At 38.1% G+C, this 55,311-nt stretch overlaps 2 protein-coding genes across 5 annotated transcripts; both read right to left on the bottom strand.

Moving 5' to 3' along the window:
* Positions 1-703: 703 nt before the first annotated feature.
* MBTPS2 (membrane bound transcription factor peptidase, site 2) lies at positions 704-54,088 on the bottom strand. Of its 4 annotated transcripts, none has more exons than XM_059156918.1 (13): positions 53,872-54,088; positions 50,656-50,804; positions 47,194-47,428; positions 40,354-40,457; positions 37,688-37,815; positions 29,620-29,738; positions 28,543-28,723; positions 20,195-20,289; positions 19,655-19,850; positions 18,193-18,268; positions 16,441-16,659; positions 7,708-7,805; positions 704-4,124 (listed from the first exon to the last, which is right to left on the bottom strand). In XM_059156918.1, exons 1-12 carry the CDS (start codon positions 53,944-53,946, stop codon positions 7,754-7,756), a joined length of 1,629 nt encoding a protein of 542 aa, XP_059012901.1. In that variant the 5' UTR covers positions 53,947-54,088; the 3' UTR covers positions 704-4,124; positions 7,708-7,753. The 4 variants fall into 4 exon arrangements, with proteins under 4 accessions (XP_059012901.1, XP_059012900.1, XP_059012902.1 ...); XM_059156917.1 differs by lacking the exon at positions 704-4,124 and adding an exon at positions 4,387-6,629; XM_059156919.1 differs by lacking the exons at positions 704-4,124; positions 7,708-7,805 and adding an exon at positions 13,732-15,731.
* YY2 (YY2 transcription factor) lies at positions 33,131-35,629 on the bottom strand. Its single transcript, XM_059156921.1, has one exon. It carries the CDS (start codon positions 35,445-35,447, stop codon positions 34,221-34,223), a length of 1,227 nt encoding a protein of 408 aa, XP_059012904.1. The 5' UTR covers positions 35,448-35,629; the 3' UTR covers positions 33,131-34,220.
* Positions 54,089-55,311: the final 1,223 nt, after the last annotated feature.

Genomic DNA, 55,311 nt, shown 5'->3' with positions numbered 1-55,311 from the left:
GCTTTCCCCCCTCCCCTTTCTCTGCCTGCCTCTCAGCCTACTTGTGATCTCCGTCTGTCAAATAAATAAATAAATAAATAAATACGTCTTTAAAAAAATAAAGTGGGAAAACTGAGGACAAATGGGAATGTAAAAAGAATTGCAGAAGGTTTATACAAAAGGAATCTTTTGAAAGGAATCTGTGTGGTCAATACTGGCTAAGATTAAGATATATTTAAGAAAGTAAATGAATTTTAATATAAAAAATGAGAATTGTGCTTTCTCTTTACTAAAAGGATGGAGTTTTCTTGAACTATTGGTCTTAATAAGAAATTCTTAAGAACTATCGTTCTTAATAAGAAAATTATAAACGAAAGTTTTTCTTTACCTTTAATGTTTTCTGCCTAGGGGTGCCTTGGTGACTCTCTTAAGCATCTGCCTTAGGTTCAGGTCATGACAGAGTCCTGCACTGGGCTCCCTGCCCAGTGGGGAGCCTGATTCTCCCTCTGCCTCTGTTCTCCCCCTGCTTGTGCTTTCTCTCATTCTCTCTTCCACTGTCAAATAAAATTAAGTAAGTAAGTAAATAAATAAATTAATTAAAGTTACTTGCCTAAAAAACAAGGATTCTATGTTTTGCCAAAATAATTTCCTTTTTGTCAAGTCTTTATTTGAAAAAAAAGTCAAAACAAAAATTAAAAAAAAACCCCGAGTCTTAACATTAAAAAAGCTAAATTTTGTTTACTATTATATAACCTTCTCTATTTGCCTTTAATATATTTTATTGTCACTTTGGTTAAATGGATAAATACCATTTTGTAATAATTTGTGATTTTATTTAATCACATGTTCGAACCCTTTAATATTTTTAACATACTTCGCAAAATCAAATTCTTTTTTTAAAAAAAGATTTATTTGTGAGAGAGAGAACACATGAGAGGCAGGGAGAGGCAGAGGGAGAGGGAAAAGCAGATCCCCCACTAAGCAGGGAGCCGGACTTGGGGCTCAATCCCAGGACCCTGGGATCATAACCTGGGCCGAAGGCGGACACCTAACTGAGCCACCCAGGCACCCCACAAAATCAAAATTCTAAAATAAAGTCTTTTGGCCATGATCTGTGGTATTAAAATGGACCCATGGAACATTTTAAAGTTTTTGTGAGACATTAAACTAATTAGACTTATTTGATATGTTAAATCACATAAGGAGCAAATTCAAAAAAGTGGTACTAAACCCTCTTAGACTTTGAGTAGATGTGTTATTAAGATGAGTGTTCTAAAAATGGTATGAAATGCCAAAAATCTGACGTCCTGATATGTAATTAACTTGAAATGTTCTTTTACAGGTACTTTACTCTGATGCTGTTACAAATGTGTTTCATATTCAAAAATACTCATAGAAAACCTCTGGGTATAGGTTTCTGATAACCTTAAGATCCTAAAACTGAATGAGTAAGAATTTCTAAAACAGGGAAAACTGGATTTAAGTAGAACAAAAAGTACTAACATGGAACCACATGAACTGAGGAGGGTAATTACAATTTTTATGACTTTGTTTAAAACATTGCTGAGCTTTTAAAAAAATGCTTTGTTTTTCCAGATTTTAAAAAAAGTACTCTTAAGCTTATTGATATATAACAACTTGATAAAATGTACTTTTGTGAACAGATTGAAACATTTATCTTTTGTCCCTACATGATCCCAGAATTCAGAAACTGTCAGTGTTATTTTTTTTTTAGACTTTAAACTTTAAAAAAGATTTTATTTTTAAAGTAATCTCTGTACCCAACATGGGGCTTAAACTCACAACCCTGAGATCAAGGTTCACATGCTCCACTGACTGAGCTAGCCAGGCTCCTCGAGTGTTTCTATATTTTTATGGCAATATATATTTGTATAAATTCAATAAGAATTTGTTTTCCTTGTAGCAGGACACAGTTGGAAACATGGATTATACGACACAATAGAAAATGAAAGACTTTGGCTGCCTCCATTTTGACCTCAAACTTTCTAGCTGTGTTCTTCTTTCTGGCTTATCTCTTGGCTCGGGCAGATTTTTTTTTTTAAGATTATTTATTTATTTATTTATTTGAGAGAGAGAGCAGAGTGTGTGAGAGCACAAGTAGGGGTGTTGGGGCAGAGGGAGAGGGAGAAGCAGACTCCCCACTGAACAGGGAGACCGATGTGGGGCTCAAAACCAGGACCTGAGCCAAAGGCTGAAGCTTAACCGACTGAGCCACCCAGGTGCCCCTGTACTTCCCATTTTGATTTGAAAATTTAAAAAAAAGGAAGGAAGATCCTTTGAGATAGTGTGTGTTGTCTGATCTCCACAGAGCCTGCATGTTCAAAACTTGTGTTTTTGCAGACACCCAGAGGGAAGTCATTTAGTGTACTGAACAACTTTACTTTTCAGGTTGAATCTAATTATTTTATGCCTCCAGTGTCTGAAGTGTGGTAGAGATCCTGGCTCAGAAACACATGGGTGAATGCTTCAGGCTGTGTCTCTTCTTGGTACCCTTTCTTGAAGAAGAGTTAGGCTGGTTGGGGCAGAGCCTTTCTTCCTAAGGAGCAGGTGGCCTCTGCTTTTTGGACATCCCCCTTGAGAGGTCTGCTTCAGGAGTAGGACTGGTGGCATGTGGTCCCGCAGCATCTTCTGTTAGACAAAGGGATGAAGGCCTTCGAGTTTCTTGGGGCTGCTCCTGACAAGACTACAGCCTCTCTGGTCTCCGAGGCCAGGTTGGCCCTTGAAGTTCTGTTACTCCACATGGGTGAAGGCATGGGTGTACTAGTGAGAAGGGACTGCAAAGTCTTCCCCTCCTTGAAGTCACGAGTAGGTGGAAGAACTAAAACTTGGACTCAAAATATTTCTTACTCCATTTCTCCTCTTTTTATCCTTTAATATGTATAGGAACTATGTAATAATCAAATAGCATGGCAAAGGCAAATGTATCCCCAGCACACTCCACTCCGATGACATCAAGGATTGATGACCAATCATCCAAAGAGTTCATTCTTACCAGAATGTGGCAAGCCACTTTTATTTTTCTCAGGGGAGAAAACAAACATTACCAAACTTTCATTCATAGGACTACAAGATTTTTTCCTCTTTTTAAAGACTACTGCATATATGATTTTTACAGTAAGCAGGGAGCTAAAAATCCATGAGTAAAATTCCTGTGCCATCCTTCCAAACCTGGGGAATTTTTTAATGTTATGTCTGGCCTTCCACTGTAATAGTAGAGAGAACAGTTCTGCTCATCCGTCTTCTTGGCTCCAGTAGCTGAGGGTAGGTGTGAAATTGGAATGTACCATATAAGAAGGAGGCTCATTTTCTACCTTATAGAATGGCTTTAGCCATCTGCTCAAGAGAGCTCATTGACTACCATTATGACCTAGGCCCTATGATGGTGGCCATACCAAGGGGAAACAAAGAGTCACAGCCCTCAAGGACTTTATAAACCAGGAAATGAAATAGGACACAGGAGATCATAGGTAAATGCCATGAGTACAGATATTTATAAAACACATGCTACAAATGGATAAGCCTCGAGGACACTAGGCTAAGTAAAATAAGACAGTCACAAAAAGCCAAATACTTTATGATTCCACTCATACGAGGTAGCCACAGTAGTCAAATTCACAGAGACACAAAGTAAAATGGTAGTATTTCAGGGGCTGCGGAGAGGGGGGAATGGGAATTATTGCTTAATGGGTATGGAGTTTCAGTTTTTCAAGATGAAGAGTTCTGGAGATGGACAGTAGTGATGGTTGCATAACAATATGAATGTATTTAATGCTGTACAACTAAAATGGCAAATTTTGTTATGTATGTCTTACCACAGTTAAAAACAACACTTGAGGAGAAATATCAAATTATGGTGTAACAAAAAACACAAGAGTTGGAACTAAAAGAACCTGAGTTCTCATCCTTACATTTCTACTGACTGACTGTGTGAGCCTAGCCAAGTCATTTAAGTTCATTAAGTGTCCTAATCTATAAGGCAAAGAAAATGACTGTGAGGTTATTGGGAGAGTTCAAAGATGTAATGTATGAAAGAGCCACTTAGCTAAGTGTAGGGGTGATACAAAATAACTTATCTTGGAGGTGATGAGGGAAGGTTCCATAGGGCACTGTAACTTGAACTGGTCCTGGAAAGGTAGGGGGAAACATTTATTGAGTGCCAACTTTGTGACTATTTCAGTTAACACAACAAAGTTTTGAAGGTATCATTCTCAAAAAGAAGAAATTAAAACACAAGGATATAATTTGCCCAAATCCAAAAAGCAGCTCTGTCTTTAAAATCCCTCATGCTTGCCATTTATAGGAAGCTGTGAAATAAAAAGTGTTGAAATTGGGAATCAAATAAAACAGAAAGCTAAAAAGTGGAGATTCAATAAATGCAGAAGCTGGTTCTTTTTAAAAAACATCATTTTATTTTGAAGTAACTTCAAACAAAAATTTCAAGAATACAAAGGAAAAAAAAATACAAATGACTCCCTCATGCCCTTCAACGAGCTTCAACAATTGTTAACATTTTCCATTTTTTGGAAAGATTTATTTATTTTACAGAGAGATAGAGAGAAAGCACGCACAAGCAGGGGGAGCAGCAGGCAGAACGAGGGAGAGAGAAGCAGGCTCTCCGCTGAGCAGGGAGCCCAACTCAGGACTGGATCCCAGGACGCTGGGACCATCACTTGAGCCCAAGGCAGACGCTTAAGCGACTGAGCCACACAGACAACCCAACATTTTGCCATCTTGGCTTTATTATCTCTCCCTCTGAACCATGTGAGAGTAAGTTTCACGTATCATGCCCCTTCAGTCTATCAGAGAAAAAAAAAACTTTTCCTCTATTCTGTTAGGTTAATAACTTGATGTCTGCAAATTAAACTAGACAGATAAACAAGAGAAAAAAATAAATTTATTTACACACACAGCACAGGAGTTCACAAAGACATGTGACTCAAGGCACTTTGAATTTGGGGCTTATCTGGCATCTACCAGGGGACAGATAGGAGCACAGAGTCACTGATGGGAGAATAAATGACTTCTCAGAAGGAGGGGAGAAAGGGCACTTATGAAAGAACAAATGGCTTTTCGGAAAGATAAATGGGCTCCTAAAAGAACTGGTGGGAGATATGATAGTTTTGTGTCAATGCCTGTTTGAAAAGATTTGAGGGGCTCCTGGTAGAAGATTCATGACAACTGAGTTCCTTTGGGAAGCCCTGCTTTTAGGCAGATAAGGCATTTTAGGAACTCAAATGTCTTTAGCTCAAAATCGTTTTTATGCCAGACTGTCTTATTCTGGACCCTTTCAACTTCTAAACTTCTGCTCTGTGTTTTCCAAGAACTTAGGTAAACGTAGAACATTCTCAAAATCAGGAAATTCAGTGCTATCATCCCAGAGCTGAGTACTCTGTACCTGTTCTTCAATTACCTCTGCCAGTGTGTCTTATCTAGAAGGGGGGTTGGCTCAACTGCTCCTTGCAGCTATAGAACTCCATCTTACTCAACAAGGATTTCTGGAGTGCCTACTCTGTGCCAAGCCTGTACTATACACTTAGGATTCAAGATAACTCTATTTGCATCCATGTTTCCTCTTCCCCCCGCTGACACAGGGCATCTCTCTTGCTGAAGGCTATTGCTCTACTTGTGCTCTAGAGCCCATCTCCTCCCTTGACGATCTGCTTTCTTTTTCTTAGGTTCTTCCCATCAGCACCAAAAACATGCCCATGATTTTCCTATTGCTAAAACAGTAACAACAATACTGACACTTTCCTCTATATCCTTTACCAAGTCCCATTTCTCCCCACCCCTTCCAAATAGAACTTTGTTTTTTAAGATTTTATTTATATTTATTTATTTATTTGAGAGTGAGGGAGAGAGAACAGATATGAGCAGGGAAAGGGGTAGAGAAAGAGGGAGAGAGAATCTCAAGTTCACTCTGCACCATGCCCAGGGTTCTACCCTGCGACGCCAAGATCACAACATGTGCCAAAACATATAGTCCCAACATGAGTCAGATGCCCAATCAACTGAACCACCCAGGCACCCTGCCCAATGGAATTTCTTGGGTGTTTTCTGCATTTGCAGTCTCTCCCTGCACCCCCACTCCCCACCCCTCCATCCACAACAGCTAGGCTGTTTCTGTGCTGTATTGGGGCTGCTCTCTCAAGATCACCTATGAACTGCTAAATGGACATCTGGCAGCCTCTCTCAGTAACATCTCATGTTATCGACATCTTCTTGCTACATTCTCTTCCCTTTGTTTCTCTAATACCAAACTCTCACTTGTGATTTTCTTCCTAATTTTCTAAAGTTCATTTTCCTCTTCCATTGTACCCTTTTTACCTAAATGCTGGTGTTCCTGAGTGCTCTGTCCTAGGACACCTACTCTTTCCTTTTCCTTTTCTTCTCTCCTAGACTATCCATTCTCATGGGTTTAATCACATATTTGGGGTAAATCAGCTTATACCTGGTGTCTCCAACTAGTTTCTCCAGAGTTCCAGACCTGTCAGTCCAACAAATTACTTGAACTTCTCCCAGGCAGTCAAACTCAAGAGTTCCAAATTGAACTGCTCCGTGTCTGGTGTTCCCTAGCCCCCATTCAATTGTCCAAGCCAGAAACCTGAAGTCTTCTTGACTCCTTCCTGAATCTAAACTACATGAAACCATCAAATAGAGTGAATCCTACTTTTGATTTGTCTTTCTCTCTTTCAACCTCTACTATCACCATCCTATTTTATATCACCATCAGCTCTTGCCAAAAATAGTGAAATAGTCTCCTAACTAATTTCCCTGCCTCCAGACTTGCCTCCCTCCAATCTATGCTTTAGCCTTAGTCACGGTGATCCACAAAATGCAAATATGATTATGTCACTCTTTTGCTTGAAACTTCCAAACACTTCCCATTTGCAATTAGGCTAAAGTCCAAAACATATTTGTAGGACCTGGCCTCTACCAACCTTCCTGGCTTAATCTCTTGTCACCCCATGCCTGCAACATTTAGTAATGCTTAGCATATATATTTTGTTTTAAAAATAAATGGTATTTTTTCCTTACAAAATACAAAAGAAAAAAAAATTGACTTATTTATTGCTGTATCCCCAGAGCCCAGAACCGTGCCAAGAACACAGTAAGTATGCAATAAATGGTTCTTTAAATGAATGGAAGAATATTTGTATCAGTTCTAGTGGCTATAGAAAGGGAATAAGCAAAAAAATGGAAACTTTCAAATCCAATAACCATCTCCTGGAATAGCGCATTTACAAGAGTCATATTCTAAAATTTGGCAAATTTAAAAACCAACTACAATGATCTCAGAGGAAAAACATTTTGAATGGGGAAAAAAGCACCCTTATTCAAATTTTATAAGAAATAAAATACAAATTCATAATATCTTCATTATCTCTTATTTTCATGATTTTAAATTATGACTAAAAATGCATATATGTGGGGACGCCTGAGTGGCTCAGTTGGTTGAACGACTGCCTTCGGCTCAGGTCATGATCCCGGAGTCCCGGGATCGAGTCCCGCATCGGGCTCCCAGCTCCATGGGGAGTCTGCTTCTCCCTCTGACCTTCTCGCTCATCCTTTCTCTCACTGTCTCTCTCTCTCAAATAAATAAATAAAATCTTTTAAAAAAAATGCATATATGTGAACAAGTAATCAAGGAATGCAGTGTTTCAAACTTAATCATTATATAATTAAAACAGATGAAGATAAGATACTTACTTTAAAGTTTGGACATCTATTCCAAAGACAGTTTTCTTTTTAACCTTTAAAGACTAATATTAAACAATCCACAGAGAGAGGAATTAAAGCTTGAAAATCTAAGAAGCAAAAAAAATAATTAAGAAGATGATGAAAACAATACCTTTTAGATAATGATATATATATTAAGGATAATCTCCAGATTGCTAATCTATATTGCTTAGGAATGAGAAACACTATTTCAATAAAACTAAAAATGCCTCAGGGAAAAAAATGATTTAAGGACTCTTGTCAATTAAAGTACAAGACATATTCTCAATTCACTGTATTACTAAACTGAAAAAGTTAATAATAAATAGCTGCCTCCTATATGAATAAGAATGGTTTATTAAATGAGCGATAATTTCATGTATTATATCCGTTCTCTCCAAAGGATATAAATTCATGACTTCTTGGCTGGCATGAAATATCTCTTAAGACTAGCCATCTCCTTTCAGATGACTGGCTGATCATTTGGGGATAACAAAGCACAAGGTTATATTCCTACTTTGCACCGACATCAAAAGACATTGCTTGTAAATTAAAGATTATAATATTTGAAAAAAATGAAGTCATAAAATGATCATAAAATGTTTGTGAATATTTATGAAATCTTGAGAAGACTCTGAAAACATTTCACCAAAGGTAGAAAACATAAGGCAAAGGTTGACACATCAGGATATATAAAAATGTAAAAATAAGCATTAGCATTATACTTAAATGTAGTTTTAATTTATTCACATGTAACAAATCAAATGGCAGAGCTGAGCTTATGGTGAAAAGCAGTAAGACAATAATCATTCCCATGAAAAACGGGCAAAGGATAGCAATAAATGAAAATAACACAATGGCCAATAAATACATTTTAAAATGTTCAACCTTTTTTCTAATCAAGGAAATGCAAATTAAAATGAGATGCTATTTTACATATCTAATTAAGAGAAAAAATGTAAACGCAACAAGGCAATATGTATATATAAAACATTCACATTTTGAGACAGTGATTTTTCTCTTAAGATTATTGTAAGAGTTTCTAGAATTATCCAAAAAATCATAGATATGCAAAAAGACTCAGTTATAAGTATGTCCCTAACTGCTCTGTTTATAACACTGCAAAACTGGAAATAATAGGGGTTGGTTAATTATGCCATATTCAGGTGTGCCTGGCTGGCTCAGTTGGTAGAGCATGTGACTCTTGATCTCAGGGTTGTGAATTTAAGCCCCATGGTGGCCATAGACCTTACTTTAAAAACAACAACAAAAAAGAAAAAAATATGGTACATTCAATGCTGCAATATTATATATCCATTTAAATAACACTAGAGTATTAATAACATTGAAAATTGTTTATAATACATGATAAAGTTTAAAAAGCAGTTTACCAGTTAATCTATAATATAATCCTATTTTTCCAATTACAATTTACTTTAAGGTGTTTTCTATAACAAATGTGTATTTCTTTTTTAGTAAGAAAATTGTTTTTCTTATAAAGGCCAAAGGAATCACATTTATCTCCCTCATTCTGTTCCAATTCTATACTCTCCAAGTAAATTCCTGATTATCAACTTCTTTTTCCCAGGTATTTCTGTAACAAAAAGGGGATGCCCTGGACTGGAGAAGTGAACATTCTGTAAATTGCAAAGTGCTACCCACTTCCCATTGTGGATTTCTGGTGATACATACAGCCTAGAAAGAAAATTAGAAGCCATTAAAGGAGGGAAACAAAGTGACTGAAAGGGAAGAAAACAATGTTCGGAATAAAGTATTAAAGTCAGGGACCTATAAGAGAAGGTAAGGTATGGTCAAATGTATTTGTAAACTCTTGCAACAAATGTGAGTCCTGAGTAATGAAAAGTAGTAAGAAGGTGATGATTACTGCAGGGAAAGAGGGACAAATGATGTGGATTTAAAAACCAACATAAGAACACACATTAAAAAAGAAAGCTTAGCCTCTTTTCTAATTAATTAATGCAAAATAAAATGAACACGTAAAAAATATAGCTTATTTTGAAATACAATATCCTAAACTTTACACAGAGTAGACAGCTTTCTATAATCTGATGTAGTCCTCAAAGTCCATTCTATCTCAAATTCTCTTTCATATTGGTTCATCAAAATGTGTCCTTCTGAGTTAAAATGTTTGGGTAAGAGCAGGTTTAAATGCCCAAGTTACTATCAGTACACATACCCACAAAGGTCATTTTGAATTGTTTCACTGAGCAAAATCTTTAGCCAACATCTTAAGTATTATGATTTTTGGCTCATTTTGATTGGAGGAAGAAATATTTTAAAGGGTCAAGGACTGGAAAACATCTGGACAACAAGAGCGAGCCCAAAGGCCGTGGAAGCCAAGGAGGCATATCAAAAGGAGGCAGGATCTGCCACTGTGTGATCAGGGATGTCAAGGCAAATTTATGTCATAATTCTGCATTATGAAAATAAGTAATTTAAGTATATAATATCTTGAACATTCCAGGCACCATATTAAGAATTTCATGTAAACTGCTTTAACAATCTTAAAAAGGAAAATACTGTTATATCTATTTTTATTTTTATTTTTTAAAAGATTTTTATTTATTTATTTGACAGAGAGAGATCACAAGTAGACAGAGAGGCAGGCAGAGAGAGAGAGGAAAGGAAGCAGGCTCCCCGCTGAGCAGAGAGCCCGATGTGGGACTCGATCCCAGGACCCTGAGATCATGACCTGAGCCGAAGGCAGTGGCTTCACCCACTGAGCCACCCAGGCACCCCTGTTATATCTATTTTTAAAAATAGGTCATGCTACATAGAAAAATAAACCTGGAACCTGGATTTCCTACCTCACACCATATATTGTAGAAATCAAAGATCTCATTGTGAAAGTACAACTCTAAAGTAAATAGAAGAAATTGTAGAATATTACTGTGACTTTGGGAAAGGACAGGACTCAGAAAATTAATGGATTTTACTGTATCAAACTAAAGATACACTTGTTCAATGACAAAACCTCATGAATAAAACTTATAAATGGGTGACAGATGGAAAAATTATTTGCAACATCTAAGATGGACAAGAGATTGATATCTAGAACATGGGCTGTTCTATAAACAGTTAGTAAATATTTTAGGCTTTGGAGGTCATATGTTCTTTGTTGGAACTGCTCAGCTCTGCTGTTGTAGCATGAACAGAGCCATACACAATATATAAATGAATGAATGTAGCTGTGTTTTTTAAAAATACTGATTTATTTCAGAGAGAGAGAAAGAGAGACCGAGAGAGCAGGGGAAGGGCAGAGGGAGAAAGCGAATCTCCAGCAAACTCCCCATTGAGTGCGGAGACTGAAGAGGAGCTTGAATCCCAAGACCCCAAGATAATGGCCTGAGCCAAAGTCAAGAGTCAGAGGCTCAAATGACTGAGCCACCCAGGGGCCCCTGAATGGGGCTATGTTCTAAGAAATCCTTATTTACAAAACTAGGTGGTGAGCAGGATTTGGCTTGCAGGCTGCAGTTTGTTGACTCCTAATCTAGAATATACAAAAAATTCTTAAGGATCAATAAGAAAAATTTAGTAAACTCAATGGACAGCCCGGCCAAGGATATCAATAAGCAGTTGGCAAAATGAAAAATCTAAGTGGCTAAACAAGTATATGGATGCCCAACTTTATTAATCGAGAAATGCCAATTAAAAGTAAATACATTTTGTACACATCTGTGAGAACATGAAAGTCAGACAATTTGGGTGGAGGCAAGGGCATGGGGAAACATGGAACCCTCATGCCTTGCTGATGAGGGTCAGTTAGACATTCTGCAGAGCAATCTAGAAGTGCTAAGTTAATAAGTATATGTTTCCATAATCTAAATAAAGGAGAACTCCTTGATAAAGGGTAGCAGGCACCTTATAACAACAAAAATATATTTGCCTTATTTTGTAATTAGATTTAACATATTTTTCTCATTTCACTAGAGATAGACAAAAACACCATCATAGACTGTCACTAGTCTACAGATCAGCTGTTATAAACTGCTTCTATCAATGTGTTTTAGATATGGAAAAAATATTAATATTCTTAGCATCTAATTCTTTCACTGTTTAGAGTTTCGTATCTTTAAGAGAACTGGTTTTAGATACTAGACTGAGTGCAAAATTTACATAAACTTAAGATAAAGCAAGACTTCAATTTTGTAGGATGGACAGCCAATTAGAGGGTTCTATTCTTAGATCTTTCTGCATTTTTTCTCTCTTCTGAAGAGTGTCAAGAGCACATCAGCAGAAAAATCTGAGAAACGATCAGTTAATAAGAAGGGATGATTATTGAATATCCATCAATCTTTAGCTAAATAAAACTAAGATATGGCCAAAACACCAAGAGGAGCTTGCAAATACACTGATTAAAAAGGTGTATTATCTCGGGGTGCCCGAGTGGCTCAGTGGGTTAAGCCTCTGCCTTTGGCCCAGATCATGGTCTCAGGGTCCTGGGATGGAGCCCCACGTTGGGCTCTCTGCTTAGCAGGGAGCCTGACTCCCCGGCTCCCTGCCTGCCTCTCTGCCTACTTGTGATCTGTCAAATTAAAAAAAAAAAAACTTAAAAAAAAACCTGTATTGTCTCAAAGAAAATATATCCACATGCTTTATCTTTTCTTTTTTTTTCTTTTAGCAGGGGTAAGGGCAGAGGGAGAGGGAGATAGAATCTTAAGCAAGCTCTACACCCAGCATAGAGCCTGACATGGGGTTCAATCTCACAGCCTTGAGTCATGACCTGAGTCAAAATCAGGAGTAGGATGCTTAACCGACTGAGCCACCCAAGGCACCTTCACATGCATTATTAAGTAATCTCTACACCCAGCATGGGACTTGAACTCACAGCTCTGAGATCAAGAGCTGCATGCTCTACTGACTGAGCCAGCCAGGTACCCCTTTACATGCTTAACCTTAAAAATGATTTATTTAAACTCTATTCTAGTATTGAAAACCACTTGCAAGTTAAAAGCTGTGAAATAAATGAAACATTTTCTTACTTTCCAGTGTTATATCACATGTTCATTTGCTTAAAAGTTAGTTTATACTAAAGCTTATGTATACTATTGTTTTTTTGAGTAGTCATTGAAAGAAAAGTAGTTTACCCAGTGAATTGTACATGTTAAACAGGTAGATTTTATAGTATTTAATTCTATCTTCAGCTGCTAAAAAAGTGGTTTCAATAATAGTCATCTAGTCTTGTGGCTCTTAATCGTAGCACAATGGGATCAGAGGCAAAAAGGAGGAGGGAAATGATGCCAGCCAATCGGGATTTGGGCTAAATTCCCAGTCTGTTTTATCTGGCCTTTAGGTAATCTAGAAAGAGAATATGTGCCCGTGTGTGTGTGTGTGTGTGTGTGTGTGTGTGTGTGTGTGTGTGGTGGGGGGAGGTGTAGAGAGGGAAAGTGAGAGACAGTGGGGAGGGGGAGAGAGAGGAAGAGAGGGAGAGAGAGATTGAGGCTGGCACTGTGGACAAGGGAGGGAGTGCTAGAGCAAAAGTTCAAGATGAACCAAATGTCAGAGTTGAAATACTTTTCCATGAATTCCTAAGAAATAGAGAAGACTTCTGTTGGACACTACTGAAAGGAAAAGTAACAGTCCTCTAAAACAGTAGTGGGAGCCCAGGAATCTTATTTAAAAAAGATTTCTTTCAGGTGCCTGGGTGGCTCAGTTAGTTAAGTGTCCACCTTCTGCTCAGATCATGATCACAGGGTCTTAGGATTGGGTCCCACATCAGGCTCCTTCCTCGGCTGGGAACCTGCTTCTTCCTCTCCCCATTTATGCTCTCTCTTGCTATCTTTTTCCTCTCAAATAAATACAATTTTTTTTAAGACTTCTTTCTGTGGCCTGCAACAACTTTCATATAAGGACTGCTTGAGTGGAAACTGAAGGTTGCTTTTAGAAACAAGAATTTAAAAACGAAGATCACACTGTATGTAAAGGGAACACTTTTGGTAGAGAAGAACACTTTTTTTAAAAAAAGACAACACATAGATATGATAAAACACAGAGTGCTGGTACACATTTATTCTTTTATTGCTAAACATCAAATGCCAGCGGCTATGGTATCTTCAACTTGAATACTAGGAATGAATTACAGCATAGTTGAAAGAAAGATCCGTAGAAAAAAATACCTGTGCACCATTAATTAGTATGTGGACATTCAATAAATACCACAGGACAAACTGATGATGGAGAGCCATGTATCCATGAAGTGCCTGTCTAAAATTTGCTGTTAGAATAGATGACAATGACCCTATAAGAACGATTATCAAAAGGTCAAGTTTAAACGCATGTCTTTTCCAACTGAGATGAAAAGAATATATACGTTCTTTACACATTGTAGGTGATTTTAAAAACTGTGGAAAATGTAAACAATGTAGAGCAGAACACTGAAAATAAAGTACTGTTGAACAACGTGACAACACAGAAAGCACATTTTTTTTCAAATCCTCAAAGTAATTCATTTTTCTAATTGCTCTATATTAACCAAAATGGGTTATTTTCATAAAGATGATAATATACTAGGGACACAAAGACTTTCCAAGTTAACATATATTTGTTGTTAACATATATTTACAGTAAATATTCAATAATACTATTCATAGCTTACTTAAATAGAAACATGCTTTTCTAATCCATAAATACCAGTATTCATCATTCATTCGACCATGTTTATTAAGTATTTATGATGTCTCATGCACTGTGCCAGGGATGCAAAGCTGAGTATGGCATGGTCCTTGCTCTAGAAGTGCCCACAATCAAGCTAAGAGACAACAGATAATATTTCCTTTCTTACACGATGAGGCCATTTCTATGCAAATGCAACTGATCTACTCATTATCCTAATAAGAGTGGTTCTCAAATCCCAACCCTTTAGAGCAAGAGACCAAGATGTTCAAATGCTACAAGAAAGTGAGGTGTTTGGTTGTAGCTGTTGGTTTTTTTTTTTTTCCCACCCAGAAAAAGAAGTTAATGGGTAGGATTTCCTCTATTAAAATTTTTTTCTGTTTTAAAAAACTGACCTGCACATATACAACATGTTCATTAGTAAACTGCATAGTTGATGTTACCAAATTAATTATGCAAGTATTTCATGGTATTCTCCAAGTTCTACTATCTAAACAGGTCTGAGCTCTCTGCTAACAGACTTTGATCCTGAATGACTATCTACCTAAGAATACAACAACCACCTTTTTCCTGGGATAAAAGAATAACTTGTATGATTTTAGTAGTGGTAATAACTGATGACATCAAGTCATTCATAAAATCTTAACAGTATACTCAATAAATAATTTCTATTTAAGAAGGCAGGCAAACTTGCAATACAGTCTAAAGAACTTCTTAAAAATTAAAAACCTTTATTGCTGAAGAGCAGCTTAATAATCAGAAAAAGGTGAACCCCATGGAATGCCTCACTTAGTGAAAAAGTTGGGTACACAGTTGTTAATGTTCTTGAGTGTATGAAGGAAGCACGTATTTTTCAACAAAGAACAGTACGCTCAGACACTTAGAAGACCAAGAGCTTCACAGTGGCCTGTTGACTTCCTGGGTCTTCCAGGGTTCCAGCTCCAGTCCAAAAGACCTTGAACTACTCAGGGCTCTTTTGGGCTCAAGAGTCAGTTCCCAGGCTCTGGCAAATCCACATCTGTACTCATGTGTAGTCATTCTCACTGTACTACCAAGTCTTCTGTGGACCCATAGAGGTAGCTTAGGAGAAAGATGGAAAGCAAGGACTGGGTGTTTACAGTCAATACAGAGAAACATGGAAGCTGCTGGTGAGGACAGAGTATGGTTGAGAGCTTAAGGTAGTTGCTCCTTGAAGGCAAGAACCCAGGACCGAGGCCCCAGATAACCCCAGCAGCACAAGAGAAAACGTCTACCCTGAAAGGGTTTTGAGCTTCAAAGCTTTGTGGAGAATGGTAACCAGGACTGCAGCAGATCTGTCTCGTGATCTGGAAGAAGACCAGGCTCAGTTCTGATGCTCAACTTTAACTTCCTCAGCTCACATGCTGCAAGTGGAAGATACTTCTTATAGCGCACTCTGAATGTCAGAACACAGTGCTGCTTTATGAGGGTACGTACGGGGACACTTTATCAAAGAGGCAACTCTTGTAGGGCAAAGCATGTGTCACTGTAAGCCCTACTTCCTACTTTGTTCCCTTATTTGGTATCATTTAACAAAGATTTTCCCTTTCATGTCAGCAGATGCTTTTATAGAATTTTATTAATTGTAATCAGACCTCAGTTGTCAGCGTACAAAATAATATATCAATAAATCTCAAAATACTTTTCAAACTAAGAAAAAAGACAAGAGATGTAGGCCAAGGAAATGCTCACCCTTCCACTTGGCCAGAGTTTGGTCTTCTTCAAATCTGGGTTAATGATGCTTTTTCAGAAAGTTTGCCCCAATTAATTCCACCCAAATCTCTTCTCCTTTACACTACTGCAGTATGATATGCAGTCACACGGGATGGTTTAATATAAATTTTCACTTGTTTAGAAATTGTTTCACAAGCATCTGAAATTTGTTAAGTTCAGTCTTTAAAAGTAGGATGTGGTCAGGGACTATGCCTTTCATTTCTTCTGTTTATCCCCCATTCCAGAGTTTGGATATTCTGATACAGGAGGAGCTTAAAGTTGTTGGTTAAAATGTAATTTTAAGGAAATGCTTTCTCTTTCATATAAAGTATAATTCTGCATGATGATTGCAAACATTACCGTGCTGTAACCATCCAGAGTCCCAGGGTCACGTTGGCAGCCAGAAGTACACTACCACCAAGCAAGATGAAAAATCCTATCAGATCTTTGATATCATTGTCTCCAATCACTGAGGTAAGGGTAGCATCTAGGAAAGAGTTTAAAATCCACTGACCATCCAAGGCAAAGCAGGGCACTGCATTAACAATAGCCAGAGCTCCTGAGAGAGAAATCAGGTACCTGGTTGAAATGAGTTAAGGAGCCGACTGTGAAGTCTGAGTGGAAAACACACATTTAATAATCAGAAGAAGATATTTTACTAGGACTACATTTGAGATTATACTTGACTTCCCTCCTTTCTTTAAATTTCTGCCCACTAGTATAGGATATTCCTTCTTAGATCCTGGTATTTACTTATTTATTTTTTAAAAGATTTATTTGAGAGAGAGAGAGAGAGAATGTGGGTGAGCAAGGGGGAGGGGCAGATGGGGAGAGAGAGAGAATCCTGAAGCAGACTTCTCACTGAGCAAAGAGCCCCATGAGGGGTTCAATCCCACAACCCTGAGACAATGACTTGAGCCAAAAACCAAGAGCTGGCTGCTCAACTGATAGCCACCCAGGCAATCCAGATCTCTACTATTTCAAACAAATCATTTATATTATTTTAAAGCTCAAAAACCTTGACTAGAAAAATAAAGGCCAACCATTTGCAAACTAAAGCAATCAATAACAAACTCAGAGGAAGATTGAGTCTTTGCAATCTTCTAATGACACAAGGAGGGAAAGGAATGTGGAAATTAATTAGAAATTAATTAATTAGAAATAAGGGAAAATCACTTTTTGATCCTTACAAAGTACTAACTTATCTTAGGAAACATGAAGATTCTGGCCCCTTCAACTCTGTTTTACTATTATCTATGAGGTGATAGAGTTAATATAACTATAACTATTTTATTATCATCTATAAGGTTATGTCTATCATAAATCTCTGAGACAAAAGTACAATCTACAAGGTACAATCTTGACTGTACATATTTTCCAGTAACTGCTCATTTGTTTTCCCTTTCACATTTCTGCAAATTATTGAGGAAAGAAATGAAGATGATTTAAAAGCGACAAAAATATGTATTGTGCACGTGAAACTGATATAACACTGTAATGTTAACTACAATGGAATTTAAAAAAAAGATCCATACTTAGATATAAACTTAAAATCTAGAAAGTTTTTAAAAAAGTGACAAAAAGAAAGAACCCTTACAAACTGCTCAGTTTGTTCAGATTCCTCATAATGATGGATTTATAAAATCAAGTTTTATATTCAAACAAAATATGCTGAAGAACTCAAGATATTGTCCTCTGAATTGCTATTTTGATAGTGGAAACCAATTCGATCTCCTTTTCTCATTCCTCCATTTAGTCAGAGTTAACAGGCTCAGACAGGGCAGAATTCGTCACCGTGGTAGAAATTGAAGCTTTCAATCTTTATAAACTTACTAAGGGGCCTTAGATCAGTAAATTCAACTCTCAACTTCCAATTTATAGTCTCGGTTCCTTTTCTTCCATATCTTAACTTTTTTCCTTCCCAGATCTCTCTCTCTCTCCCGTGACTTCTTCCCTCCTAGTTACAATTTGATCTTTTTCAACTTTAAAGTCTCCTTTTTAGTTGTTAGCAATCAATCAATATTATAAGGTAAGTGCATGCTCTATTCAAGGTAAGCCTGATCATGTTCCAAGTAACACTTTTAAAAACATTCTTCACACCAGAAAGGATACTTGACAAATGTCTCCACAACCACAGGCAGATCTATGCTTAGAAAGTTGAAACGTGGAATAAAACTGGTGATGCTCACTAAAAAAGAAAAATAAGGAATAATGAATATTGTTCATACAGGTAAGTAACAGTATTATAAAAATTTTTTCTATATGGTCAAAAATTAGGCTAGCCTATTAAATTGGTTGAGAAAGCACTTCCCAAACATATGCAGGCAGCCTATATGCCCCACATATAAAACAATTATTCTAGAACACCTAATAAATATAGTGGAATATAGAAATTCATGTTCCAGTGTGTACTTATATTCCACTGTATACCAAGTATGACTACCAAATACAGAGACTGACTTAAAAACTATGGCAGAATTTATCAAGAGTCCTTATCCTTCAAAGAGGTATAACCTTAAAATCATATTAATTCTAACTATTAATTAAAAAGAAGAATGACCCAGGTTGTAACTCAGAATATGACTATGAAGCAATGGGAGAGCATTTTAAAGAGTAACATAAAACCTACATATTCATCAACTGAGGAATGAATAAAGAGAATGTGGTATGTCCACAGAATGGAATATTTGGCCATAAAAAGGAAGGGCATACTGTTGCTTGCTACACCATGGATGAACCTTAAATATATTATACTAAGTGAGAGAAGTCAGTCACAAAATATTCTACTTATATGAAATGTAGGACAGGCAAACTTATAGAAAGTAGATTAGTGGTTGCCAAGAGGTGGGGGGCGGGGTTGGGAAGAAATGAGAAGTGACTGCTTAATGGATATGGAGTTTCTTTTTTGGGGTGATGAAAATATTCTAGACCTAGATTGTGGTGATGGCGACACAACTCTGAATATATTAAAAACTCTTCAATTGTACACTCTAAAAGGGTCAAATACATGGTATGTGAATTATATTTCAATGCAATTGTTATAAAAAAAGAGCAAAATGAGTTGGATCATATGATCTTCATCCATATGGAGAAGCTATCTATTTAGTCCAATCATGTAGCCACTGTTGAAACAATTATGCTGGCCCAGTTTTGAAATTTATATTCATATAAAATTCATGTGTTACACACAAATTATAGTCTTAACACGATAACTCCTGGATTCTCTGGGATATGTTGCCCTTGCCACTGTTTTGGGAGTTTAGAGAGATGTAAAAAGCTCTCAGAGAACATCTGAGAGCGCAACTATGTGACTTGGGAATAAATGGTGGTGAAAAGAAAATACATTACTCTCTATAGGCAGACATGGGAATCAGCTCCATCTTGCTTCATAAATTCAGATTATTTTCCTAATGGTAAATTTCATACAACACTTAAGAACAAGTCAATAAGACTTTGAAAAGTGGTCACATTTATATAAATAAAATTAACATAGGATTTGTACTGAGTTTCTGCCATGGAGAGAGAATATATACCATCTTAATGATTTTGGGGGTCAACCACAATAAACACTCACCTGTGTAGTGAAGGTGCAGTGGATGGCCTACATACAACATATCAATTTGAGGTGGATGTTTCACTTTTATTAAGCGAGTATGAGTTTCCAAAGAAGGTATTATACAGAAACTTGAACTTGAACTTTTTTTACAATCTTTATTGGTTCTACAAACTTGCGTGGCTTCAACTGCTTTCCGGGCAGGTAAGCATGTGTGCTATGAACAAAATATTAATTAGTCAATACTAAAAATAATTTACTAACAAGAAAGTTATAGGTCTTTAATATCTTTTATGTCACAGAGAATATAAGGAACAAATTCACAGAGAAGAAATGCCATTTATGTGCACCTACTATAAATTAGATTCAAATATTCCACTTTGGCCAAATAAGGTATCCACCTGTAAATTGTTGAAAAGTCTCAGTTGAAATGTGACAAGTGAAATGTAGAAATGTTAATAAAACAACACGAAGCAAAAGGGAAAAGTTTTCAGAGATTCCATTTTAGATCTATATGATTATTTTGTAAAGACTGTATCAGACAAGCAAGGGACAACTCACCAAACGCTTATTAAAGTTATTTCTGTAGGAAAAGCACACATCCGTGAGGCTGTGATTGTTACAGCATTCGGTTGAACCATCTAGCCGTTTGTATGCTGAAGAGAAATAATTTTTTAGAATCTGTTATACAGAAATACATTAAAATTTTTTTTACTTATTTATTTGACAGAGAAAGACACAGCAAGAGAGGGAACACAAGCAGTGGGAGTGGAAGAGGGAGAAGCTGGCTTGCTGTGGGCAGGGAGCCCGATGCGGGGCTCGATCCCAGGACCCTGGAATCATGGCCTGAGCTGAAGGCAGATGCTTAATGACTGAGCCACCCAGGCTACCCCAGAAGTACATCTGTAATAAAAATTTTGCTTTCAAGACAAAAAATGTAAGTAAAATGCACATAAATTTGGAAACAATTGTATGATTGAGGGTTCAGTTTGACAGGCTACTTGCTGCAGTGACTTTATGGTACAAAAAAGGACATGATACTACAAAAAGAGATGCGTCTGGTTTGGAATCAAGAAGCAGTACTATAGGGGCGCCTGGGTGGCTTAGTGGGTTAAGCCTCTGCCTTCGGCTCAGGTCATGATCTCAGGGTCCTGGGATAGAGCCCGGCATTAGGCTCTCTGCTCAGTGGAGAGCCTGCCTCCCCTCTCTCTCTGCCTGCCTCTCTGCCTAGTTGTGAACTCTCTGTCAAACAAATAAATTTTTAAAAAAGAAGCAGTACTTACCCTAGATTACCTGTCCTCACAAAAACTTACTACAAATAAAGCTGGAGTTCCAGGGTCTCAGCAGGTTTTGCAATAACTCCAGCAGGTCAAGCACAAATATTTAATGAGCCACTATTAGCAGCTATAATGCTACTGATCTAGGATTACTACTCAGTTCCTGCATTGTAGTGTTAGCAGAATGGGCGAGAGGATGCCTAAGAGGCTCTTATCCCTAAAATCCCTATTATAGCAACTATCTATCTTACCTCCATGCTTACCTTGGGGCTTTCCTCATAAAATCAGGGCAGCCCAATTTGACCCCAGAGATGTGCAGTATTTGACTGCCTACCAGTAATCCAGTTACCGTTTTTGGAAGACAATGGAAACAGGGCAACTACTTATTCCCATTATTCATTTATTTTTAAAAGTTCTTTGCTATAGAGGGCACAGATTGCATGGAGCACTGGGTGTGGTAAAAAAATAAAAAGAAGTAATAAATACTGTTTTTCTGAAAATAAATAAATTAAATGAAAAAAAAAAAAGTTCTTTGCTAGACTGCCTCACTTGTATTTAGGGCAGAATAAGAAAGCTAAGTCATTGATACAGGTGGGATAAAAAATTATTTCCATGTATTTATTTTGGAAGGTTTCCTGTATTCAGCATATCAAACTTGTAAAGCATAAATCGATGCACAACAGGGACCAATTAAACTTAGAATCTTATATTCGCACTACCATACTCAGATGTGCTGAGGAAGATAGACTCAAGAGCAAAGTTACCACAGAACTACCAAAAAAGAAAAGTACATTTTTCCAGTCCACAGGAAGTTTTTCTATTACAAGAGTGTCTTCAGGAGCACTGGCAGGAAAATCTTAGTCGATGTGCAATGTGATTTTATAAAGATTTTCTATTTTTGCCATCAGTTGTTGTTTGCTTTTAAGGTTTTTTTTTTTAAAAAAGTTTTATTTATTTAAGTGATCTCTATACCCAACGGTTGGCTTGAACTCCTGACCCTGAGCTCAAGAGTCAGATGCTTTACTACTGAGCCAGCCAGACACCCCAAAACAGTTAAAAAAAACTGGGTTATTTGAGGGGTGCCTGGGTGACTCAGTCCATTAAGCATCTGACACCTGATCTCGGCTCAGGTCTTGATCTCAGGGTTGAGAGTTCAGCCCTGCACTGGGCTCCACACCCAGTGGGGATCCTACTTAAAAAAGAGAGGAAAAAATACATCTTGTATTGGTTAGACTGTCACCATCTTTCCTTGGCCAACATAAAACGAAGAACCAAACATAGATGACAAAAACTAGCTGACAAATCAGTTTCTTCTCTGCATTGCTTGGGTGCGTGGGTAGTTTTGATTTGTTTTCTTAGCATAATTGAACAGGTATTTAAATTTTGGATGATGAGTTGTCTTTGAAATATGAAAGCAAACTGTGACTATCTAATGGCACAGACAAACCTGTGCCTGAAATCATTCATCAGCCCTAACTGTAAAGTATAAGGTAAAAAGTTGTTTAGGATTTTTTATTTTTTACCAATTCAGGCTACAATTTCAATGTTCTCTCTGATTAGTTGCCAAGTCCCACCAATTTTAACCTCCTTATTATTTTTCTCCCTATATATTCCCATTTGAGTATAGACTCTATTTCCTCTCATGTGACCCATTTGAAGAATCCTAGTAAGTCTTGTTTGCTCACCAGCTAGCCAACACATGCAAGCCTTTCCTACATAATGAATGCTTCAGATTAACCTTCCAATGTAGAACTATGAGACTATAACTCCTCTAATCCAAAACTTCCAAAGATTGCACTGCTCCCAAATAATGCTAAATTCCATAGACTAAAATAGAGAGACTAGAAACTTTTATCATCTTATCTCATACCATTAACTTGCTGAACCAAATTACCAGCAGTTCCCTGACCACTTTCTAGTCTATGGTTACGAGGTTCATTTCTATCTTGGCCTCCTGAAATTAAACTCACTGCTGAAGCCCAACTCAGGGGTTGCTGCTATGAAATCTGCCCTCCTCTTCTCAGTCAAGACTGATTGCCACCAATTCCCATAACTCCGCCAATTCCCGTCATTACCCACAGTTAACCTTGTATCGCAATAATATGGCTATGGTCTGCTTCTTTTTAAAAAAAGTTTGTATTTAAATTCCAATTGGTTAATATACAGTGTAATATTCGTTTCAGGTATAATATAGTGATTCAACACTTCCATACCTCACCCAGTGCTCATCACAAATACACTCCTCAATCCCTATCACATGGTCTATATCCTTGACTAGATTGAGCTCCTTGAGAAAAAAATTTCTCCATCTTACATAAGGTACATAACTCAATATACATTGACTACATTTGCCTTTGTTTTAGTAATTATTTACAAAATTTACATCTGATGCTTGATCACTAACTTTTCTTGGAGGAATGTATGCAATACAGAATTGAAAGTCAAGAATCTGATATCACTTTTGATACAGCATGTCTGGTAACACAAATGCTTAAAGGGGCCGACCAGGAAGCAAATAAAGGAAGTGCATAGTGTTTGGAAGAAATAGGAAGTGTTGGGACTGTGATGAATTAGGAAACATACATCCTGTTTTAAAGGGTTAGCAGCTAGGCTACTCAACTTGGGGCCCTGATTTCACAGATCATCTATTTTATTCCAAAAGAAATCTGAAATCTGTACTTTCATGTGAAACCTCTTGAATTTTAATCATTGGCATCTAATTGATATTCATATTAAAAAAAATTACCACACAGACCAAACCAAATGTATCTGTTGAAGTTGGCTTTGGCCTCTGGGTTATCATCAATTTTCAACCTCTATGTTGTGACTTCTTCTTATGATGAATACTCCAACCAAAACATAAATCCATGGCTGTGGCCATCCTGACAAGTTTAAATACCTCCTGACAAACATAATTTTCCAATAAAGAGTTAAATATTTTGTTGTGACTTGAGAAGTAAATTTGATATTTCTGTTTATCCATTAAAAGGAGTTGTAGTTTTAAAAACTATTTTATAATCTTTTCTACTGGGTCACATTTAAGGACAAGTTGCTAAGTCAGTTTTTGTAACTCATTTCTTAACCTATAAGATAGGAATGCCACAGACAATTTTCACATTAGTGTACATAGTTTTATTAAGGATGAGAGACCAATCTAATTCTACTTTAGAACGAGAATTCAAGATTGCAATGAGAGGCCCTGGAGGCATTCATAGGTTGAATTTAACTCTAGATGATTAGAATTGTCCTTTAAATCTCCTCAGTCTGGGAGACAATTAGGTAATTCAAGAACAGATCAGCGGCAGAATTCTACTACAGGGAGAATCTGCATACTCTAAATATACACTAAGATGGGCCTCTACACAGTTGTTGACATAGTCTAGCCTCTAAAGACTGGTCTAGACCAGAGGCTTATTTTATTATATTTTTAATTTTTTTTAAAAAAAGTAATCTCTACACCTAAATGTGGGGCTCAAACTTAACAACCCTAAGATTGAGAGTTGCACGCTCCACTGGCTGAGCCAGCCAGGTACCCTACCAGAGGTTAATTTTAGAATAAGACTGGAAAGAAGAGACTTTTTCAATCTACAGTTCATAGTCCCTACTACTTTCTTTTTTTTTTTTTTTTAAAGATTTTATTTATTTATTTGACAGAGAGAGAGAGAGAGAGATATCACAAGTAGGCAGGGAGGCAAGCAGAGAGAGGAGGAAGCAGGCTCTCTGCGGAGCAGAGAGCCCAATGTGAGACTCAATCCCAGGATCCTGGGATCATGACCTGAGCTGAAGGCAGAGGCTTTAACCCACTGAGCCACCCAGGCGCTCCCCTACTACTTTCTATATTACTAAAATGAACTGAACAATTTTCTTACACTAAATATATAAATGTAGTTAGGGCTCCAACATAGGGAGGCAAGCCTAGTTATTTATTCTTAGTTCCACAGTAGAATTTTTATCAGCATCACCTAGTAACCGGTAGTTAAAAAATTATAAACTTACACATACAGACACATGCACACGCACACATTATCTCTTCAGTTTAGGATAGCAAAAAAACCTTTGGATCATAACTTGATGTTCACAATGGAAAAACAGATATTTTACTCCAAACATTAAAGAAGATTCAGGCATAAAAACAATCTAGGTACTCAAAATATATGGAAAGTCTTTCTGAAATTTTCCTCTGATCATCTTAAACCAGGTGGGAAAGGGTCTTTTCTCACTTGAGGTAAAGATATGTGGGACAGGACAATATTCTCATTGCCAGGCAGTTACAGGGATATACTCTTGCCTCCTCCGAATAGGCATGCAGGCTATTCAAGGGGGCTATCTGAATCTGAGCTCAAAGCTTCATTTTAGGGAGCAGTTGCTGTTTTTTAAAAAAGATTTTATTTATTTATTTGACAGAGAGAGAGAAAGAGCGAGCACACAAGCAGGGGGAAGGGCAGAGGGATAGGAAGAAGCAGGCTCCCCCAATGAGTAACGAGCCCGATGTGGGACTTGATCCCAAGACCCTGGGATCATAACGTGAGCTGAAGGCAGTCACTTATAAAGCAACTAAGCCATCCAGCTGCCTTTAGTTTTCAATCTCATGATCCTGAAAATGTAGTTCAAATGGTGGACTTGTTTAGTACAGCCTTTCTTACTCAAGATAATGCTTTCAGGAAAGAGAAAAAAGGAAAGGATTAACAGAAGAAAAAGTAGGTCTAGGGCGCCTGGGTGGCTCAGTGGGTTAAGGCCTCTGCCTTCGGCTCGGGTCATGATCCCACGGTCCTGGGATCGAGGCCCGCATCGGGCTCTCTGCTCAGCTGGGAGCCTGCTTCTTCCTCTCTCTCTCTGAGGACTGCTTCTCTTCCTACTTGTGATCTCTGTCTGTTAAATAAATAAATAAAAATCTTAAAAAAAAAAGTAGGTCTAAACAATTTAAATCACAAGGTAGATTAACCACATTTTTCTAACTTGACAGAAATCTATTTGTTAATACTTTTAAGGAGAACTTCCAGTCTGCTTGATTATATTTTAAAAAATTTAATAATATACCATGAGAGGTAAGTGGCCAGATATGACTGGTTGGGACAGCTTACATGCACTTCCAGGGTCAGATCTTTCTAAGGTGGCTTTATTTTTCTGCAGTGGTGTAAATTCCTAGAATTTTAATTATGTATACTAAATTCCACTCCAAAATGAACACAAATCATCACTTTTGGATTACTGGCCACTTTGTATTACCATATTTAGCTGTATGTTTCCCCAATGTTTATAATGAAGGATAAAAAAACCATATCTAGATATTAAAATACTATTATTAATCCATAGCTTTTTAAAAAATGTCCACAGCCCCAGTGGTCAAGTCTGCCATTAAAAATTAATCTGGTATTTATTTGAAGTTACATTTACAGTCATTAGGATTCCTATAAGCTAGCTAAATATATGTACTCCATTTTAAAATGGTTAAATAGAGGTAAAGGTTTATCAGACACAGTCATCATGTAGAACCAACCTGTATCCTAATACAGTCACTTCTAAGGAGATAAAATGAATACTGAAGAATTATTTGGGGGCTGATTTTTTTTATTATTGTGCAAAGAATAATCACTGCTTTAGGTGTTTACACAAACATCTCCAAAATACAGCATTATGACCCACAAAAGTGAAATACTCAGAAAGTAAATAAGAGCTTCAGAGTATTTCAGGAAGATTTTCATTTCCATTCTGTCTGACAGGAAAGGACAATACCTTAAATTTCTGAAATGCAGTTACCCTAAATAAAACAGTTCTACTAGAAAGAACTTGACTTGATTACTGTGTCAGTTTGGCTTTTGTAATTCAATAGAAATTATATCAAATTTAAAGAAATTGGGAGGAAAATTATAAAGGACTTAAGAAGTATGAGATAATGTATCATTTTTCTCAGAGAAGAAAGCATTATAGGACATATACCAACCTTGCGTCATCTGAAATGTTTGGGAAGATGGTAAATGGTTCTTGAGAACAAGAAAAATTGATAAATATTTCAACCTTCAAGAATCAGGTTAGCCCACTGAACAAAGTTAACATTACCACAGGGTGTAACACTATGTGCCTCTGGACATGATGCAATAGGAAGTAGTGAGCAACAACTATGAAATATTTTCACCCCCTCAAAAGATGGATCCAGAATTTAAGCAAGCCTCTAAACCTAATGACCATTTATAGGGGATTTGGGAGATAACTGAACATATTAACAACATCATAAGGATAACACAGAGCCAGACAAATCCAGAATACGGGCAATTTGACAAAACAAATGACTGTTTCTTAAATGATATCCTCCCCCCCAAGAGGGGGAACTGTTCCAAGTTCAAAGACACTTAAAGTGCATACCATTCAACCTAAACCAACTATGAGAAAAACAATTAGGAAAACGTGAATGCTAACTAGTAGAACAAATTGGTGTTAATTTTTCTTAGATGTGAATAACAGTACTATGGTCATGTTTAAAAGGTCATCATATGCTAAAGACATGCTAAAGTTCGTGGAGAAATGATATGATGCCTGGGATGTGCTTTAAAATACTCCCCCCAAAAGTGGGCTAATTAGATAAAAAAAAAAAAAAAGCTGGCAAAATGCTGATAATTGCTGAAGCTGGGAGAAGGATGCAGGAGGTTTCATTTATACTACTATTTTTTTCTTTTCATTTTTTAAAAGTTTTATTTATTTAAGTAATCTCTACACCTAATGTGGGGCTCCAACTTACAACGCTGACCAAGATCAAGAGTCGCATGCCCCTTCGATTGAGCCAGCCAGGCACCCCCATACTACTTTCTTGACTTTTATGTATGTTTGACAACCTTTTATAGTAATAAAAGTTCTTAAGATTGTATTATACATAGAAGATTACACTTGAAAAAAATTTAAAAATCAGTTCCTACTACTCTGCCATTCTTGCACACAGTACTTAAGTTGTTCTTGATTATTTATATTTCCTAGCCCCGAGTAGATGTGGACAAGCATCCAGGGTACTTCTTGACTTAAAAATATAGTCTGTGAACAAAATTTGTGTTTTTCAACACTGACAATAATCTGGGCCCCATGATTTTGTATAAAGACTTGGGAGGCTGATTTTTCAGAGCTGAAAGAATTCAAAATAAATCTGGCAGCTTCTGAGAATAAAGTTGTTTCACCTTGTCACTTGCTACACAGAACAAAAGATCTGACTTCAGAGTGCTATTTTTGGATGCCAAAATGATTTCCTCTAGATGCCTGCCACATAGAATAACTCTATCCCAAATAGCTTTGGATATGATACTACCCATACAGCAAGGGGATATTTAATTACTGGAATTTAGTTAATTGGTTATGGTTGAGCTTGAATGCTGACTTAACACAAGTTCTTCTAAATGAACAAAGAATCAGATACCAAAGTCCTAGAAGTCAAATATAGTATTATGAAATTAGTTAGAAATTCAGTAACAATTAAAAATATTAGTACCCAACTTACCAAGAAGAAAATTTCCTAGTTTGGGCCTACTAGTACTTTACTGATTTGCTTTAAAGAAATTAGAACAAAATAAATCTATAGACATGGTCTAAGAATTGATGAATGGCAAGTACTGTTGCTTGAAGCATTATATTATACTGAAGAAATATACACACCTCTAACTGGGAAGCTTAACTGCTGTAAGGTTGATGCACTAATACAGTAACCAATTTGGGGCTCATAGGCGATGGTATCTAGACATTCATTCCAATCTTGTACATTAGTAACAGGACAATCCTGTAGATGGGTGACAAGGTCTCCCACAAAAAGGCCTCTGGGTCCAACGGCAGGTGAGTCCTTGGGAAGAGGGTACAACCAAATCAGATAACGTATGAAGACAAGCTATGATTAATCTGACCAAATAATAAAGACACTGAGCTACTTAGGTACAATATTTTCACCAATGCAAAAAATAAGTCGGCTTTGAATCCAAGATGTATAGTCCTGGAACATTAACAAAATACCTAACAATTTTCCTACTTTTCCAAGATTCCGAATTTTTCATTACTGAAAAAAAAACCCCACTTGCCAACTATCAAGATTAAAATGATAAAGTTTTTCCCAAACTATTAGAATTTTTTTGTGTAAGTAGTCATCAGAATGCCTTCGTTATCTTGTATACCCTCAGTGGATAAAATTATAAGACAAGTCCTTATCTAAACACACTCCCAAATATGCAGACAATACCATCAGCACAATGAACATGTGAGCCAGGGACTCACAAAGGTAATTTTCCTCTTCGGAAGGTCTGAATGGAAGACTTGATGCCATTGTAGTAATTATTGCCTAAGGCAGTGAAATGAAGAGTTGAAGAAAGTAACTTAAACTCCTATGAAATGTTCTGGCCACCAGTTTCAGTCTTTTTACTTAGGACTAAGGACATGTGACTCAAAAACCACAGTTACAAAAATAAACAGTAAAGGCAAATGATGCATTTTATCAACAAAGTACAGGCAGAAAATCTTGATACTCTCTTTATTTATAACTCAGAACAGAAACAATTTTAAGTAATTTTAAAAAGCCAATGGGTTTCAAAATACTTTTTGCTCAACTTAAAAGGATTATAGTAATTTCTTCAGGAGAAACTGAACATTCTGCATGTGAAAACTTGAATATATGTTCCTAACATAAAATGCAAGTGTTATACCATGAAGTCTGGTAAATGAACACCCCACAAAATCCTCATTATTTACCTCAGCAACTTCCGTGATAAGCACCCCGACTCCAGTGTAGTAAAATGGCAAGAGAATTACAGGGAGGAGCACAAGAGCTAAAATACCAAGGAGTGCAAGGACGAAATTATGCCAGATACCTGAAAAGAGAGGAAAAAAAAAAAAAAGAGTAAGCTCAATCGGGTACAGGAATGATCTAGGTGTGTGACTTCGTAACATCTGGGCATTCTGATAAATTAGCGAAGTAATCACAAGAAGCTGTGAAGTAGATAGATCTACTTTAGTACTAAGGAAAGATGTTCAGTTAGAGGCCTCTTCCATTTCAGGTACTGAAATGTAAAATGAGCATTTTAATACCACATTAGGAAGACCATATACTAATATGATTTAACATTAGTAGCATCTATATATTCTAATATATATATATGTAAAAATATAAAGTGAATTAATATTTTACTTGCTTCATCCTCTTTTCAGAAAATGTATACATTATTAACTAAAGCATACTTGTGATCTTTGAAAAAAATTTCAAAGCTATTCAAATGAAAGATGAAATTAAAAAACATTCTTGCTGAGCTGGTTTATGGAAATCCAAATGATACTTGGAAAAAGGGAGTGTTTTAAGAATTAATTTGTTATGGAGAATTACTATTGATGGACCAAACACAGTAACTTACACCATGTCACAGACTATAACCATATGTACCGTATATACGGAGGTTTTCTTTCTTTCTCTCTTTTTTTTTTAAATACAGAGAAGGTTAAGGTGAACTCAGTGGTGTGCTGGAGGCTGGTCCTACCAGCTCGCCACAGCTGACTGTGTACATCTCTTCCTAATTCCTCCTTCAGGGACTTTGGGCTGGCACCTTGAAATTGGCCAAGGCAGGAGTAATTATACCACAGAAACCAGCAAATACTACATATGAGAGCTCCTCATTCTCCCCTCTAGAGAGAGGGCTTAAACAATCATTAGCATATCCACTAGATATCCTTCTCTTCCATACCTGGCCTTTCCTTCTTCTACAGTATTTCTCATGCAGCAGGGTGGGTGCTCTACCAGCACTCTGAACCTCGCAATTCTTTGTACAAGTCTGTCCCTTGCATTACAGGATATTTAGCATTTTTGACTCCCATCCACTAAATGCCATTAGTAGTCTCTCCTCACTGAGGCACCCAAAGAATGCACCCTATGCCCCACACATTCCAAACGTCTCCAGGAGGGTAACAGCACCAGTGGTTGAGAATCAGTTTTATAACGACAGAGATGTAACCTAAAGTCATTTCCTATACTCACAGGAAGCTGAGTATGGCCATATGCCACTTTGGCTAACAGGATATAAGTGGAGGTGATGGGGACAGCACTACAGCTACATTGGAGCTATGATGGAGATAAACCTGAGTCCATGACGTAGAAGCTGCGTGTTGGGAATAGTAGAGCTAACAAGATAGAAAGGGCCCGAGTCCTCCAAATAACAGAATTAACATATCAGTGCTGAACTACCTACATCTGGGAAGTTTCACGAGTTCAAGCCATTGTTATTTTTAGCTATTATAGTAGTCAAACACTGGCTAAGACATGTTTCATGTACCTTATTCACACTGTTAAGATGTTCTTCCACTTTTTGAGTTTTTTAAGCTGCTTAATTCCAGAAATATCGAGTAATTCTAGTCCAGGACACAATGGGTAAACAATCTTTTCTGTTCTATACAGAGAGAAATCTTTTAAATTCACCAATGGTATCAAACCATTTATTGGAAACTATGTTTTGCTTTTCCATGTATGTACTTTGGACTTTCCCCTCAGCTGCATATTCATATCTAGCCCATTTCTTAAATCCACTACTTTATTTTATTATATCCATTATTTTACTAATTTATCAGAATGCCCAGTTCTTATATCCATTAGAGTAATCCATGTTAAAAAAAACACATACGGACTTATTTATAAGTTTCCCTACTAATGATCACTTAGGTTGTTTTACATTTTTCATACAATGCTGCAACAAAAAGCTTTGTTCATATTGTTATATATCTAAGTATGCATCTGTGGGGGTTTGGCAAGTTACCCAGAAATGCAATTGTTGGGTCAAAAAATGTGCACTGAAATTGACCTCCAGGGCTGCCTGGATGGCTCAGTCAGTTGAGCACCTTTAGCTCAGGTCCTGATCCCAGGGTCCCGGGAACAAGCTCCACAATGGGCTGCCTGGTCAGTGGAGAGCTTGCTTCTTCCTCTCCTCCCTGCTTGTGCTCTTTCTTAATAAATAAAATCTTTTTTTAAAGATTTTATTTGACAGACAGAGATCACAAGTAGGCAGAGAGACAGGCAGAGAGGGAGAGGGAAGCAGGCTCCCTGCTGAGCAGAGAGCCTGATGTGGGGCTCGATCCCAGGACCCTGGGATCATGACCTGAGCCGAAGGCAGAGGCTTTAACCCACTGAGCCACCAAGGCACCCCAATAAATAAAATCTTACAAAAACAATTGATCTCCAATGAGTCTGCATTAATATTCTCATAATTGGCATAGGTTTCCTTACCCTGTAACACTGGATGCTATGATGTTAGATTTTGTCATCTGCTATGTTAGAAGTAAAACCTGTTGTGATTTGTTTAAGCTTGTACATTTTCCATGTTTATTAAAGGACTATTTGTATTTCTGTTGAGAACTATTTCTATCCCTCACGTGTTTATATATATATTTTTTACTAATTTGTATATACTATGCCTGAATGTATATATTGAAGAATTTGGTCCTTTTTTTAAAAGACTATTTATTTGAGAGAGAGAGAGACAGAGATAGTGAGAGAGTAAGAGTAAGGCAGATCCTATCCAACCAAGCCACCCAGTGCCCCTGAATTTGATCCTTTGTAAGAGGTATTACAATTTTTCTTCCAGTTTGTTTTTTGGCTTGGTTTATAGTTTTGCCTATGCAGACATTTTACATTTTGGTGTGGTCAAATTGCTCCTTTGTGTTGTCTTTCCCAGTTCAAGATTATAAAGATACTCACCTGGTGTTTTCTTATACTGCTTTCATAGCTTCGTTTAAAAAACAAAATTAAAACAAAACTTTTTTTTGCCCACTGGAATCTACTCTAGTGAAACAAACTTAGGCATACAGTTATAATCCCCCGTCAATTGCTAGTCCCATTACAATTTCACAAGATAATCCATCCCCAACACTGATTAGATTTGCCACTGCTAACATGTGTTAAATCCAGCTTTTCCCCAACTCCTCAGGATGACAGTCCATGAGCAGATTGTCATGAGAGTTACACTCTCACTATTTCTCCCTTATCAGGATAACTCCACCACACAACCATAGCATAGACCCTAACATCTTCCCATCCAAACAGGGGCGGGGCACAGAGCAGCACTGCTTTCCTGAATCTCCGGGCAGCTTCTTTTCTCTTGTTAGGGATGCAGCTGGTATCACATCACCCCGCTAAACTCCAGATTTGCCCATGATGGCTAAGTGGCAATAAGGGTGGTAGAACATACACATTTCCCTTATTTAAACAACCTCTTGTCCATTAATGATTTGTTTGTAAGTATACCAAAGGAATCTTTGTTACAACTTTTACTTTTTCTAGAGCAGAGTTTTTTGACAGTGACACCAGTGGCATTTTAGGCCACATCATTCTATGATGTGGGGAACTATCTTGTGCACCTCAGGATGTTTACCAACATCCCTAGCCTCCACCCACCCAATAACAGTAGCACCCTCCCCATTTTCTCTGTTTTCTAGCTATGGTATTTATATAGGCACTTTTTTTTTTCCTTCTTCAGAAGAGGTATTTTATTTTTGCTTTTTCTATTACACAAGATATACACATCAAGTGTTAAAAAGTCAATATATATACAATATATTCTACAACTGAGCACCACTCTCTAATTGAACATGCAAAGAAATTATACTAAACAGCAGCACCCAGCAGTATTTTGGGGAAATAAAATGACTAAAATAGATTTAAATTGACCAATACTTTTAAGTCACATCTAATTCAAGACCAAGGAAAACAGTGCAGTTAAAAGTTAGCTTTGTGTTAACATCAAAGAATACAACCAAAATTAAGATAGCAAACAAAACCTACGTTTTTTTTTTAAACAGGAAACTATATACGTATGTAATTGTTCATTGTTATGCATGCAAAACATTATCAATCTTCAGAAAAAAACATACAAAGTATTACCAAACATATTCCTAAAAGTATAAATATGAACATTTGGAAACTACAGAATTTTAAAAACTTGCAAGCAATACATGAGCTTCATATTTTAAAAAACCCTGAAAAGAAGTTCCATTTTTAGAAGAGCTGTGTAATGAACTGTCTTTTGATATGACGTTCACAAATTATCCTCCTATTGGGACCAAATTTTACAAAACTACCATGTATTTCAAATAGCATTACAGAACAAGATATAACATCTTAACCATGTATTTTATATAAAAGAATACTTTTTTAAAAATTTTACTTTCACTTTTACTAGTCTACTAAAACATGACCCTTAGATGTGTAGGAATCATTAAAAAAATTATTTCCTAGAAGCAATACACAAGAGAGGCATATTTATTTGCAATCACACTCCTAGAAGACACCTCCCAAGTTTAGAAAGGATCTTCTCTTTTTACTGGCTGTTTTTGTTCCTCGCATGTGTTAAGATATGAGATTTCAGGTTAGTTGACTGAGCGAACTTCTTACTACAGCCATCAAACGGGCACACGTAGGGCCTGTCTCCGGTATGGATTCGCACATGTGTACGCAAATTGAAATCCAGGGAAAAGCGTTTTCCACAGCCTTCAAATGTGCACTGGAAGGGCTTCTCTCCAGTATGCACCAGTTGATGTCGTTTTAGTTTTGAGCTCTCGACAAAAGCTTTGCCACATTCTGCACATACGTGGACTCGAGGACCGTGAGTGTGCAGATGTTTCCGCATAGCAGAGTTATCCTTGAACATCTTCACACAGCCTTTATGAGGGCAAGCTATGGTTCTTAGCGCATCTTCTTTGGATTTTTTTGGCTTCATTCTAGTAAATTCTGCCAGTTGTTTAGGATCTGAGAGATCAATACCAGGTAATCCTTCGGGAGGAAGCTTCTTTCCGGTCATGTACTCTGAATAATCAGGAGCTGAGCTCTCTATCTGTCCTGTCTCATCGTCTTTTTTCTCGCTCGGGGACCACATGGTGACGGAGAACTCACCCTCCAGAGTTTTGATCTGCACCTGCTTCTGCTCCCATTTCTTGGCGCCCATCTCGGAGTTGCTACTTCCCGCCCGCGGCTCACTGGTCGTGTAATTTTTCTTACAGCTGGCCTTCTTGCTTTGGCTGCTGCGCTTCTTGCTGCGGGTTGATGAGGATGCGGAGGCAGACAAGGAAGCCAGGGTCTGCTGGAAGCATTCATCTTCATCAACCGGAAGGACCACCTGGTCCTCGAAACTGCTGTGGGCCTGCAGGTTGTCTGACTCGTAGTAGCCCACCACTTCCTCCTGTGTCTGCACCATGATGATATCCTGGTCGTGGTCCCCTTGGTTCGGGTTGTTGGTAAAGAGTGGCTGCAGCGCGATCAGAGGTGGATGGTGGTGGCCACCGTGGACCCAACTGCCGCTGATAATCTCGTACTCTGCGATGGTTTCCATCGCCATAGCCTCCACAGGGATGGTCTCGAAAGGAATGGCCTCCACCACGGGTATTGTCTCCACAGGGATGGTCTCCATGGGGATGGACGCCACAGGGACAGTCTCTACTGGGGCGCTCTCCACATGGATCTGGTGCAGCTCCACAATATCTGTAAGGAACTCCGAACTTTCCGTGGAGATGTAGAGAGTGTCGTTTGAAGCCATGGCTGGGAGCTCCATGAAGGCTCTGGTTCCCGGAAAGCGAGCGGGCGGCTGGAAGGCTGTGTTAAAGGCTGACAGAAAAGCGAAGCGCTCCAGCGGAAAGCGGAAAGCGCAAGCGCCAGAGGCAGGGGTGGGCGGTTGAGCACGAAGACGCTGAAGACTCGGAGGACGCGGAAGGACTGGAAGACGCGCGAGGAACTCCACTGAAGCCGCTAAAGATTCAGAAGACGCAGAAGGAGTAGAAGACGCGTGGAGGACTCCGCTGAAGCCGCTAAAGATTCGAAAGACGCGGAAGGAGTGGAAGACACGCGGCAGCCTCCGCTGAAGCCGCTGAGGACTCGGCAGACGCGAGTGCTTCTGGGAGCGCCAGGCGCATGCGCTTCCCACTACCTCAACAAACGCGTGCTTACGTTCACACTTACGCGCTCGTGGACGCTCCAGTCCTCATGAACACGTCACCCTCCCCTCCCCACTCCCCACTCCGAATGCCGCGCTATTGTTTTTTGACTATTAATTCGGTAAACCAGGTTCTTCACTGAATTTTTCTCCTTTCTGTTGATTTTCCCTTTTCCTTCCCCCACCAAAGTATGTAATAGTACCTGAAAAAAAGGCTTACATTATTTTTGCCTTTTTTTCCCTCTTCCTGTACTGACCCACATTTAGGGACCCATTTCATAGTATCAGTGATAATCGATAATGGGACTGCTTGTCTTGTCCTTTAATAAGAATGCGTGTTAGTGTTATGTCATTAGGAAGTATCCGGCTATTTTTATTTCTACTAAGGAAATTTTTTTTTAGCCATTAATGATGGTAAATTTTGTTAAATACCGAGTCCGATATCTGCTGAGATGAAGATTTTTTTCCCCTAATGGTAAATAAAGCTTAACAGTTTCAAATAGATTTCCTATTGTTGAACCATACTTGTGTTGTGTAGAGACACCGTATGTAGTTTTTGGTACTTTACAGGATGTATCAGTGTTCTATTAGCCTAATTTAAAAAAAAAATTCCTTCTCCATGCGATATGGAAAATCTATACTGAATTGGAATTAAATAAAAAGCCAACTTTCCTTGAAGACTGGAAAGAATTACACCTATGAAACTTTCAGGGGCACTCTTCATCAACTTTCTTCTCCCGTTGTAATTAATTAGCCTATTTAGGTTTTTTAATTTCTATCTTCTCTGGAGTTTACATCATTTATACTTTTAAATAATTACCCCAGTTTTAGAAAATTTTTGGCAGAGATGAACAAAGAACAATTTTATAATTTTAATTTTTTTCTGTATCAGTTATCATTCCCCAATCTGGCTGCAAATTCTGTCTATACTGCTTTTTACCATGTTTACTCCTTTTTTTCTTCAAAAAGCCTCTTGGACTTAAGTTTGTTTTTTTTCCTAATTTATAATTTTCTACCTACATTCTTATTAATTATATTGCTTCTTAACTGTTTTATAGTTTTTTCCTTACTTCTTCAGTTGAATGCTTAACTAATTTTCATTTCTTATTTCATAACTGCATAAGTGAATTTTCCTTTCAGCAAACTTTTACAACTGTCATTATCATTTTTAAATATACTGCAATTATATTTTGAACTAAATTTGCCAATTTTCATGTTTCATGGTCACTTGAAAAGAAGCTGTGTTGATATATAGTTTGATCTATTTATTGAATTTTACTTTACTAATTTGAGTTTTAATGATCTGACTTTTCATACTTTTCTGCCATGTACTGAGAGATGAGATGAGCTTCCTTTATTACATTTTTGTTTTTTCCATGCACTTGTACCTTTTTCATTTTTGTTTTGCTGGTTTGTTACTTGATGCAGTGAGTTCACAATGATTACATTTTCACTGTGGATTACACACCTTTTGATTATTAAGTCACCCCCTATGTCTAACTAACCTAATGTAGATATAGTTCCTGTTCACATTTGTACGGTATGTCCTGTTCATTTTACTTTCAACCTTTTAAAAATTGTTGTTTTTGTAGATACTGGAATATAAATTATTTTGCTTTATTACTTAAGAAAAATAAAATTTAAGTAATCTCTGTACCCAACAGGGGGCTCGAACTCACAACCCTAAGCTCAAGAGTCACATGCTTCTCAGACTGAGTCAGCCTGGAGCCCCTTGTTTTGTTACTTTTAACTGAGAATCTTACAAACTGAATTTATCAACCAAAAGGTGACATGTTTTCATTTGTGATATGAATATTTTCTATAATGATACACATATGAATAAAGAAATTTAAGTCTGTTACCTGCACAGAATATCCTTAGTTGCTGGACTGGTGAGATAAGTTGCAAATGAGTAGTGAACAGATCAACAAATGCTCCAGGATAAATAACGAAGAGAAAAATCCCAAAGCCATTAAATCGAACTTGTTCCCTAAGAAATCATAAAGAAAAAGGAATTTACTACTAGTATTGCAGTTTTCAAATTAATAATGTATTTAATCTTAAAACTTGCCACTGTGATTTAAATTCTTGCTTAACAAGTCTCTCTGGACAATTGAGAAAAATAAACTCATATGATGTATATTTATCTTATAATTTTACAGTAGTGTATGGGTTTGGTTATCTATGAAACTGCATTATGTAAAACAAGGGCATTCTGAAATAGGCTTAAAACTTTGAAAACTTTTTGAAACCAACAGGCTGAGCAAATAACTTGAAATTAGTCACGTATATAAAGCAATGGTTAATATTTCTGTGAGAAACTAAATGAAAAACATTTTTATGGTTCACTCTGAATTATTTTCAGAGAAGGACACAAAAAATGTAAAGTATCTATATTTGTTTTAGCCATTATTAATAAAAGTGTAGGTTTATTGAAGTACATTCCTGAATTATTGTTAATTCATAATACATAATGCTCAGATTGTTCTTAAGAGGACTATTTTTTATCAATTCATTCTTTAAAAATGGAATTACTTCTAATAGTCTCATAAGGCCAAACAGCTATGTTAAAAAAAAAAAAATCCCCAAATATATTGTGCTGTCATTTAGTACTGATTGACTTTCACTTGTCAGTTGGATTTTATAAGATTACTCACACTGTTTCACAAACATGCATTGAAGTATTAAACTGTTAATAACAATGATTTTATATGCAAAACCCTAAAAGCTGCAATGCTAAAAATATGGAAGCAAAGGAGAGAGAGAAAAAAAGTAGCCTCCTACTTAAACCACTGTATGTCACACTTGTGTAACAGTATACGCTCTGTCAAGATGAGAGTTTATTGACAGCCAACAGACTCGTGTTCATAAGCAATGGGAAAGTAGTAAGAAGAAATTTCATCTTCTTCTATAAAATCTTTTATCTGGTACACACACCCAGGGGATAAAACACATTCCCATCAGTATGTGTGTTCATCATGGCAGTAATTATCAGAGGGAGTGAAGCGGGCACTGTGCTTCCCTATCACAACTTTTTAAGTTTAGGAACCTTTAAAATGCTCAGGTATAATTACAATGACATATTTGTGTAGTGAAGACAAGAACATGGTATGATACTTGAGCAAGTTCCAGGTCTCATCCTCTCTTATCTTCTACTTGGGTTTCTAGACAGGCTATGATATTTGTTAACAATCCCAGAGCTTTCAGTGTTCTTGCTTTGACCAGCATAGGCTGTGAGTAGAAGCAGGAGAGCATTTCAGCCAGTAAGTCAAACAAAGTACTAAGAAGGCAGACAGGTGGGCTCAAGTTTAGCAGTTACTATTCTAACCTAATGATAAATACAAAGATTAGGTTTCAGTTTGAGGAGTTCCTTATAGATCTTGGATATCAGCCCTTTGTCTAACATGAACAGACACTTCTCCAGTGAAGGCATACAAACGCTATCAGACACATGAAAAAATGTTCATCATCACTAGCCATCAGGGAGATTCAAATCAAAACCACATTGAGATACCACTTTACACTAGTTAGAATGGCCAAAATTAACAATACAGTAAACAACATGTGTTGGAGAGGATGTGGAGAAAGGGGAACCCTCTTCACTGCGGGTAGGAATGCAATTTGGTGCAGCCACTTTGGAAAACAGTGTGGAGATTCCTTAAGAAATTAAAAATAGAGCTACCCTATGACCCTGCAATTGCACTGCTAGGTATTTACCCCAAAGATACAGATGTCGTGAAAAGAAGGGCCATCTGTACCCCAGTGTTCATAGCAGCAATGGCCACAGTTGCCAAACTGTGGAAAGAACTAAGATGCCTTTCAATGGATGAATGGATAAAGACGTGGTCCATATATACTACGGAATATTATGCCTCCATCAGAAAGGATGAATACCCAACTTTTTAGCAACATGGATGGAACTGGAAGAGATTATGCTGAGTGAAATAAGTTGAGCAGAGAGAGTCAATAATCATATGGTTTCGCTTATTTGTGGAGCATAAGGAATAACACGGAGGACATGGGGAGATGAAGAGAAGGAAGTTGGGGGAAATTGGAGGGAGATGAACCATGAAAGACTGTGGACTCTGAGGAACTGAGTGTTTTGGAAGGGAGGAGGGTGGGAGGTTGGGTGAGCCTGGTGGTGGGTGTTGTGGAGGGGACGTATTGCATGGAGCACTGGGTGTGGTACAATAAACAATGAATTCTGAAACACTGAAAAGCAATTTAAAAAATAAATAAAAATTAAAAAAAAAAGATTGGGTTTCAGGGTTTGATGAAAATCTTGAAGCACCATGAAGATATAAGAAGGCTGGCAAAGGATAGAAAGACCTAGATTATAGATGTGCATAGTTAACTGAGTATTCATCAACATATTAATCTTTATAAAAGAGTAGGTACCTCAAAATAATGTGGATATGCACCAGGCAATATTCACAGAAAGAAAAAAAATCTATCAAATGTAGCAGATTTTTGTAATAAACCCTAAGTAAAAAGTTATTACATGTAGTAGAAAGAAATATATCATTACCTAATAGCGGCTATCCCATGTCCAATTTCATGTACAACACCACTAATGAGAACTGCAGCGAAGAAATAGGTCAGTTGGTTGACAGGTAAATTTATACCGGGAACCTGTTCACAGACACAATGATAAATACACATGTGGGCACAAAGAAACCACGATGTTCACTCCGTGTTAAAGCTTAAACTTCCAGGCTGAAGGTTCTGTAAACTAAAAGTGGGGGTGCCAGTTGGTTAAGCATCTGACTCTTGGTTTCAGCTCAGGTCATGATCTCAGGGTCATGAGATCAAGTCCCACCTCGAGCCCCACTTCAAGCTCAGTGCTTAGCACCGAATCTGCTGGAGATTCCCCCGCACCCCCCACCCTGGCTTGTGCTCTCTTTCTCAAATAAAGAATAATTTTTTTTTAAAAAGTAAGTAATATGACTATCAGTGGTTACTTCTCTACTTCTATCATAATAAAAGTAAAAACATCAGTTTTTTCGAACTAGGCAGTTTTCGAATTAAGCACACCACCAATCTAAAGATAACAGTGAACACCAGGTTAAAAAGTCAAAACTTTCATGTCCTGAAGTCTTCACCATGGGAAAGAATTAGGAAGGCAGGCAAAGTGCCAGGGAATGTGGAGTGACAGCGACAGAGTCAGCAACTGTTCTAGCCTCTGGAGCTGGAAGCCTGATTGGGAAATTCTTGTTACAATTCCTAGTCCTTTCTCTGAATTTTTATTGCAAGGTTCCAAGTACTTAGGTGAGTAATATAGGATATTCCTGCCTCCCATCAATGAGTTTTCATTTTAGTATTCTTAAATTACATGAGCACTGGGAATCAGGGTAGTGTAATCAAGTGCCTCACTGGTGTGGGAGTGGAAGCACCCTGCCCTCCATTTCTTTGATGCCAATAATTTGTCTAGTACATTGGTCAGAAAAATATATCAAAATGATACATACAATTTTTTTTTTTTTTTTAAAACTTCAAGGTTCTTAAAGATTTTTATTCATTTGACAGACAGATCAGAAGTAGGCAGAGAGGCAGGCAGAGAGAGAGAGGAGGAGGGGACAGGCTCCCTGCTGAGCAGAGAGCCCGATGTGAGGCTTGATCCCAGGACCCTGGGATCATGACCTGAGCCGAAGGCAGAGGCCTTAACCACTGAGCCACCCAGGTGCCCCTGATACATACAATTTTTACATTAACATTCAATGCAGGAAAGAAGTCCTTTGGAACGTACAGACATATCAAGGACTTACAAAGCAGCAGAACTTGTCCTGCAAGCACATGCTCCCAAGATGATGTGCATGTACGTATCACTGAATACACAAAACAAGTTTGCTGCTGTAAGTGTTATATGGTATAGTTTTTTATATACCCAAGAATCATCTTGTCAGGTAAATAACCACTCCCAAGTTATGTCATCTGTTAAGGAAAAATTCCATATATTAGGTTAGTGGGACACACCACACATTTAATATTATTCACACACTGAGCATCTGTTTCTCATAGTCCAGGAGCTGGACCCTAAAAATATCCTTCTAGAGGAAATTCCTCCTCTGTCTTATTATTACTTTAATTATAAAATGTGTTTAAAGCAGGAAAAACAGGAAAATTCAAAGAAAAACAGAAGCCTATAATGCTGCTCCCAAAACACAAAACAAAAAACCATTCTCGATGTTTTAATTTATGTCCTTCTAGTCTTTTCATATATATAAATATATATATATGCATTTTAAAAAATTATACTTTTATTACACCTCTGGTTTTGAAACCTGCCCCTTTCACTTAATGATATCATCAACATTTTTCCATGAGTGTTTTCTGGTTCAATGTGATTTTTAATAGCTGTATTGCATTCTATAAAATAGACTGTTAGGCATTTAATCATTTTAAAAAGTTTTTCCTCTTATAAATATTGTGATGAACATATTTGGGCATATATATTCAAATATTTTGGGTGAATAATTCTTAGACAAACATGGTTGGTTCAGGTTCTGGACACATGTCACTTGGGTTTGACATTCTGGATCCATCTCTAACTAGCTAAAGTGACCTTAAGGAAGTTTGGATTATTACCCCCAACATTGCAATTTCTTCACTATTAAAACGGAAATAACCACACTTACATAAGGGGAAATTCTGAGGATTATATAAGAATCCTTGGGGTGCCTGGGTGGCTCAGTGGGTTAAGCTTCTGTCTTTGGCTCAGGTCATGATCCCAGGGTCCTGGGATCAAGCCCTGCATAGAGCTCTCTCTCAGCAGGGAGCCTGCTTCCCCACCCTCACGCCATCTCTCTGCCTGCCTCTCTGCCTACTTGTGATCTCTCTCTCTGTCAAATAAATAAATACAATCTAAAAAAAATATCCTTGCCCCATGTTTAATATTAAGTGGGTAATAAATGCTGTCATTACACAAAATTTAAAGGACTTTGATACATATCAAACTGTTCTCCAGAAGCAGACCCTTCCATAACCTTGGGCAAACTTGTATTATTCAAGTCTTTCAAATCTGTAATTTGAGGGATATAAAAAGTATCTCATTGTTTGATTTGTATTTCTTTGATGATTATTAAAGCTCAGTTTTCCCCCTGCTTCTGACCACTGACAGGTCTTTTGTGAGCCAGTCTACTCATGACTTACTAGTTTTTTCTCCTAGAGTATTCTTTTGTTCTTATTGCTGTGGAAGATCACTTCAAGTATCAATGATCAGTCCTCTGTAATACATATCACAAGTTCTTCTGATTTTAATTTTACTTTTAGTTTTTTGATATATAAAAATTTTTATGTCATCAAATCTATCAACATTCATGGTTTATGCCATTAGTGTTATGCTTATGTCATCCTAATTCTGTGTTCATATAGCAGAAGCCCGTTTTTATCTTTTGCTTTCTTATGATTTTGTGTTTCAATTTTAATTCAATTGAAATTTATTTTTGTGCATAGAGGAGTTTCACTTTTAAGTCTCCTTTAGTGACTGAAGAGGAGATTCAAGCCATGTTGCTTGGATCACTTTCTTTCTTTCTTTTTTTTTTTAAAGATTTATTTATTTGACAGACAGAGATCACAAGCAGGCAGAGAGGCAGGCAGAGAGAGAGGGGAAAGCAGGCTCCCTGCCCAGCAGAGAGCCTGATGTGGGGCTCGATCCCAGGACCCTGAGATCATGACCTGAGCTAAAGGCAGAGGCTTAACCCACTGAGCCACTCAGGCGCACCTCTTGGATCACTTTCTAAATTCATTAATTGCAAGTGTCTTTCCCTAGTTATGAAACTAGTTTTCATAACCTTCATTTTTAATGTATGCATAATATTTCACTATATGACAATCCCATAACTTAAGCATTCCTCAATTATACACTGTGGTTGTGTCTAATTCTTCATAATAATAAATGATGTTAAGGTAAGATTTTGAAGAATACTTTTTTTGCATATTTGTAAGTGTTTCCTTAAAACTAAAGTCCTAGAGTCCTAGATTCAAAAAATATGAATATTATTGATGCTCATTATCTGAAGTTCTCTTTACTCAGCCCCTACTAGCCAACTCTTTCTTTTTTTTTTAAAGATTTTATTTATGTATTTGACAGATAGAGATCACAAGTAGGCTGAGAGGCAGGCAGAGAGAGAGAGGAGGAAGCAGGCTCCCTGCTGAGCACACAGCCCGATGTGGGGCTTGATCCCAGGACCTTGGGATCATGACCGGAGCCAAAGGCAGAGGCTTTAACCCACTGAGCCACCCCGGTGCCCCCTAAGCAACTCTTTCTAAGAATATCAGGGTATGCTCTTCCTCATACCTGCTCCGTTTCCATGTTGTCAGAGGTCTTCTGCCTGTTAAGACCACTAGTTTCCATTTCTCTGACTTCTCTTTTAAATTTATGTACTTAAGATTAATTTTTTTAAAGATTTATTTATTTATTTATTTATTTGACAGAGATCACGAGTAGGCAGAGAGTCAGGCAGAGAGAGAGGAGGAAACAGGCTCCCTGCTGATCAGGGAGCCTGATGCGGGGCTCGATCCTAGGACCCTGAGATCATGATCTCAGCTGAAGGCAGAAGCTTAACCCACTGAGCCACCCAGGCACCCCAAGATTAATTCTTATACATTCTCTCTATATCACAAAGTATCTATCTTATTTTACCTTCATTTCAAATACGTTAGTAGGCTGGATTCAATAGGACATTGGTTCCTTTTGCTTTATTATTGTTTTTAAATGATTTCATTTATTTCAGAGTGTGTGCATGAGAGAGAGACCATGAGCAGGGGGAGGGACAGAGGAAGAGGGAGAGAGAATCACAAGCAGACTCCATGCTGAGTGCACAGCCTGACACAGGGCTTGATCTCATAACCCTGAGATCATGACCTGAGTCAAAATCAAGAGTTGGATGCTTAACCAACTGAGCCACCCAGGCACCCCTTTTGCTTTATTGTTTTATGGATATAATGATGAGATAAGGTAAGGATTTGAGTGTGTGACTATACTAACAGATGGTAGGTCTTATTTGCTGGCAACAGTATGCGAATGCCCATCTGTCTTGGCCATGATCACACAGGGTATTAGATGTACCAAAATTCTGATCTCTCAATGACACACAGTGCCAGGTTTTTGGGAATTAATACTGAATGAGGCTGTAGGGAATTATAATGTAAACAGAAAGTACATTCTCTGAGCTACAAGAACTCTAACCAAAACCAGGAGACCTAACATTCTTTTTTTTTTTTTTTAAAGATTATATTTATTTATTTGTCGGAGACAGAGGGAGAGAGAGCGAGTGAGCACAGGCAGACAGAGAGGCAAGCAGAGGCAGAGGGAGAAGCTGGCTCCCTGCCGAGCAAGGAGCCCGATGTGGGACTCGATCCCAGAACCCTGGGATCATGACCTGAGCCGAAGGCAGCTGCTTAACCAACTGAGCCACCCAGGCGTCCCGAGACCTAACATTCTTAAATGTATACATAAATATACACAGTGGACTACAGAGGACAGCTGACTTTTTCATGGTTCTGCAGCATGACTCTTCTAACACAGTCAGTATTTTTGTGAACTCTATGAATAAACTGAGAAGCAGAAAGAAGAAATAATAATTACACTTTTGTTATTCTAATCCTAGCGGGCAGACAGGTGAATGATCACATTTCCTCTCAACCTGCTTCTTTTTCTACTATCCTCTTCTTTAGCGCGCAACAACCAATGCCGAGTTTAGGATGGCTCCAGCCTCACTGAGCCAGCCAGATGCCCCCCAAGATAAAAACTTCTTAGAATGGTCTTTCATAACCCAGACCCTATCTGTATTTCCCATCTTATCTTCTACACCATATGCCATACACCATATACCACCTAGACATAGGTGAAAGTTACTTTCTAGTTCCTTGAAGAATTACTGGTCTTTCCTTAGGGAGTAGAGCATAATGGCTCTGAGGGCAGTGGTGGGTCCACCATTTACAAGCTGTGACTACAGGCAAGTAAGTGGCTTAACATCTGTCTTCCTTGGTTTTCTCCTCTGTGATCAGATAGTTATCTCTAGATTGTTATAAGAATAAAATAAAATGGAAAAAAAAGAATAAAATGGGCACAAAAACCTCACACAGGAAGCACTGTATATTACCTAGGTTTTATTATTATTCTACTATTCCCCCCTCCCTAATGGGGAACACTTTACATAGGGTTAAAATGCAATTCATTTATATGGTATAGAGATCTTAAATAGGCAAATATGTTTCTGTTACCGGGATCTCAACTGCCATCTTTCCTTAGAGGCTATGGGGACTTTTCTTATCCTTCCCTTAAAGGTCTCCTCTCCACTCTTCCCAGTGCCAGAGACATCTCAGCATGCATTTTCCCTGTACCATAGTACCTGGTACTCTGTGAACTGTAGCACAATCACAGCAGCTGTCCCTCTAGACTAACAGCTCCATGAGTGCTGGGATTGGATTTTGTTCCCCATGCAAGCAGGACTCAGCATAGGGCCACGAGGCAGACTACATTCAGTAAATGTTGAAGAAATAAATCATTTCTTCTGAGGCTTCACCTAGCAAATCCTTTGACCCTCTAAAAAAGAGCTATGACCATAGGTGAGATTCATTATCATTCTCTACAAATGACTTCTAAATCTACCCACGGTGGCCCAGCCTAGTAGAAACCACAAAAAGAAGAGTTAAAAAAATTGGTAACTAGTTCTTAAGTCGTTTATTCCATTAATAAAAGCATGATAAAGAACATAACACCCGTGACTCCTGGAAATAAAAACATATATGTAAAAAAATCTGAAATAAAAGTTACTCAGTGGTAAAGCACCCTTCTACACTCTGGAGACATGTGTCAGTAAGGTATATAGGTTTATACGTGTGCTATCAAGTGAGAATTATTATAAATAGCTTATAGTCAAAGGAGTAATATTCGGCATATTCTTCCCATCAGGAAATCACAGTGACCATTCAAGGTCTTTTATCTTTAAATAAAAGGATATTACTGGTTAGAGTCTGAAAGCCATTCAGAGGAGAGGACTAAAATGCAATGCATTTATTCAGTATAGAGATCTTAAATACGCCAGCTCATTTCTTGATAGAAACAGTCATTTAAGACCTCAAGAAGACAACATGAATTAAATCAAGTATCTGTGTAATTGCTGACAGTCGATGGTGGTGCATTTGTTGCATCACTACTGCTACCACTACTACTACTGCTACCACATATTCCAACAAATCCTTCCTAGATTCCCATTAATATATTTGTTTAAGCAGGCAGTTTGAGAAATCGTGAGACTTTTCATATATTTCCATATTTATAACATGGAGAGGAGTTATGCTAGCTAGATAAAATACCTTCTATTTATGTTGCGATAAACTTAAAAAGCAAAAACAAGGTACTTACCACAACTTGGAGCACTTGCTCATTGTGAAGTGAGGAGGAGGAGGAAGAGGATGAAGAGGAAGATGACGAAGAGGAAGAAGCAGAAGAAGAGGAGGAAGAAGAAGAGGAAGAGGAAGAAGCAGCAGAAGAGGGAGAGTCAGCCATCATTTGCGCCAAAGTCTGCATCAGTGTTTTCCCGAGGAGGAAAAAAGAGCTGAACATGGCAATTACACCAAACACCATTCCAAAATTGAACCTGTTGGGAGGAAACAAAATCACATAAACATACAATTCCATATAACTCATGGGTTAACAAATTAATCGACAAGCCACATTTCACAGCTTCAAAATAATGGCTAAAATTTCACTGTATCTGCCTCGTTTTCTTATCTGAATTTTAGGTATGTGACTGAGGCACAGGCATGGATCTCTCCAAGCAATTGTAATAATTTATGATTCTCTCATAACTGAAGAGGCTGAATACTCTTCCCAATAAAAAGCTTCTTTCCTCTCATGTCTTTCGCCCATTTACAAAGAACTGTTTTGATCTCGTTCTCATATAATTATGAAAGCTCTTTTGACATTGTAGACATTCATATCTTTTTTCCTCTGCCAATTCTTTTGTTTGCATTTTATTTTAGCTATATTTTGTGATGAGCTTAAATATTAACATGGTAAAATTGAACAAGTTTCCTTCTACTGTTTTAATGATTACAAATTACGCTTCTATAATTGGCAATAATCTATTACATTTTTGAATTTTTTATAAGTTTTTCAAGGAACTTGTCTGTTTCATCTAAATTATCAAATTTATAGGCACAGAATTGTTCACAATAGTTTCATTTTTTAAAAAGTCTGTGGAATAGGCAGTAATGTGCCTTTTTCTCAATTCTGATTTTTTTAAAGTGAAGTGCAATTAACATAATACTGTATTAGTTTCAGTTATACAACATATTGATTCTATACAATATTCAATACTCATCATGCTATGTGTAGTCACCATTCTATATCATTACATTATTATTGACTATATTCCCTATGCATTTTTTAAAAGATTTTATTTATTTATTTGACAGAGAGAGAGAGAGAGAGAGAGAGATCACAAGTAGGCAGAGAGGCAGGCAGAGAGAGGGGGAAGCAGGCTCACTGCTGAGCAGAAAGCCCAATGCAGGGCTCGACCCCAGGACCCTGAGATCATGACCTGAGCTGAAGGCAGAGGCTTAACCCCCTGAGCCACCCAGGCGCCCCTTCCCTATGCTTTTCATCTATATTCCCTATGCTTTTCATCTCTGTGACTTATTTTGTAACTGAAAATCTGCACCTCTCAATTCTCTTTATTTATTTCAGCCATTCCCCTGCCTACCTCCTGTGTGGCAACTAACAGTTTGTTCTTTGTATTTAAGAGTCTGCTTAGTTTTTGTTAGCTGTTCTTTTGTTTTGTTTTTGCATTCTACATAGTGTATGGAATCATACACTATTTGTCTTTCCCCAACTTATAATAATACCCTCTAGGTCCACCCATGTTGTTGTACATGGCAAGATCTCATTCTTTTTTATGGCTAATATTCCATTATGTATATACACCACATCCTCTTTATCCATTCATCTTTCTTTAAAAGGTTGTATTTATTTATTCAAGAGAGAAAGAGAGAACGAGAGAGTCAGTGGGGGGACAGGCAAAGGGAAAGAAGCCTTGAACAGACTCCCTGCCAAGCGCAGAGCCTGACATAGGGCTTGATCCCACCATCAATGAGATCATGACCTGGGCCGGAACCAAGAGTAGGATGATCAACTGACTAAGCTACCAAGTAGCCCCTCCATTCATCTTTTTTTTTTAAAGCTTTTATTATTTTTTATTTATTTTTTTTGGGGGGGGGTAAAGGTGAGGGGGTGGAAAGAAACAGAAGGAGGAGAGACAGAGTCTTAAGCAGGCTCCACACCCAGTGCACAGCCTGACACAAGGCTCGAACTCACAACCCTGAGATCATGACCTGAGCTGAAACCAAGAGTCGGACACTTAACTAACTAGGACACCCAGACGCCCCTCCATTCATCTATTGATGGACATCTGGGCTACTTCTACATCACAGCTATTGTAAATAACGCTCCAATAAACACAGGGGTGCATCTATCTTTTTAAATTAGTATTTTTGTTTTCTTTTGGGTAAATATCCAGTAGTGGAATTACTGGATCATATGGTACTCTTTAAAAAAATTTTTTTTTAAATTGACATATAGTTGGCACACAATGTTACATTAGTTTCAGTGTACAACACAGCAATTCAACAAGTTTATACATTATGCTGTGTTCACTATAAGTGTAGCTACCATTTGGTGGTATTTTAGTTCCTTTTTTTTTTGACAAACCTACATATTGTTTTCCACAGTGGTTGCACCATTTATATTACCAACAACAGTGCACTAGGGTTCCCTTTTCTCTGCATCCTAGCTAATGCCTGCTACTTATCATCTTTTTGATACTAACCATTCAATTCTGATTTTTAGTTACCTGTGTTTTCTTTTCTTCTTGATAATTATGGAATGGGTTTATTGGTTTTATCAATCTTTTCAAAGAGCCAACACTTGGGCTTTGCTGATTTTCTTTCTGTATAATTTTTATTGCACTGATTTCTGCTCTTTATTACTTTCTTCTTTCTATCTTGTTTGATCTGCTATTGTTTTTTTGCTTTTTAATGATTTTTTTTTTTTTTACATTTAGCTCTATTCCAGTTGGAGCTAACTTTCTAGTAAAAAGGAATTTAGACAAAGGCCTCCTATGCCCACACTAGAAATTCTGCCAGCTATAAAATGTGTCAGTCTCTAAGGTGTCCAGGAGATTTTTATAAACCTCTTAACAATAAACACTATATGGTCCTTGATTGAAGAAATTTGTTAAAATAAAGGGGTATGCCTGGCATGGCCAGGGGACTTCAAAACCCTGCAGCTACAATCTGGCTGGCCATTTTCCCAGTTGGTGTGTGTATATGCCTTACTGGTTGTGACATATTTTAAGTATCATTCCCCTGGAGGGGGATCACAAAAGAGGTATAGGAAAAAGCCTGCAGACTTTTGGACATCCTATGACTCCCAGGACCTTCGTTTCTATGTGTGATGACAGGGGACAGAATTCTACAGAATTAGTTTCCTGATGGAAAGCGCTTTTTTGCATTTCTCTTCTTCGTTTTTCATTTCTAGTAGTGTATAACTTACACAGTAAAGTACCCAAGTCTCAAATACACAGCTTACAGAACTTTTACATGTGTACCCATGCATCTACTACCCAGATCAAGATACAGAACCTTGATTTTTGATGTATGCAAAAGTACAATGATGTAATCTCCTAAGTTCATATAAAACCAGAAAAGTTTTATACTACTGACATTTTAACACTCAGTAGATTGGAAAATAATGGAAATAGTTCATTTAACAAGCATTTCTCATGATTATGACTGATTTAAGCCAAAAAAAGAAAATGAAGAATACCACTGGTAAAGCATCCTTGCTTTCCGCCGTCCCCAACTGTAAAAGGCACGATTGAAAACAGCAGTTTGCCATCTTATGTGAAAAGGGGAGATGCTCAGTCCGTTGTTTTCCAGCCAGTCTTCATAGGAATGTTTAAAATACACAGATGACTAGGAGAGAAAGAAAAGTTCCGTATCACTCAGTTTTGAAAAACATGTATGAAGTTTAAGAAAATCAAAAAAATCTTTTCTATAGGAAAACAAGATATTGACTGTCCAAATACTTATAAATTAAAAGCTTTATGTTTATTCTTCAGGATATTAAATGTCTCAGACTAGCTGGTCTGTTGAGGTCAGGGTCTGGCAAACTATGGTCCATGGGCTAAATGTGGCCCACAACCTGTTTTTCTTTTCTTTTCAAGTAAACTCTATGCTCAGTGTGGGGCTCGAACTCACGACCCCTGAGATCAAGTCACATGTACTATTGATTGAGACAGCCAAAGCCACATAATACAGCCTGTGAGCTAAGGATGGTTTTTACATTTTCAAGGGATTGTTAAAAAAAAAAAAAAGACAACAAAAACCCAAGAATATGTGACAGAGATGCTATGTGGCTCACAAAGCCTAAAATACGTATCATGTGGCCCTTTACAGAAAAAGTTTGCTGAACTCTGCTTAGAGGAGCATTGTCCAATAGAAACATGAGCCACAAATGCAAGCCAGATATGTAATTTTAAATTTCCCAATTTTAAAAAGTAAACAGAAGCAGATTAATTTAAATATATTTTTAAACTAAAAATATCTAAGATACCATTTCAACATGTAATTAATAAAAGAAACTACTAAAATACTTTACATTCCATCTACTTATTCGTATGTAAGTCTTTGAATCCAGTGTCAGTGTTATTGCAATTTCAATTTGGACTAGTGCCATTTCAGATGCTCCATGACCACATGTAGTTAGTGGCTACCACACTGAACAGCAGAGTTCTAGAAGCCTTTTTACAACAAAAAGAGATCTTGTATTATAATTTAAGAAGACCCCCAACCAATCCAACACAGGGAACAAGTTAGTTGGAATCAGTGCTTTTTATCCTCTTATGAGCAACAACCCTAAGAAATTAGGCTGCCTTTGATCATATAAAAGTACAAAACCTACATAAAGCCATCTTGGGTCTTGTAACTTAGATTTTTCAGGGTTGAGGGGATCTGCTTCTACACAGCCTAACAAGAGTTTTATCTTTAGGGAAGTCTGAAGTCCTTGAGTAATGTAGGATTTTGAATAACATAAGGTTGTTTTATATATCCTGACACTGACCCCTATTACTCCTCAGTTACAGTAAGTTTTTTGTTATCCATTTGAGAAATTTGTCTCGAAGGAAGGAGATACCTCAGCCCTATCTGTCATAAGAAATGATCTAACCGAATACAGGTATCTGTTCGCCTTTGGACCCATTCATGTTCTCTGTTCTCAGTCTTCAGGTGAAGTTTTTTAAAACTTGCTTGTTTCCCAGGACTTGGGAAAGTAGAGTGACACACTCCTTCAGTATATGTCTACTGAGGAAATCTGACAAGAACCAACCGTGGAACAGCAGACCAAGCTGGAAGCAGAGGAGCCGAAGGTGTGCAGACTCCTGAACTTGAGGTCTCTCCATTCCCCAGGCAGATATTCTGAGTGAGAGTTAGGTTTTTTGCTCAAGGGGTAGTTAGTGCTCTGTTGGGGACCTAGGGGGTTATTACTGAAAGTGAAGTAACCTGACCACCTCACACACTTGACCAGAGACTGTAGAGGTTTGAAAAGTTCTTTTTATTTTGGATTTTTGTCACATATGCTACATGAAGAAATCATGTGGCTTTGTTTTTTCTAAACAACAGAATCCCTGTTTAAAGAAGCAGTGGCCGGTATTGCTATGATATGCTAAACACTATGCCAAGTACTTGGAGAGGAAGCACCTATGGATCTTGTAAATACACAGATTCTGATTCTGTAGGTCGAGATTCTACGTTTCTGACGAGTTCCCAGATAAAGTGCTGCTGGTCCTTGAATTTCAGGTTGAGTAGCAAAGTCTTATGTGCACGAACTAATGTAATTCCCTCTACAATCTCAGAAGATCCTCACTATTATTAACTCCATTTTGAAGATGAAGAAACCCAGGCACAGAGAGTAATTTGGCCAAGGTCACAAAGGGTGGGAAGTGGCTGAACCCAGCCCTTGCTCTACGGACTCTACTGTAAAACCTATTCACTTGCAAGTTTAAATCCAAGAAAGCAGCACAGGTATCATTTCATTTTACTGTTACACCTAAAACACACAATACTAAACTCTAATATTCTATTTAGAACGGTATTTGTAACATGAAGGTTTTATTAAACACTTAAGAAAGGTACTATGGAATAAAATCTGTATATTGTAATGACTTTATTGTTACCTTCGCCCCCCGCCACTATTCCATTCCAAAGGTTGCTTGAAACACGTGGTCAGGCAAGTGTGCCTAATTTCTGTTACCCTTCCCAAATAGCTAAACAGTGGACCATGCACCGGGGGTGTACGTGTGGGTGGGGAAGGAGGGTAGTGTGAAGAAGCGGGTGCAAACTAGAATTGAAGTAGTCAGAACCTGGTTATCTAAATGCTTATTACCTGAGTATGCTACTTTGAAGTATGGGCTATAGACTAAATACACCGGTAACACCTGGGCACTGCTTACAAATGCAGACTCAGGCCCCACCCCAAACCTGTTGACTCAGAAAGCGATTTTTAACAGGGACCCCAAATGATTGTATACACTTTCAAGTTTGAGACCGCTGGTCTAAATCGCAACTTGATTTAGATTCATTCCAGTACCACAGTCTTTGGAGGGTCGTGGCCTTAAAGACAATGAGGGAGAACAATGCCTTTTCTAGGCGGGCTTTTTATTTTCCTCCCAGGTGCTGCCGCGGGGTCTGGCAAAGCCCAGGCCCTCCCTAGCCCACTACTGGCGCCTCCCTGGCAGGACCCGAAGGCGTCGGGGCCTGCACCGCCCCGCAATATGACTGCGGCAGCTGCGCAGACCGCCACACCCCTCCCGCGGTCCGCCGTGTTTTATTTACTCCACGGGGCCCGGGCGCCACGCGGAAAGGCGCACGTGGGTACTGGCCCCGCGGCTTCCAGCCCGGGAGGCGCGAGCCAGGGGGAAAGGCCTCGGGCCTTGCGCCCGGCCCTGGAAACCGCGGGCTTGGGCTTTAGGCCCGAGGCCCTCACCTTCAGTACCAAGTCGGTCAGGTAGACGGCAGTCCAGCCGCCCACCACCACTACCACCAGCGACACTGGAATCATGGCAGTGGCGGAGGCAGCGGAGGGATAAGCGAGCCCGGGCGTCCTCCTCCCTGTGAGCCGCAACGAGCCGAAAGCGCGACGCCTACAGCCCCAGCATCCGCGCAGGAACCAAGCTGTCACCGGTTCCTTTCTCCCGGTGGCGACCTTTCCCCCCCGGACTCTTCCGGAAAGCACACAACCAGCCATGCGCGCACCGGAAAAGGGCGCGGGGGCTTATTTCCGTGGCACACCCTGGAACCGAGGCGGGTGCGTCTGCTCGGCTCCCGCGCCCAGCCCTCTAGCGATTTCTTAGGCTCTGGCCCTCCCTGCTGTTGGCTCTGTATTCTCTCTCTCCAGTTCTGGTCCGGGCTTTGCTGTTCCCTTTTAAGCCAGTGAGAGTTTGGGGTCGTGTGAAGACAGCGGGTCATGTCTCCGTCTCGCAGACGCTGTCATAGGCATCCAGATTTAATTATTATTATTTTTTTTAAATTTGAGTGTAGTTTACATAAAGCGAAATCATAGTGCAGGTTTCAATTGTCCATTTCAGTTAGTTTTGATAACTGTGTATATCTGTGTACCCTAATCTAAATAGAGAACATTTGCACCTCACGAATTTTCTTCCTTTCTCTTTCCAGGCCGTCCCCCGCACCCACCCTTGTTCTAATGTATTTAAACTGTATAAATAGAGCTATACAGTAAGTATACTCTTTTGTGTCTGGCTTATTTTGTTCAACATAATTTTTTTCTATTTAAAAATTTTTGTTTAATTCAATTAGTTAACATATAGTGTATTGTTAATTTCAGAGGTAGAGTTCAGCGAAGCATTCGTTACATATCATGCCCAGGGCTCATTACATCACATGCTCTCCCTAATGCCCATTGCCCAGTTACCCCAAACCCCCACCCACCTCCCCTCCAGTAACCCACCGTTTGTTTCCTACCATTAAGAGTCTCATACGGTTTGTCTCCTTCTCTGATTTCATCTTATATTTCCCTCCCTTCTCCTGTGAGCCTCTGTTTCGTTTCTTAAATTCCATACATGAGTGAAATCGTCTATTTGTTTTTCTCTTATTTCACGAGCATAATACCCTCTAGTTCCATCCACCAACACAATATTTTTGAGATTCATCCATGTTGTTGATTAAGTTAGGTCCTTTTTGCAATCCCATCCATTACGAAATTTGAGATTGGTGCTATGTTTAAAAACTGGAGCTCCAAATATCTGCACATATTTGTATGCTGACCTATACTTGATTAAGTGTTGACCTGGAGTAGTGGTTCTCAGCCTTGGCTATACAGTAGGATCATCGTGGGGCTTCTAAAACTTCCTATGTCCATTTGCAGCCTAGATTAATTGAATCAGAAGCTCAGAGTGGGACCTGAGTC

The sequence above is a fragment of the Mustela lutreola genome, chromosome X, assembly GCF_030435805.1.
Source record: "Mustela lutreola isolate mMusLut2 chromosome X, mMusLut2.pri, whole genome shotgun sequence".
Lineage (NCBI taxonomy): Eukaryota > Metazoa > Chordata > Mammalia > Carnivora > Mustelidae > Mustela > Mustela lutreola.
The sequence above is the reverse complement of the archived record's forward strand: the minus strand, read 5'-3'. Positions and strand labels throughout refer to the sequence as shown.

Excerpts from the sequence above, each read along its gene's own strand:
- MBTPS2 (XM_059156918.1), bottom strand. The coding sequence starts at position 53,946 with ATGATTCCAGTGTCGCTGGTGGTAGTGGTGGTGGGCGGCTGGACTGCC. Across the intron at positions 50,805-53,871 it reads TGACCGACTTGGTACTGAAG|TCATCTGTGTATTTTAAACA; the intron begins GTGAGGGCCTCG and ends TTTCTCTCCTAG. Across the intron at positions 16,660-18,192 it reads GTTGTGGAGACATTTGTCAA|GTACCTGATTTCTCTCTCAG; the intron begins GTATCCTTTCTG and ends CATTTCAACCAG.
- YY2 (XM_059156921.1), bottom strand. The coding sequence starts at position 35,447 with ATGGAGCTCCCAGCCATGGCTTCAAACGACACTCTCTACATCTCCACG.